Consider the following 69464-nt stretch of genomic DNA (forward strand, 5'->3'; position numbering starts at 1 on the left):
AGGCCTCGCCGGGGAGTTAATGATTGATTTACTGGCTCCGCGCGGCCGGCGCCCTCCCAGCTATTTGTCCAAGCTGAGGAGTTGCTGGCGAGCAGCAAAGGCTGGGAGCGCGGGGGTCGCCCGGAAAGGGAAGCCGCGCTACCGACGGGAATGAGCAATCACTTGATCAGCCCCCACTGAGTGGCTCTAGCCGTGTCCGGGGCGAACCTGCTGGAGGCCCAGGCCGGACTAAGGGAGCATTGGGAAGCTCCACACGTAAACGGGTTGGCAGCTGGTGATTAGGCCGCCCGGTTTTATGAGTCATAATGGGTCCCCCGCCTGGCCCTCAACCTGCTCGCTGTGGACTCGGGGCGCCGGAGTCCAGGCGGTGGACCTTTCCAGGCGCGCAGAGGGGGATGCTCTTGGGGGCCCGGGCCGCCGAAGGCGTTGCGCAGGATTTCCTCTCATTTCTCGCAGAAGGCAACACAAACACCCTAAATCAAACCGCTCCGACAACCGAGGGCTCCACACAGACACATCAATAAGGATTTCGCCTCCCGCGTTCGAACGCACTGAAACACTTGTCCTATTTTTATGCAAATGACACCACACAAATAGATCTCGCAGGCCCCGGAGTGGGGCGAGAGGAGGAGGGGCGCCGTCGCCCCAGCCTGGGGGCTGTGAAGCGGGGAGGGAATGCCAAGCCCGCACCCCGGGACCCGCGCCGGCTCGGGCGCAGCGGGGCTGGTACTGGCCGGGCAGCCCGCCCCTCGCGCAGTGGCTCCCTGCCAGCGCCGCCAAGTCGGCCGCGTCCCCAGGCTGCCTGCAGAGGCGGATTAGGGAAGGAGCGAAGCGAGCCTGTGACTAATCGCGAGGCCTCGGACCGGAGCACCAAGGCCATGTGCGACTGACAGGATCGACACTAGCAGAGGACACGGCGACGCCTCGCTTAATTGCAGGCTTAAAAAATTGCCGCCTGAGCAGCTCCGGTGCGGAGCCACGGCGTGCGCTCTGGGCTAGGGAGCGCGCCGGGGGGGACCTGCGCTCTAGCCCCCAGGAGGGAGGTTTGGCGTCTCCTGGATCGAGGGATCTGACCCTCCCGTCCTTCCCCCATTCTGCAGGGTCCCCCCACCCCCATCCTGCTTGCGGACCGACTGTAGCTGAGCCGACCAGTGAAGTAAGATCCAGCTCCCAGGCCTAGGTTTCTGGCCCTTTCCCCCATGGGCCCCACGTTCCCCCTTCTCACCGTAGTTGGAGATGAGAGATTCCAACAAACCCTTAATGTAAAAACTACACACGTGAAACACTTTCTTCTCTTCCCTCCTCTTCCTTCTCCACCGGCTGATACAAAGCCCCGAATGACCAAAGGGAGGGAAAGGCAAGTCAGGGCTTCAAAGAGCGAGGTCACTGAGTGCCCCAAACTCAGGGCCCACAGACATGCACCCTAGGATCTTCACGCCTGGTCATTACGCCAGACGTCCTTCCTGGAGCGCTGAGGCCTCTCGGGGGAGAAGGGGGTAAGCGTCGGCAGGCAGACCGGCCTGTGTGTGAGAGGGGAGAGTGGAAGGCGGGGTGGTGGGGAACCCAGCGAGAGAAGTTTCCACCACGCTCTGGTCGGCTGCTGCCAAAATCCCCGGGCCCCTCCCTGCCCGCACCGCCTTCCGTTGCCACCACAAGTTTGGTTTAACGAGAAGTCGGGACAAAAGCAAACGTTTTCTATAGACCCCGAAAACAAAGGGGAAAGAGACGCGCGGGGCGGCCGAGAAGCGGCTGCTAGCGTAATGGTGCCGGGCGGACAGCAGAGCATTAGAACTGCAAAAGCCGCGCGGGCGGGAGGAAGTGCGAGGCGGGAGGCGGGAGCGCGGGGAGGGAGGGCGGGGGAGGGGCGCTGCGCCATGTTTCCGTGTCACCCGCCGAGTCGCCGGCGCTGGGCTCGGCCGCCGGCTCCCGCCTGCCTCCGTAACAGCAGAAAGCGTGCGATTAGCAGCCAGACAGGCGGGGACTCCGGGCCCGCGGGGCCGCCGCACACGCCGCCCGCGGCCCGGGCCCGCGCCCCCCCGCCCGCCGGGTAATCATCCTCCTCGCCGCAGCGCTGTGTGCACTCTCATTAGAGCAGGGAGGCTTTTCTCTGCGCACTCGCTCGGCTCCCGCTGGCAAAACAACGCCTTCCTCGGCCGGGCCCTGGGCCAGGAGCGCCGGGGAGGGCGGGACGGGGGAGGAGGGGTGAGGCAGGGCAAGCGGCGCAGGTCATCTCGGCTGCCCGATCTCCTCCGGGCCCGGGCACGGAGGAGATGGGGAGGGTCCATCGGCCCTCTCCACGCGGAGTGCCAAAGTCCGAACCCCGTATCAGTGCCGCCATGACCTACTCTGGTCCCCCGCTGGAGGCTAGAGTGAGGGCCGAGGGGAGATGAGTGTGTCTGGTTTGGAGAGCGGGGGCGGACACCGGAATGGCTCCCAAAACAGGTTTTGCCCCATCTGTCTTGCGAACGACCTCTTAAGGCCAGAAGCCGGATCCCACGGTTGGCGGCCTTTCGACCCTCAGGAAGACCCCAGTCCCCGAGCTTCGGGCCTGATTGCACAGAAAGGATGGGAGATGGGGGCGGCCGGGGCGCCGTTGCGCCTGGCCCTGAGCTTCAGAGCCCCATTTTCTCCTCCGCGATCTCTGCACACAACAGTAGGCAGCCTCTCCCGGCACCACGCGCCCAGCTGCAGGGCCCGGGAGCAGGTGTTCCTGCCCGGCCGGAGTGGCGGCTCCGCGCCCCTCCCGTCCCAGCTGCGGGGGGAGCCGCGCTGATGGTGGTAATAGAGAAAGGTCTCGCTGGACCGCGAGCAGGGTTCTCCGGGTTTAAATGGGGATGCTCCAGGGCGAGGACGGCCACCTGAGACCAGGAGGGATCGAAGGTGACGCGCGACTAGCCCTCGTCTGGAACAGCCCTGGGGGCCAGCGGAGGCCGCTCGGGGCGGCGCAAGGGCTTCCGGTCCCGGTGACTGCGGCGGCGGCGGCGGGGCGGCTGGGAAGTTCCCGGGGCGGCCGCGAGGAGCACCCTCCTCTGGCTGCCGCCGCCGCGCAGCTTTCGGAACGGCGCCCTAGGAACCTCTCTGCGTCTGGCAGCGCCGATCTCGGCCGGCGCGGGGATGGGGGCTGCGGGGTGGTCCAGACCGGGACCCGGGCAGGGCGGGGTAGGCGGGGGCCGGAGACCCCGCGGGAGCTGCGGCGCGCCTCCCTGCCCCCGCTCCTCGCCGCCGCCGCCGCTGATATGGCGGGCACGTGAAGCGCAGTTCGGCGCCTCGGCGCCAGCCAGGGAGCGGCCTGCCCCCGCCGGCTCAGCTTACCCGCGGGCCCAGGAACGCGGAACCGAGCCCAGCCGGGCCCCGCAGAGCCCGCGCCCCCGCCCCGCTGCCAGCTCGCCGCGGCCCCCGCACCCCCCTCCCCGCCCGCGCCCGGCCTTGGGGCCGCGCCAGACGGCTCGCCCGAGGGGAACTCAGGCTGACTAATGGGACGCGTGTGGGCCTTACGTGAGGCCCGGCTGTCAGCGGATGCCCGCTCGCTCGGCGCCTACGTCGCGGCCAGGCTTTTCGGGGAAGGACGAGAGGAGGGGTTTCCCCGCCCGGCGGTTTCGACTCCCCGGGGACTATCCGGCCGCGGCTAGCCCCGGGCTTTAGGTTGCGCCCAGAGGGGGCCGACTCAATGTGCGCCCAGCGCCGAGGTGCGAACCCGGGATGAGGGGTGAAGAGGTGGGATCTCGGGAGCTCTAAGCCGGAGGTGGGCGCAGAGGCTCATCAACTCGGCCTGGGGCGCCTGCCTTGATGTTTGCGATCTGGCCAGCGGCTGGGCTGGGGGAAATTTACAGGCCGCTCTGCAGGCCTGGAGTTCAATACCGAAACCTCCCTCAACAAAGTCTTCCGGAAACCCTTTGGTGAGATTTTTGTGCAAGAAAAGGATTTTATAAGGCTCCTCGAGAGTCCGGTTCGGCTGAGGGTTCTCAGGTTCCGAGGCTCATGACACCTTTTTCTTCCTTTACAGGGGCCTGTAAAAATCAGCAGAGTTTCTTATTATTTCGCATTAACAACCGCTTCGTGTTGACATAGTTATATGACCTTCCCAAATATAACTACCTGTTTAGTTTCAACACACCAGCGAGACGATGAAACACAAACACCGATCAGGAACTCAGAGAAGGAAAACCCGGCTGTGAGCTTGGGGTTGGAGGCAGGATAATTCCTGATCACGCATCCCTGGTTTTATGCAGCCTAATTACACTAGTAATCTTCCCCCCTACGAGAAAGCCTGAAACCCTGTAGTCGAGGTGCGACTTTTCCTGGGGAGTCCGGCGGATGAGGAGGGGGTTGCTGGTGTAGAGGAGGTGGGTTTTAAATGTCACTTCCAAATGAAAATGCTTTCCTTCAGCCTTTTTCTTTTCTTGATGCAGTTTTCGAAAGGAGCATTTTTGCGAGATAAGAAGTGACCGATCAAAATCGCTGAGGGGAGGTTGTAAGCAGCCGCTTTGCCTCAGCTTAGCCTTATCTTATCTTTCACACTTGCATGGCGGAAAAAAAATTGGCTTATCTTTATCCCCACCCCCTTCTCGCCTTAATTGCTAAAAAACACTGGTGTGTTAAACGGGGAGGAAGGAGGTCTCAGGATTGTCAGTGGAAAGGGTAGATTAAAAAAATGTGGACACTTTGGGGGAAGCCAGGGTAGCAGGGTTTATTCTTTCCCCCAGGCCTTTCTAGTACAACGCAGAAAAGGTCCAGTCCGGGTGGAAGTCTCGATGGCCAGATTTAAAAAAAAAAAAATCTGGGTATGGCCTTGGGTCGTGTGGCTTCTCTAGGCCTCGCTTTCTCCGCCCTGCGTTTACCAACCTCACCTTCCCTTCATCTCTCAAAAGCTAGTGGTGGGTCTCGGGTTGAAGCCTCTCATTCTGCCTTCGTTCCCCCCCTGCCTTTTCCTCCCCTCCACCCCGCACACATCCCCGTTTGGGGGAGGGGGATGCAAGGCTGGGACGCATGGCCTGCTGGAAATCATTAAAATATATGCGAGTGCCTGCAAACACACACTTTTAAATCATGGCGTTTCCCCTCCACGCTGGTACATTTAAACTCCAGAGCGAGCTAGATCTCCTCCCTCTCAGTCGTTTGTCTGTGTCACCGACAGGCCGCTAATGGCCGGGCTTCCAGGCGCTGTGCATTATGCATTAGCCTCCTCCGAGCGCCGCACACAGAAGGTTCTGTCAGGCCTCGCAACACAAACCACCCAGCACCCCCACCCCACCCCCGCACTCGCGGCCGGGGGCTGTGCGGTGGCCAAAGTGCTGGAGACTCTGGGATGCAGGCGGGGGGGGGGGGCGGGCGCTCATCGAGGGCGAAGGCCGAGCCGAGTGGACCCGGAGGGGGAATCGGGGAGGGGTGGGGGAAGTGCCGCGGATTAGACCGTTTGGAATCCCCCTCCCTGCGCTAGCCCCAAGTTTTGTTCCTGGCTGACCTTCCCTAGGCAGCTGCCCCGCTCCACTCACCTCGGTGCCCGACTTTGTGGGGGCCCAGAGGTACTTAGGGACAGGCCAGCGCCGCGTTTCCATCTGCTGGGCCGTACTCCCTTCCGGCCCCGAGCGAGGGGCTGGCGGAGCCTTCCGGATCCCTCCAGTCCCCGGGGTGCTATCCGCGAAAGGGTTCGGGGTGGTGCGTGTCAGCGGAGTCCCGCGGCCGCCGTGGAGGGAAGCTGCCGAGAAAACGTCTCGGGCCGAAAGCCGCCTTGCAGGGTCTGCGAGCGAAGAGTTGGTGTTCTCTGCCCCCTCTCCCCGCGGTTCCCACTCACTGCCCCCGGCTGGGTAAAATATGAGCTGGAGGGACCGCTAAATAAGCAGCCAGGACCGGTCCTGGCGTCCGAGTTTATTTACAGGAGCATCTAGCCCAGCTCGGCGGCTTTCAGGTCTCTTAAGCCGGAACCAGGTGGGACGCAAGACGAGGCCTCCCCAAGGCGCCAACACCCATCTACTCAGAAAGCCCCTCAATGTCAATGGTAGTTCACCCACCCGTGCCTGGTCAGAGCCTGAAATCGAGCCCAGACCAGAAATTTTGAGAGGCAGTTGCTGCTACCATGTTGGGGCTGCCTTCTGGACCCTCCTCCTCCGGAGGCCCAAAAACCCTTCAAAGAATAGAGCAGCCATCTTCAACCTGGAGACTCCTAAGTCTAGCAGACTCCTACCAGGGAAGGCAGCTACCTTTAGATGTTCCCAGTTAACTGAAATCCCTGGGACAAAGATGCCTTTTGCTTGAGGGATGGACCAGTGGATCTTCTAAGTGGCACCCGTGGTAAGCCCAGGGTTCTTTTACAAAGTGACCAGGAAAGACTGTTCCTGGGGGTGTTTGTGTATTTTTAAAAATACTTAAAGTAGCTCACAGTATATAAAATAAAAATACAGTCTCTCTAATCACCCCAATCCCACCCATTTCAGTACCCAGCATCACAGAAGAGAACAGCTGCTGAAGAGCCCCATTGGGGCCTATAAAGCTTTATAATTTAGTCCTCACATGTATGTTACAAACAAATCCCACACATCATGCTGGGATCCCACGGTCCCCCAAACTCCAGGTAGGACCCTCACTATGGGATGCATGGCCTTTCCCCTAGGGCTTGGGCAATGAATGAAGGTGTGGAAGAGGACCTGGCCGGCCTTACACAATCAACCTGTCAGGAAAAGGGCGACCAGGCTCCAGGCCTGCTCCTCGAAGCGCCAACCTGCTTGTCCAGTTGCAGACGCTGGATAGAATGGGCAGCAGGAGAGTGCCCGAGAGCGATAGGTTCTAACTGGGAGGCCCTTCCCAGGGAACCAGCGGCAGGTGGGAGGGGGTGGCCCCTGCAGCTCAGTTGAAGCACCTCGCCTTTCTGTGCTTATTTCTTTATTTCTCCGCTCGCTGCCTTTGCGGCCTCCCCTCCCTTGAGCTCACTCGCTGGCTCTCTCCCGCCACCGCCTCCTCCTCTGCTTTCATTGAAATCCTCCCCTTGCTGAGTGCCGAGTGTAGCAGCCTGACCCCCAGGTCAGCTCCCAAGGGACTCCTGGGAGGGCAGGGGAGGGAGGGAGCATGAAGAGGCCCGCACACGCTGTAGGCTCCGAAGTGTCCCCAGCTCCCAGAGCCCCTTCCTGAGTAGGGGTACAAGATGGGACTGCTGCTTCTCCCTGGAACAATGCCAATGAATCGGGCCAATAGGTGTAAGCTCCCTACTCCTCCTCCACCTTAGAGCACTTCAGGAAAAATCTCACCTTTTAATTCCCAGTGAGTCATGAATCCCCTCTCCCTCACACATACATTCATACCTCTTAGGATTCCCTTAATAAGATATTTTAAAAATCCCACAGTTGGAAATGTATCCCTCAGAAATGGAAGAGAAACCCTTTAATCCCACCAACTTGCACAAAGATACCATGGAGGCAAGACTCCTTAAAAAGCGTGTGTGTGTGTGTGTGTGTGTGTGTGTGCTGCAAATTACGTCAAAGGCAAATTTACTGGTCTGTTTGTCTCCAGCATCAAATTTCTCCCACCGTCAGCCCTTCTCTGGCCCCTTTGCATTTACAGCACTGCCCCCCTCCCCAATTCATTTTTAACTCTAGGACTTTTAAAGGTAGACAAACAGGCCCCTTTGTCAGCAGCCCCAAGAGGCCACAGGACTCAGAGAGGCTGCAGGCTCCGGGTTTTCACTTGGTTCCTGGATTTTCCAAAAGTTCTGGATGGTTACATGCAACTTTTAACTCTGGGAAAGGCCCCTGCCTGGGGGGGAGAGTTGGGGAAGCATGGGAAGAGGAGAGAAGGTGGCCGGGCAAGGGGCCAAGGTCTCTGCGGCAGCCTAACTGAGCCGGAAGAGGCTGGCACGGCTCCGAACTCGCCCAGGCCAGCTCTCCCGCGAGGCCCACAGTGGCGCAGCGGCCTCCTTGCCTCCTTGTGGCCTCTGAACCGCATTCAGAGAGTTTCCCCACAAATACCCAACTTCAGCCTTCCTGGTTATTTTAGACTTGTTTTGAATAAAAGGAGTCGCTTCAAAAAGAAATGTTGCTACAACACACAACCAGAGGCCTTTTCTCCAGCTGTGTCTGTAACTTGCATGCGTTCAGTCTAATAACTTTTAATGTCTGGCCCTAAAATGTCTTTATAAAAAATAGCTTTACAGCATAATAGTCCAGGTGTCTTTCTGCTTGTTACCAGAGATTAAAAAAATGTGTGGGTTCGCTTTCAGAGACATCCACCTCCAGAAAGACGGGGAAGAAAAAGGCATACGTTCTATCATGCAGGCGCGAGTCCTGGAAGCGGTGGCGGCCCCGCAGGGCTGGGGACTGCTCACTGGGGCACTTGCCTGCCCGTCTTTTGCATCAGTTGTTTTAAGCAGCTCTGGAGCATGAAGATTTAATTCTGCCCGAAGTTTCAGGTTTCAAACGGTAGAGATGTTTCACTTCTGCTTTGAAAAGAGCTGTTTTTATAACTATACTGAGAACTAAAACAGAATAAATAAAATCGCACCTAACACCAATCCTACAGTCAGGATTAAGTCTAATTTTTTTTAAAGGGATCTACTAGCTAGAGCTGATTTTGGCCTTGACCTTGACTTAGTAATCAACTTGAGATGCTTTTGATTATTTTTGGTATGGAGACACTCCAGGATATTTTAAAACTTTACGTGTGGATTTACAAGCCACCTCCATTTCAGATTGATGTTCTCATCGAGCTTGCACCATCTTGTCCTTAGGCAGAAAGAGACTCCCCCCACCTTCAGCATAAAAAGACCCTATCCATTAACCGAATGGGGTCACCTATTGCGGTGACGTCCCGGCCCGCGGTCTGGGTGCGGTTAGGCCGGAACACCCCTCCCCCCACTCCCATCCCTTCCCGCCTGCTTCTCGAACTGGGGCTTCTTAGCTCGCCCTGGAGGCTCTGCGCTCCGGGGAGGCCGGAACCTCGCCTCTCCGCTTCCCCCTCTCGCCTGCCTGCCCCCACCCTACCCACCACCCCCGCCCGCGCGCCCAGCGCCGCGCCGGGTGCGCTGGAGAAGCTCAATACGTGTCAATTGAATTGAACTGCTTCGGGCGCAGGCTGTACGCTGCCGCCGAGCTCCGATCTGCACGACGTTACCGAGTGGAAATTTATGGAGCGAACGGTGTAAGCCAAAAGTTGCTCCTTGCCAAGGAAAATAAAACGCGGGAGATAATCTCCCGAGGCAGGGGTGAGGGGCCAGGACAGACCCTCCAATCATCTGAGATGCAGACTGTGAAATGCACGAGAACGGGGAGAAATTCTGGCGAATCTCCGCTCCCCTACCGCCCCCACCCCCGCCTCCTGGTGCCCCACGGGCTGCCTCCTCCGTCCCCCGCCTCTCCAGACAATTCCCACAATCGAAACGTCCGGGGAACTCGGGCACAGAGTTCGGGCGGAACGGCCACCGTTGCTCAAGGTGGCGTCTAAAGGTAATTCTTGACACCGAAATGGGAAGGGGCTCCTCCGGGAGGAAGGGGCGATCCAAGGTGGGGATGGGCACCGACGCGCACCCGCCAGGCTCCACTGGGTCTCGGAGGGGACGCGCGACCGGGAGAGCGCAGAGCTGGTGGCGAGAGGAGGCAGCGGCGGCTGCCGCTGGGGTTTGACAGCTTTGGCTGAGCGGAGTGCGAGGCGCTTTATGGTAATTGCGGTCCTCCACTGGCCTTCTGGGTAGCGAGGGGAGTCTCGGCGCGCGGCTGGCAGAGCCGCCCCCGCCGCCCCCATCCCCTCGGCTTAGGATCTGCCGGCCGCGCCGCCGCCGCCGCCGCCGCCCGAGTCGGTCTCTGGTTCGCCCAGGACGCGCGCCCGGGCGGGGTGTGCGCAGCCAACTCGGTCCGAGCGGCGGAGGGGAGGGCAAGGGGCGCGGGGGGCGCCACCCAAGTGGTCTAGGGTTCGGACCCAGAGAAGCGAAACGCTCCGAGGATCGATGACGGCTGGGGAAACTCGGGCAAACCTTTCCTGGGGAATCACCCCTTCGAAACCCCACCGCCGAGGCGCCGCAGCGGAGGGTGAGCGGAGGCTGGGGGAGCTCAAACTTGCGAGAGCTGGAGGCGGCGGCGGGCGGGCGGGCGGCTGTCGCCCGAGCGCTGCGCCTGCGGGGGGAGGGGAGGCGGCTGCTGGGAGGGAGGGAGGGAGGGAGGGAGGGCGAGCGAGAGGGCGGAGGGAGGGGGAGGAGGAAGAGGAGGGAACCAGGGAGGGGGGACGCGTTGGGATCGCGGCGTGCGGCGGCAGACGGAGCCCAGGCTCCCAGCGGCAAGGTGAGCAGAGCTACGCTCCTCGCTGAACGCGGACGGAGCTCGGCGGCTGCGGGGGAGACGCGCCGGAGCCGCGACCGAGAGCGGGAACGAGGCGGCGGCGGAGGGGGAGCCCGTGAGCCGCCGGGCGGAGAGCCCAAGCCGCGCTGTCGCCGCGCAGGGACGACTTGGCCAACACACTCACACACACACACACACCCAGCCCGAGCGGGCGCTCGCGGCGAACCGTCAACATGGCGCTGGGGCTCCTGCCCGAGTGCGGGCGGCAGCGGCGGCGGCGCGGGAGCTGCTGAGCCCGACCGAGCCCGGCCCAGCCGCCGGAGCCCCGAGGATCGCGCGGGGTTGTCGCCACCTGCCCGGAGGCTTTGAGCCCGCCCCGCCCCGCCCCGCCCCCACCCGGCCCAGAGCCCACCCCTCGGCGGGGCCGACCCCGAGGGCAGCCGGCTGGCAGCAGACGGCGAGGGAGGCGAGCGAGCGCGGCGCCGCGAGCGGGCTGCGGGCAGCCGGGGACGGCAAACTTTGCTGCTCGCCGCGCTTCCCCGGCCCGGCTCCTTCTTCCGTCGCCAACGTCGCCACCCCACTTTCCTCCAACCCCGCACACCAGTTCCCATCCACCCCATCGCCCCTTGCTCCTCCTCGCCGCCTCGACTCTGCTCCGGGGAAAAACTTCAAAGCGCCGGATCGCAGGCTCTCTGCTTACTCCCCGGCCGGGGATTTCAGGTCAGTGCCCGGAACACCTTTCCCCGGGGGAGGCGGCGGGCTGCAGTCGGCCCCCTCCCTCGGGGCCCCCACTCGCGGCGGGTGGCTTCTTTTGACTCTCGCGTACCCCCTCGAAGCTTGCGCCTCGCGCTTCACTTTGGCTGCTTTGCTCGCTTTCATTTTTATTTCCTAGCTATAAGTTATTAAAAATGCAGCCAACCTAAGCGGCTCCAAGTGGGCTCCGGGGAGGGAGGGGGCGCGGCGTGGGGGGGCTGCTGCCTCCCGGGGGGCTGGGAGGAGAGCGGGGAGTTCGCAGAGTGGAAGTTTGCAGCCAGTGTGTGCCTGTGTGCGCGGGAGCGCGGTCGTCGCTGAGCGCCGCGAGTCGGGCGCGGGGGGGCGGGGGGGGAGCTGGGCTGGAAGCTGGGAAGCTCGGCTCGGCGTTAGCTCGCTAGCAGGAAGGGGAGGGCGGCGGGTTCCCGTCTGCTTTCTTTTTCGACTCGGGAAAGAACTGTAAAAACCCCCAGCCGCCGCTGCCTCGTCTTGCCTCTCCGGGGGCCGCTCGTTCCTGCTCGTGGAACGACGGCGTGTGCGTGCGCAGGGTGTGTGGCGGGCGCCCCGGGCCGAGCCGAGCTCGACCTGCTGCCGCCGCCGCCGCGCAACTCGGGAGGGGAGTCCCGGGTGTTTTTTTTTTGGGGGGGGGGGCTTGCTCCAAAGCGCGAATCACGTGGATTAAAAATATATATACTAGGAAATCGAGCAGAGCGAGGGGTTCCGACTCGGCCCGTCCACCCGCCCGCCAGGTCAGACGCTTTGTTTTGTAAATGTTCTTTTAAAATTTTAATCTGCGACCCTGGTCCACCCCCACCCTCCTCGCGACGTCGTAGGGTTGGTTTCAAGTTGTGAGTCCCCAGGGGCGGGGGTAGATCGTGCGGGGGCGGCGGCGGGAAGGGAGGGCGAGGGGGTGGGGGCTAGACCTGGGCAGCTACGAGTCTGGTGGGAAGCCCTGTAGGGCGTGTGCAAGTCTGTGGCCGGAGGAAGTTGGTCCCGCTCGGAGGGCGTGCGGCGCGGAGGCTGAGGGCGAAGAGGAACTTGCGCACACGGCGCGATCCTCCGCCGAGGCGAGGAGGGAGAGGCGCCTCCGCGCCGCGGGGCCCGCGCTCGGAGCAGGCGGGCGGCTGCGCTGCAGAGCCTCCGCCAACTCGGGGGCTCGGGGTGGCGGCGACGTGCGCCGGCTGTTTACCAAGCAAGCCCTGGGGCGCCGTGTGCGGAGTAGGGCGGCTCGAGGCACCCGTGGTCCCGGTGGGCTTCCCGCCGCCTGTACTCTCGAGTGGGCACGTCCCCCAGTCCCTGAGACGGCTGAGCCTGGCTTCGTGTAGGCCGAGGCCGGACGAGGCTTAATTTGCTGTTAATGAATCTTTCCCAGAAAGTCCGCGATCTTCAGCTAGTGAGTGCCCGCGCGCGAGAACGCGCGCCGCCGGCGTCTGAAGGGTGGGGGTTGGGGAATGGAAGAGCGGAGGAAGGGGGAGGGTTATGTGTATTTAAAAACAAACCTTAAAAAGAAACCAGCGCGCTTCAAATAGGTATCCGTAGAGCCTCCTGTGTCTAGACTAGACTGCTCTGGGTTTTAGCTTTTTTTTTTTTTTTTCTTTTTTTGAGATTAGGCCAGAGATGGGGTAGTGCTGTTTGGTTCTAGGGGTAGCCTCCTGGAGAAAAATCTTTTAAATGACTTGGGAATAAAAAAGCGGAGGAAATGGCCCACCCCAGAAGGTGGTGGGTGGTGAACGCAGACAGACTTGAGTATTCCTAGCCATCAGACACTTCCTGTGGCACTGGAAACGGACACCGCGGGCCGAAATCAATCCTTACGAGGTGTTGGAACAGAATTGCTTGTGTGGAAGGCATTTTAAGTGTCGGCCTCCGAGACTCCTGTATGTGGACACTTGGAGAATACGTTTGCATAGCGACCCTTCCCACTCCACCCCCGATCTGTTGTCTGGGCTTTGCAGTTCTCGTGTTTATTTGGGCCATGATTTCACCGCGTGGAGGAAGGGTGGAGATGGTGGTGATTAATTTGCCGTCCAGGTTTAATCCGAGGCCGGCCTTAAGTATGCGGGTTGACGCCGCCACTCACCGGGATTGCCTGAAGTAGTGAGGGGAGTGCGCGGGGTTCGGGCGCCAGGCACTCGGCGGGCAGGCCGGGGCTGGGGCTTGGATGGCCCCAGCGCTGTCCTTTGAGGCGCTGTCACCAGTAGGTGAGTGAGAGTTAATTAGGAAGTGTTCTCCGGATCAATGGGCCGCACAGCTCATTAGCGATTCTCTCCAGCTCTTTGCAGGGCCGGCCGGGCCTCTGCCTCCCACACAGGCCGGGGCCCCGCGGCCGGGGCTGCGGGGAGCGCCACTGGGAAATGGGGAAGGACTGGCGGCGAGGGACGGCGGGGAGGCGAGTGTAACTTCGCCGGCGGCGTATTGCGTGCGGTGCCCCGAGGCCCCGCGCAGCCCGCTTTTTCTTCCTGCTCTCGGTCGCCTCGACTGTGTCTTTAACTCGCTCCCGCTCGCGTCGCTGCCTGGCTGCTCCTCCCCGCCTCCCTCGCCTATCTCTTGTTCTCTAAGCACGACGCCTGTGCTCCCCGCCCAGTTTGGGATTAGACAAGATAAAAATAGGGCTGCCCAGCGCGCAGAGCTGTGACTGTGTCCCGGCAGCCGGGCTGGCGGGAGCGCTGGGGGCCGGGGCGGCCGCGCGGTGCGCTCGGGGCAGCCCGCGCCCGGAGGCTCCCAACCCCACCCCGCCGCCGGTGCGGTCACGCTCCAGGGTTCGGTCCGCCGGGAAGCCGTGCGGGCAGGGGGTACCCGGGCAGGGTCTCGGCGCTCTCGCGGGTGTTGTTGGTGTGCCTGTGATAGATCGGTCTAGACAGGCATGCAGGCTCCCTCCCGGCTGAAGGACGGAAGGGGGGGGCGGGCCTTGGAGGCGGCGGCAGACTCCCGTGAGCCGCGAGTGAGCGAGCCACCCTGCGGGCCCAGCGACCAAGGGTGAAGGGAAGGCTGCGAGGATTTCTCTTAACCCTTTAAAGGCAAAGGGGAGAGTGGGGGTGGGGAGTCTAATAGAAATTCCTGGAGGCAAAGTAGCCTCTAGGTTGGAGGGGGCGGGAGTCTGGACCCAAGGTTTGTCTTTTTCTGTTCTGTGTTTGCACGCTGACATCCTGGTGCATCCGGCTCGATTCTTCGACGAACCAGACGCAGCTGCTAGGTGATCTAATTTGACCCGGTACTTCTTAATGGGGGAGGTGTGAACACACACAATGGGCTCCTCTCACTTAAGGAAGTGAGTTTGGGAGATGAATAGGTTAGATCTCAGTGTTCCCAGCGGCCCGGTGTGGAAAGGTCTGCTCAGAGCTCTAGTGGGGTGGGGCCTCTGACGGAAACTGCTGCCGACCCAAGCCTGAAATGCTCGGCCCTTGTGTGCAGGTATGCATGGGAGAGAGCAAAAGGGTCCTCGAGTTGTCTGTGTAGAGATACACTTTTAACCATGAACTTGTGGAGAGTTCAGATCAGATATGTTCAGGGAGACAGCGTCCAAACAGGAATTGGACAGTGATGTGTACAATGTATATATGGACACATACAAGGGACTCAACATTGGTCGAAAATTTTAATACAACTCTTGAAGGCATTGGTCTAGCTTTTGCAGAGGTAGACAATTGGTGGGTAGGTTACTCTATATAAAAATGAATCATTAGTCACACTCCTCTCCTTTCCCCTTCCTCTCCCTTTTAGGGATTGTAATCTTAGTGGAATCCTCTAGCTACGTTTAAACTACAAACCAACATTGGTCTGGTCTGGGAATGAACCACATTATAGGCAAAGCAAGAATGTAAGTCGTGGGGAGAGGTGTATGTGTTAGACAGGAATGCACAGATTAAGATGTGTGCCTGAATGACATGTGCTGAGACAAATCAAGACACTTGGGCTCCGATGCCCACACAGAACAAGAGATACAGAAGAGATAAAGAACTGGCCAAGAGGAATGTAAACATGGATATGCAAATACTGAGACGTAGAGCTAGATAGATTCTAGGAGAGAAAAATCCCAGACTTTGTTGAGCTGGAAACTGGGGCAGAATTTCTGTAAGTTCGTTCCAGAGACAAAAGCCCATTTAAAGGTGTGAAGAGGGTCACTTGGAAACACAAAAAGCATTCATATGCACACATCCACGCTTAGATACACAGGCTGAATGACAAAAACTCCTCAATGCCTGATGGAGACTTTCCTGCCCAGGGAGACCGACCAGGGCACGGAAATGTGCACCACACAACCACATTCACACGCTCATTTACGTGAGTGTGTCTTTGGCTAGAGGGAAACTGAGGGCAGAGGCTAAGGTTGGATGGTCATCAGTCACTAAGATTGCTTCTGGTTATAGTTTCTTCCTGGCTAGAGTGGGGAAGAAGGTATGTCTTGACCAGGTTGGAGGGTTTCTAAAAGATTTTTGAGTTCTTGACCTAGAGAGGATGGATGGTGGAGGAAGACGAGGAGTAAGCGTTCCACTCCTGGCTGGGGAGGAAGGGATGCTGTGCTGCTCTAGGTCCTGTTTGCTAAGGTTGGTGCACAGGGTCTAGTGAACCGAAAGAAGTGCGAAGTTCGGCCTCTGGGCGAAATCAAGGGGAGGTATGCTTTTTTTTTTTTCTCTTTTCCTGGAGGAGACCGTGCGGGGACGGCCTGCTTGGTAGGGAGGATTAGCAGGCGCCTCTGTGACCCCAGACGTGCACGTAAACTAGGCTTGGGTTTGGTTTGCCCGCGGCGTCGATTTGCCGCGGTCCCTCTTTGTCTGAGCCCAGCCGGGAATTCCAGCTTTTATGGGGAAGACCGCACTCGGGTGGAGCCCGCGCTGGGTCGGGCGGGGCAGGGCTGGGCCGCGGGGCTGGGAGGGAGGCTCGCCGGCCGCCGAGCCGCCCGAACCCCTTCATGGTCCTGGGGAGTGCCCAGCGGCCTCGATCAAGCCACCTCGGTGGTTTCCTCGAGGGTGCCGGGCTCGGCCGACTCGGCACGGCGGGGCAGGGGGCGCGCGGGTACACTTGGGCCGCCGCGCCGCCCCCCTCCCCACGGGTCCCACCCCTCCCCCGCCAGTCCGAGGCCGAAAGGAGCTCTGAAGGCCCTTTGTTAGGCTCCAGGGTCACACCCGTGGCCCGGGGGCCGCGCCGGGGCGGGAGGGCCTTGCTCTCCGCGAGTAGGTACGTTCTCCTGGCTCGGAGGTTTCCAGCCGTCTGCTCACACGGTTCGGGCCTGGCGGTGCCTCGCCCAGTTTGGGGAGGGGAGGTCGAGGCCCGCCCAGCCCGCCCGGGCTGCTTCGCCCGAAAGTCCGGCTGGCAAGATTCCGTCTGTTTGCAAGGCTGGCTGCGCTGCCGGGGCCTAGGTGGTGGCGCCCGCTTGAGTAACAGCCGGGGTAGGAGTGGAAGGTCTCCTCACGCATCCCGCGGGGCGGCCCAGCCTCCTGTGTCTCGAGCACTTGGTCGGGGACGTCTACCAAACCCCGGCCCAGGACCGACGGCTTAGGCTGGTTTCCCCCCATGTGTTTCTCCGCAAGGGGTAGCCGACTTTTTGTTGGATGAGAATTAAAGAATGAGCTTTTCCCGCAACGTTTTGGTAGAAGGCCCCCTTTCCCATTACAGGCTCATTTCCACCTGCCCCCAGTCGAGGATCTTGGAAATTGGGGGGGGGGGAGCCCCCGCACTTAGTTATTCCTTAGAGCCAAGTCTCCCCGCCAGCCATTGCCCCTCAGCACCCACGGGCTCCTGCGCCCCGTGATTAGCGGGGAAGTCCGCTAGGAGAAGATCCTGACAGCATAAAATATAATTTGTGATCTAAAAGACAGTTTCCAGTATAATCTCATTATGCACCACAGACTCCCGGTGTTATTTTGTGGAAGGCGGACAATGATCAATTTACATTGACCCGGGGCTGGGCGAGCTTTTAGATGGTAATTGCCATATTGATTTGCATGCAAAAAGGAGACCTGCTAAAATTAAAGACCGGAAGCTAAATTAAACTAAATTTATTGTCTAGGTGCAAACCGGAGAAACTACTGGGGGGATGGGGGTGAGTCAGGTCAGGGTGCCAGGAGCAGACCAGGTGAGAAGCTTTGGAACCTCAGAGGGTTGGGAGCTGTCTTTGCCCTGGTGATTTCAAAATGTGAGGAGGGGGCTTGTTTAGGGTATGGGGACCCAGCGGGGGAAAAAGTTATAAACCGGCACTACTGCATTGAAGGCACTAGGGTCTTTTAATGCTAATAGTAACTGCTGGGGGGGAGAGAGGTTTATAGGGCTATAGGGGTCTTCTTGAACCGTTTCCGGCACCCCTCATTTCTATTGTTCTACCTGAGCGCTCACAGCCATGCCCAAGGACACGCAAAATTCTTGGCATCTGAAGCGTTAAAAATTTTTGTAAAGGCAGGCCTTTAACCTACCCCCTGCCCCCCAGCCTTCAGGTCTTTAAGAGAGAACTAGAGTAGGGGGCGGCTCTGCGTCCGCGCGCCACGCCGCGAGCAGGCTCGGACCGTTGGAGGCTGCGGGACTTCCTCCCTGGACCAGCCCCAGACTCGGCCCGACGCCGATATCTTCCGGAAGCTTTTTCCAGGTGCCCCAAGTGGCGGGGGTCGGGGATGGTCTGCCGGGGCCGGGGGTCGTCTCCCTGGAGGCTGGAAGGGCCTACACGGAGAAGGTGGAGGAGGGAAGGTAGGGGCTGGAAATCCTACCCCAATTGGCAGTTATCGCCAAGGCCGGAAAGTTTAAAAAAGAGAGAAAGCCACTGGCCGGGAGCCAGGGCCGGCCGGGCCGCCGGGGCGTGTTCGGCTGGCTAGAGGGGTGAGGACCCGGCGCCGCCATCGCCTCGATCCCTCCCGTGGCCGAGGCTCTGGCCCGCCCCAGGGGCTCCTGGAGCCATTTCGCACATCCGGAGCCTCGGCCTCTGGAAGAGACACCCGCCCGTGGCCTCGATCCCGCCCGTGGCCGGGAAGCCACAGGGGCGGCTGATTGTCCGGCGTTCCTGCGTGTTCACCTTCCCACCGAGCCGAGCTGGAGACGGCCCTTGGTCCTGAAGCCGGCCGCATCTGTGGCAACGGGTGTAGAGAGTTCCCGGAGGTTCTGAAAGCCCGGGACAGACCCGGAAATTGAGGATGGGGTGGGAAGGGGATGCTTAACGCTGACACTGCACTTCTGGGATGAGAAGTTGGGCAATGAAAAGATAACCCCAGCTGCCAGCTGGGACTTGGGACTTGGCCACTTCCCCCTCAATTCCCTCCCCAGCCCACTTTGGTACTCGGGTCCCTAGGAAAGGTACGTGTAGGTACTCTTTCCAAAGGGCTTTTGCCCTACCTAGATAACTTGATTTATTGCTCCATGTGGCAAAACTAGGGTGGCAAGCCTAGTTCTAGTTCCAGGTGTCAGCACTTTAGCGCCCATTTTCTGCTGCCTGTTCTGGTCTGGAGGAGGAGAGTGTAGAGTCTTGTGGGGATCCCTGGCCTCACACTGGGGTGTTCCAGTGCCGGGTGATGTGTAGGATGTCAGTGGAAAGACTTCATATGGACCGAGTGATTTCTCGGTGTAGGAGAAACTAGGGTGCAGGCTCCTGGTAGACTGAGTTTCCTAGTTGCTGATCTGTGTTGGAGTAAAAGGGCCGAGAAAGCTTCCCGAACTTCTTGGTAATTCCAGATGGCACAGTTTGACCAATACTTGGCTCCTCTCCGCAACTCCAGGACTGAGTTTGACCGTGGCCCATTTTTACTAGCTGTGTGACCTTGGGGGCAAGTTATTTATGGCCTCTGAGCCTCAGTAAGTTTCTTCATTTGTAAGACTGGGAATAATTATCCACCTTTAGGATCAAAGAAGATTACTGGGCACATAGTAGGCCCTGAGGATTAGTAATTGCTTTGAATGACTGGTCAGGTTCCTATAGGTTGCTTCTCCATTTCCTCCTGCCCCTGAGGACACCGCACCCCCCCCCCCCCACCCGCCCACCTGCTTAGGCCTAGCTTGGAGAGGACCAACCTGCAGGTTAAGCTTTCCTCCAAGGGTGTTCCTGAGGCTTTTTCTCCAGGTCTGCCTTGGTGGGTTCCTCTTTCCCTTTGTTACAGTTCTTTACATTCTGGGCTTTAAAGGATTCCATATGAAAAGGCTGGGTTTTTTTTTCTTACCCCCCCCCTCGCCAGAGTGGGATCATTTTTATGGTTAGGAATTGATTCCAGAACCAGTATCTAGGTGCTCTTTGGCTAGTCCTCCCCTCATTCTTTTGGGGGAGGGAACAGCAGCAGCTGGACGAGAGACCTGGTGGGAAGAGGTGAGAGGGTCTGGCCGCTGTAGAGGCCAGAGGTGCTGTGGTTTGTTTGATAGGGATTAAGTCCGGATGTTATGAGGTCTCAGTGTGGTTTTCAATAAAGTCTGCCAGGGATTGCTTCTTTTATATCGATATGTATTTAAAAAAATTACTAGCATGAGAAGAAAACCAGACCTGTATGGATCCAGGCCGGTAGTAAGCTACTGTGATCAGGTTTCCTACTCGACTCCCAGAGGGGAAGTCAGCATTTGATTGAAGCTACACTTGGTTCTTGACTCTCTGGGGATGCCTGCTCTGAAACAGGAGCCCTCCCTTTCTCTCCCCTACCCCCACCCCCCTTTTCCCTTCTTCCCCTAAAAGCCTTTGTGCTGAAAGAGCTTCAGTAGGCATGAATCCCTGGTCCCTCTCTAAAGAATGCCTCCCAGCCTTTGCTGACATTGTTTTGCGAACAGTGGGTTTTACCAGGCCAGCAGTTTTCCCCCCATCTTAGCTCACTATTTTAGAGGTTAGAGTATGGCCAGGATGTGCCCAACTGCAGTGCTTTCCAGAGTGTGTAGCCAGGACCTTGCCTGTAATTCTGAAGACACCTTAACCTTTACCCTAGGTGCGCCGCCCCCCCCCCCTCGCCCCCGTGGAGGGGGTAGGTGGTGAAGGTGGGGAGAGCAAGGCCAGGGGATTGTTGTGGAGGGTCTGTTTGTTTTCTCCAGCCTCGGGCTGAGGGGTGGAGTGGGGCGAGTCAGTCCGTTCCAGCCTTGGGTCTGATTTAAAACTTGGTTTAATTGGAGAAACTCTTAGGCATTTAACAGTTCTGTACAAAGGCAAACTTGAAATAGCTCTAGGCCTACGTCATTTAAGAAAGAATAAATGAAGTACAGAAATGTCCAAACTATGTAAATCCTAGAGTTGTCTGCCCTCCCATAAACACATGACAAGTGCCAAGGCATTTCCAGTCAAAACACCCATGGAACCAGCAGCCTCCATCCTTTGTATTTATTATTTTATTAACAGCATTTTACACAGCATTTAACAAGCACAGCCTGCCTGCTTTCCACCGCGACTCTCAGCGGACTGAGGGGTGGAAAACAGATGAGGGTGGTGAGGAGTGGGCTCTAGACGGGCAGGGACAAAAGGAGCATTTGGGGTTCCTTTCGTCTGGCCCCAAAGAGAAGACAAAGTCATGCTTTGGAGGAGGAAAGTTGGGCAGATGTGGTGTGTCTATTCTGCACTTTGATTCCAGGTGTGAGGCCGGGTCTGCCCTCCCAGTACGCTGCCCATCAGTTATTGGTGCTTTTCAGAGACTAAGTATTTGTATGCTATCCTTATTCTATATCCTGGAAGAAAGTTTATAACGAAAAGTAATGCCTTTCTTAAGTCATAAAATGAGCCTTGTATGATTATTTAATTAAAATCTATTTAAGGACCGATTAGGCGTGTAATTTGCGCTAATAATGACGATTATGGAAATGTTCGACTTAACCAAAAATCATAAAGGAGACATTCTGATCAGTGGGGCGACCAGTCAGGATTCAGGGACTTGGACAGTTTTCCAGAAACACAAGGGGGCTGTGAGCTGCAGACGGGGCCAAGCTGCGTTTCCTCTGGGACACGGTAGAGAGGGCTGCAGGACCCCAGGCTGGCCCACGCTTTGCTGAGCAGAGTCTGGGAGTCTGAACAACCTTTATTCCCTGCGGAGGAGATGGGGGAGGGGGGGCTGCCCCGAGCCACTAGCTGGAGGAGGAAACTCAGGAGAGAGAGGCGATGAACCCCACCGAACTCTGCTCGAAATGGCTGTGTTCTCTTGCTTTAACAATCAGCAGCGACACACGCAGCACTGCCTTGGCCAGCCTGGGCTGGAGCCCGGAGGGGTTGGGGGGAGGGGGGGGTCCCTTGTTCCGGAGAAACCTGCCAGCTGCTGGGCTTGGTGCGAAGGCAGCGAAGGCAGACACAATACTGCTGTTGTTGGTTTGATCTCTAACTGTGGATTGTTAGTCTGGCTTTAACTATGTGGTAAGGGGGGAATGTGAAGGCTGTTTACAGCGAGTGCAAATAATGTGACAGCTGTTGGTGCACGGGCAGCGCTGTGCCTCCCCGGCGCTCACACAAAGCGCGCACTATGCAGGCCCACGGAGAGCCGCAGAGGTGGCCGCCACTTGCTGGCCGGGGCGTCCTCCGAAGCAAAGCGAGACAACCCTTGGCGGCGGCGCCCCTTTCCCACCCCGCGGACACATGGCCCTCTGGCTCCCGGAACCTGGGTGGACAGGCGCGCTGGTTGGTGTTTTGTGGTTTAGGGAACTTGTTAGGCAGAGGTGGCAGGAGAAGGCCCGAAGGGTCATGAGTGTCAGCTGTCTGGAGGGGTTGCCTGGGGCCTGGGGCCTCAGTGGCTTGTGACCAGGTTGTTAAGATTTGGGAAAATAACTTTCCGCCCTAAAGCAAGCCTGTTGGAAAGAATGTATTATTAACTGAAGGCTTTCTGGAAATTGCAGAGGCTCTGAAGGCCGTTGTTCTTCCTCTGAAATGGCCCTGTTATTCAGACAAGTTTGAGAGACAGGCGGTTGCTGTGTTTTATGCACTGGGCTCTGTTTCCTGGATTGGCAACATCAGTGTGTAGGTTCAGGACCCAAAGCTTTGGATTACCCACGTCCCTTTGCCTTCCCGTGTTTTTTTTAAGAGTGCACTTGCCTCTAAGCTGTAGGATGCCACTGTCTTCAGGTCAGCCCACAGCGCCACCCACTCTGTGACTTAATCAACTAGATAGATGCCCACAGCCACAGGCCTTCTCTGAGTTCCTGGTCCTCTGCCAGGCAGTGCAGGGAGGCGCCAGGGTGGGAGGCAGAACAGTTGGTGGGTGGCGGCCATCCCCCCGCCCCCCGCACTCCCCCCACCAGGGGCCAGTCCTGGAGCCCAAGCTGGCAAGGGGCATGGATGGTCAGGAGGCAGGGCCTGCCCCTGGGCTGTCCTGGGGCCAGCTGAGTGTAAAAACCGCTCCCCCCCCCCACCCCAGCCTCAAGTTTGAAGCCTTCGGGGCTCTCTGGAGGATCATTCAGAGCTGACTTAATTCTATATCCTGACCTTCTGTGTGACTTGGCCCCCTGGGTGTACAGCTTTCAGGATATCTGCAAATGATGATTTCATCCCCCCTCCCACCTCAAACCTTACCCCCCCCACCCACTCCCCGCCTGGAGTTATAATGTGGACTTCTACATCTAGTTGGGTTCCCTAGTGGGGAGCTGGGAGATACTTCTGGAATGATACATGAACTTCGGTGCCAGTTCTATAAATTGGTCTCTTTTTATGACGTGTGCCATTTTCTGTAGGAATGTTGCTTGCAAAACGAGTTTCGCCTTGGAGGAAAGGCGGAAAGATAAACAAGCCTGCAACGCCAAAACACTGGCAGTCTTTCCCTCCTTCCAGCTCTCTTAAAGCAGCCGGGCTGTATTTCCAGGATTAGACTCGAGCTTGTGAGGAGGGACTCTGGTTGGCTTTTTTTTTTTCCCCAAGCAAATGCAAATTAGAGAAAAATAATTTTCTTTCAACGATATGCAATGTATTAGTCACTTGTTATCGTGCTCCGAGGCAGGCCTCATTTGCGCGTCTGCCAGCTCGCTCACATCTGCTCGGCGCTGTTCGGGGCATTTTAACCTTGGCGGTGTCGTGTCTAGTCCCACGGATCAAGGAGGAGTAATTAAGCTCTGAACAGCTACAAAAATTCACGGGCCCCCACGTCTACTGCAGTTTTCCCACAGCTTTGTTTGGGGTGTTCTGGTTCCAAGATTGAGTAGCAGACATGGGGTTCCTATTGTTCCTTGTTAAGAAAGTGGGAGACCCTGTCCTCCCCTGACCCTCATCCCCAGTCTTCCCAGGACTCCCAGGCGGTACACAATCAGCAGGGAATCCGGGTGCAGACTGCAGGACCCTGTGTTTTCTGCATCTTTTATTTGTAAAAAGTTCCTTTGTGCTTCCTGTGTGTACTAATGATAGCTGCTGTTAATAGCCTTATGGATCCGTTCTTCTGCATTTGCCTCCAGGTTGGGGGAGACTCCAGCTGGGAACCCAGCCCTGTAGGGACCCCACCGGAGGGGGTGTGGGGCGGGGGAGGGGTGTGGGTTGGCAGAAGGAGAGGAATAAGGATGATTGATTGCGTTCAGCCTAGGTTTCCTGTCCTGGGCTGCTGCCTCCTGTGGGGGGACACCCGCTTCCAAGTGGGGCCCCCCCTTGCATACACACATGGTTGTTGTGTGTGGCACCACCGTGAAAGAAAGTGAAAGGGACAAAAAGCCAAGGCATGGCGTCAGGGGAGAAGGGGAAGTTCCGCAAGCCGATGGGGGGGGGGGGGCATGGCTCTGCTGTGTGGGAAAGGGAGTGTGTGGCGGGCAGCACTCCTGGTTTGGCAGCAGCTCTCCAGGTTGATCCTTGCTGGTGCCCTCCCCTCTCCTCAAGCCCCAAGCCCCCTTTTACAGTTGGCTACACTTGGCTTGCATCTTTCAATCAGGGGAGATGGGGGGGAAGCATCCATGGAGTGCAACACTCCAGACTGGCCAAAGGGAGCCCAGGACGATGGCCGCAGGGGTCTCCAGTGCCCGGTCCCCTGGTGAGCTCCACCGCACATTCTGGGTTCTCCGTGTGCCCACCCAAAGTTGCTTTTTGTCGAGATTCAGTGGCAGGCGCCTGGGAAAGGGAGAGCCCAGAGATGCGCACAGGCGAGGTGTGAAGCGGGGTCTCGGAGGGCTAGTGGAGAGAGGTGGAGTTCCTGGAAGGTCGGGCGGGGGCCGAGGGCGGGGATGTGTGCTGGCCACTGCCCCGCGCGGGGACCTGGCAGAGGAGCTGCGAGGAGCCCGCAGTCGTACGGGGTGTGTGTGTGCGGTGGGAGAGAAAATCCCTTTGTTGCCAACCGATCGGGGCAAGACGCGGGAGGGTGCGCCCCTCCCCCACCACCCGCCGCCGCCGCTGCTGGCTAAGTTCACTCCTTATTGCCCCGAGTAGCTCTATCCCCAGTGCCCTGGGGGAAGGTGGGGAAGGTGCTGGGTGCTGCAGGTCAGGGCCTGCCGCGAGTTTCTCGTTCTCCCTACCCCCTACTCCCCAGTGCTAGCCCTCAGCAGTGCTGTCTGTTACAAATGCAAAACCTGGGGCAGGAGTGGGGATGCCCCGGGAGGCTTTCAGGGAGGCTTGCAGGGTGCACCGAGAGATAACACCTTGGCAGGCAGATCACGCCTCCCATTCCCCCTCAGCCCAACTTCAGCACCCCTGTACAGGCTGGAGGACCCAGCCAGCGACCTCCTTCCACCATACCCTTGGAAACCTGCAACCTTCCCCTGACCTGGGAGGCATCCTTGGTGTTCCCCTTTCCCCACTGTTACACACACTGGGGAAAATAGCCCAGGAGGACTCACCCCAATGCCTCACACCCTGGACCACTTTTTCTCAGCTCCCACATCCAAGCAGCCCCCCATCCTAAAATAGAAAGTCGTTCACCCCTCCCTTCCTTGACACCCATAGAGAAGTGCCTGTGGGTGACTCAGTCTGGGCTTGGAGCAGCCTCAGGAGGGGCTCCTGTTCTGCAAGCTTCCATGAAAGCCACTTGCCCTGCTGAAGGTCACCCCTCCCTGGCCCCTCTGTGTCCCTTCCTCAGTCTCCCCACTGCCATAAAGGAACCACGCAGCCATTCTGGGGGTTTGTTATATAGTATGTTTAGTGGAGTTAGATGCTGCTTAATGGCGTTAGACGGGGCCTGCACCAGCTATTGCCAGGCAGAACTCAAGTCCTGAGTGCAGTTTAATCCTCTGGAAAACAGGGTGCCAAATATTTACAGATGAGGGCACCGAGGCTGAAGAGGTTCAGCCACCTGCCCAGAGACAGGCTGTGAACGAGAGAGCGGGAAGGCAGTGGTGATTGTGCTCTCAACGCATCCTCCTTGGAGGACCGGCCACGCACTGAGGGAGTCCCTGTCCTGCAAAGGTCCCCAGCCCACAGTCGACCCTGGCACACGGTGCTGCCTGGGGTCCCTGATGTCCACTCAGTCCTCTGGACCAGGTGCTCCCCCAAACCTGTCCAGGCCTCCTTGGCCACTGACTGATGGGTTAAGGGATGCTTAGTGAGCAAGGCCCTGGGAAGGGGCCCTGTAGGTGGTGGCATGGAGTGGGGCCAGTGTGGTGGTGCTGCTTCGCATTTTGTTGGTGCCACTTGACAAGCTTGATGTGCAGACTTGAACCAATCCATCCGTCACCTCGAGGGCGGAGGCAGTGGAAAGTGGCCCGGTGCCAGGAAGAGCGGGGTGGAGAGAAAGGAGAGGTGCCAAGAGTGGCCCAGCACTGCCCCCCTCCCTGCACTCAGGCTGGCCTCTCAACAACCACGGCTCCTTCCTTTACACCCTGTCTGTTGTCTGCCAGGGGAACTCGGCCTTAAAGGGAGAAAAAAAAGTTCTGTCCTTCTCCTTGGCGCATAATGGTATCTTCATGGCAGGACTTGGCAGACCACTGGAGTGCAGCTCAGGGCCCATGTTCCCCCACGTGTCTTTTCACAGGGTGCCAAGGTGGGGGTGACAGCTCCTAATCGTAGTCCCTCTGACCTCTTTCTGCCAATCAGGTGCTTCTCCCCAGTGTCCAGGCCAGGCTGGGGGTAATCATAACTTGACTCCTAAAGCAGATGAGGGCCCAAGTCTGTCGAGGGAGACTCAAGCTCTCCTGTGCTTGCACTCAGGCGCAAAGCCAGAGACCTCCATGCGGGGTGGCTGTTTTGTCTCTCCAAGAGCTGGGTGTTCAGCGGGCAGCCACCACAATTCCTGTCTCTTCTTCCAGAAACCAGACACTCTTGTCTCCTGGGCTGACCCCTTCTCTGGGCCACCTTCCCTCTTTATCCCTCTCCGGCATCCTTGCCCCCTTCTCTCCTCTGCTGGAAAAAAGGGTTAAAACCCAAAGCCAAGGTATAGCTTAGCAGCTTGCACTGGAAACAGGTTGGTGCTTGTAAAGTGCTTTTCATGACTGACTTCACACATCTTGGCACTGCCAGAAGCATAGCCTGCCTGTGGAAGACCAGGCCGGGGTGGGGTGGTCATTGAGAAATAAGGGGGAATACACATCTTATATATAGCAGCACAGCATCTGCTCTGTTTGTCATCCAAATCACATCGTTTACCCCCTTCACCATGACCCACAGCCAAGGGTCAGGAAAGTCACTTTTGAAGAACTTTTCCTTAGTTAAAAAGAAAGACCCCACCTCTCCAACAATTTCAGTAGCCCTTTCTAAAAGTGGAGTGGGGTGAGCATGACTGCCTGTCTGGCCCTGTCTGTGTGTCCCTTACCCCCAAGATCCCCTTCGTCGGTTCTCCATCCCAGAGAGATGAGGGGGGCTGTAAGCAGTCTGGCCTTTGCCCAGGATGTGGGCTGTCTCTCTGGAGAAGGGCCTCGTGCTGGGCAGGGCCCTGGCTCGTTGGCCCTTTCCACCCAGCTCCATCTTGGGCCAGGAACCTGAAGAGTTAAAAAGTCTTTAGCTCGTTGCAATGAAATTATGGCTGGCAGTGGCGCCGCTGTTTGTTCAACAGACCTCCACTTTTAAACAGTTCACAAAAAGTTCATGGGGCAGCTAAAGATTATAAGAGAGAGAGAGAGAGAGAGTGGGGTGTGTGTGTGTGTGTGTGTAGGTGTAGTCAGCAGGATCCAATACTGGGCCTCACCCTTCTCCCTCTCACCCCCACATCTGTGACCCTGGACCGTGCTCTGGGCCTCAGCCCTCCATCTGATCCTGTGCTGGTCAGAGCACTTCATTCTGACACGGGGTGTTATTTATCTGTGCAGTATTAATACTGAAAACCAGACGAGATCTGGAGCGGGGGAGAAGCTTTGAAAGCACTCTATGGTCCCAGGTTGTCCCTTCTAAACTCCGTCCACCTCACCTGCTAAATTCAGGCTGCCCTTTCCAAAGAAAAACCCTTTCAAGGGAAGGGGGCTGCAGGCCCTGGGGGTGGGGGAAGGGCTCAGTAGGGTGATTGTGGCAACAGCCTTCCTATTTCCTCAGTCAGGTGCTCAGAGGTCCTTGTCCCCAGGTGACAACTAACAGAAGCTCTTAGGAGGCAGCTGGTGTAACTCCCCTCATCCTTTTCTTAAGGGTTTGATAGAGGGAGCCTTTGGTGTAAGGTCCAAATTTCATCATGACACGCAGCCAGGGAATGGCATGGCATGGCCCTCCCGTGGCAGCCATATGCCCAGGACACTTGCACGGAGGAATGTTGCTCCACCTTCTAGATTGAGACCTGTCTTCCTTTCATTAGAAAGGGTGGCAGGGGTTAGAGAGGGGACACACTGTTGAGTGAGCCTTCTCTTGTGGTGGCCTACCCCCAGTTTGATGTGCATGTTCGGAACACAGAAGAACGGCCTGTGAACCCCCACAGAATCTTCCTCAATGCCTGCATCCGACTGATTCTGTCTTTGGGGTGCTGTAGCCAGCCCCCTGGAAATGTCCCAGCCTGCCTAAAGAAAGGAACACTTTCTAGACAAATAGCCTCTCCAGGATCCCACCAGGCTGGACACATGGGGAGATTGCTATCTCTCTCCCAGCTTTATTGTTGAGCTCTAACTATGCGTGGTGTGTGTCCGCGCGCGTGGCTCTCGATTAACAGACGGTGTTCTATGTATAGGGGCCGATGAGGGATGCTGGTGGACAAAAGCCCGAGTTAGGACAAAGAAATGCAGAGGGATAGCCTGGCTTTGGGATTGGGGTCTCCCAGGTGTTCCCCGGTCCTAGTGGCTCCCACCCAACCGACCTGGCAGTCAGCTCCCTGTGCTAAAGTGTAAAAGCAATCATTTGCATGTTTTTTCCTGCTAACAAAGGAAATGTGTCGACTTAGGGAACATTTGGGCTTTCGGAAACTGTGGGTGGGTGTGAGGGAGGAGAAAGAAAAGTTCCCCCATGAGCTGCACACCAGGGATTTCACACTCAGGTTTGGGTCCCGGTGTACAGAGGCTGTGGCTGGGGGGTGCCTGGACAAGGCAGCGTGCGAGCTGGGGGAATTGCCGAGGGCCATCGGTCCCAGGCATTAAAGGCTCCCCTACTTATTAACCCAGCATTTAACAGCAGGATATGGGCTGAAGCGCAGTCAAAAGAAACGGCTCAACCTCCAAAGAGCAATTAAAATCCTGCACGAGGATAAATCACGCGCCGTGATAATCCTGTTAATAAAATGCAGCTTGTCCTGACCCTTCACTCATGCAGCAAACTAGAATGTGATGTGGGTGGGGGTGGTGAGCAGAGAAGGTAAGGAGGGGGGAAGGTGCCGCCTCCCCCTCCCTCCTTCCCAGTGGATGGGAAATGGGTGGCTTTTGCCCGCTCCCCCAGTGCTAGCGGCTCGCAGCCGGAGCCCAACAGCCCGGGCTGCTAAGACTTCTGCGCTCGCTAATGATTTTTGTCCCCAGCGAGCAGGCGTCATTGAATTACTCAGCCGCCTCCCTTTGCAGTTCCCAGGCCAAACCACCCAGGCAAAACCACCCGGGTTTGGGGCTTAATCTAATCTAGGGCTTGGGTGGGGTGGCTTGCCAGCCCACTGACACTTTAACCCTCCACCTGTAAGTCGTGCACGCCACAGCCCTGGAAATGAGTCGTAGTTTGGGCTGCCGCACTGGACTGCTGTGCCTTTTATTCCGCTCCTACCACCTCCAACCCCCTCTCCCCCATCCTTTCAGCCCCAAGAAGAATCAGTGTGGGGCTCCGCGGGATCCCCCACCAGCCGCTTTCTATGCAAGTGTGTTCTCCAAAGGCTGGGAAAGGGGAAGGGAGAATGGCAGGTGTAGGGTGCCGTATGCAGTACCTTGACTGATGGGGCCCCAAGGTGGTGGGCCCTCCACATCCCCGGCGCCTCCTGCCAGGGAAGTTACATCCCCTTCCTCGAACCTCTGGGTCAGGCATACTTCACTCCCAGCTGTCTGTAGAACATCCAAGCAGGCTCTACCTTCCCGAGTGTGCATTCCACACTCCGTATGAATTTGCCTAGAAAGGGGGTTTCTCTCATTCCCTGTTTGGCTCTTTTTTATTCAGCCTCCTGGGATTTTTGTTGTTGTTGTTAAACAGACTAGACGCTTGAAGAAAAGCTGCCATCCAAGAAGACGACATGCTTTCAGCAACCCCCCTGTATGGGAACGTTCACAGCTGGATGAACAGCGAGAGGGTCCGCATGTGTGGGATCAGTGACGACAGGTGAATACGTGGGTCTGGCTGAGGCCTGGGGAGCATGTGGGTCCTTCCCTGGGGCTCCTGAGCAGAGCCTCCCTTAACCTCCTCACAGCCAGAGTGGGCCCAAAGGGGGGTGGTGGGGAGAGATCTCCTGCCTAGCTGGCAGCCCTTGATTTACAGTTTTAACAGGCAACCCGGCTCAGCGAAGCATTGCCGCCCTTTAAGAGATTAGCCCCTAAAGCGGCCTTTCAGTGCTCTTTCGTCCTTAATTTATTATTTCATATTTATGAAGGAGAATTAATCCCAGTCTATATGCTGCTTTAACTCTAAATGTCAGGAGTGTGGGCCCAGGTGGATCGGCATTCGATGTGCTTTTAAAACAAATAGTTTGCTCAGTAATAAATGGGGCAAAAGCCACCCTTCACTTTATGGAAGCCCAGGGTTTCTCCGGATCCTCTGCCGCCTATTTGGCGAGGCCACCGGCTCCTGGTTTCAGTCACCCAACAGCTCTGTTATGCTTTCTAATCAGTGATTTGGGAGTGTGGGGTAGAGGCAGCTAAGCAGTAGATAATTGAAGCTGCTCTTCGGGGTAATGATGAAACTTTGCTCTGCCATTTGTCAGCGATTTTATCCTGGGGATTTGGAAGTTGGCACCAAGCACTTTCTTTATCAATGCTCTCTGATAACAAGTCTCAGGGCAGCCGCAACAGCCTGGCACAGATGTGTGGCTTCTTCCTCTGAAGTGGCTAACATTTGTATATTTGTGTGTATCCCCCATCATTTTGATAAAGGCCGTCATATATGGCTTTATTATCACCATGGAAACCAGTTTCTTAGGACGTGGTGCCTAACTTTGTTTGGGGAAAAGTTTTGAGAACCTGTCCTCCTGGGTAACACAGAAATGGTTGACATGGCTGGTCCATAGACTTTAGTCTCCAGGTCTGCCCCTTTGGCTTTGGCCGTTGTACCCACACACCTGTCCTCAGGTAGAGCTTATAAGGGTCTGCTCGGACTGCAGGGCCCAGATAGCCCTGCCCAGCCTGTGTGGAGAAACAATCGTGAAGGAGACATAGTTGTGCAGAATTTCTACCTTACCCAACTCAGGGACATATTTGTGATTTCGCATCCCCGTTCCCTTGCCTTGCTTTGGTTTCTTTCCAAGTCCCATTGAATCACCATTTGGGGATAACTTTCAATATGGGCCATGGGGGAGGATTTTTTTTGTTTTTTTAAGGGCAGTTGGGAAAATAGAGTTTTTAGAAACTGGCCTGTTCCGGGGTAATCTATGAAAGATATATTAAATGAGGAATGCTTTCACGAAGTTGGTATGTCCTTTTAAATAGGAAAATTCCCGTAAATGATGGTGACGCTTCAAAGGCCAGACTGGAACTAAGGGAAGAAAATCCCTTGAACCACAACGTGGTAAGAGATTAATGGCTTCTGTTGATGTGCTATCTGAGTATCAGTGATCTGTAATCAATCGTGCATTCATTTGCATGCCATTAAAGGGCCTTTGGGGGGCTGCTGGAGAAAGCCTAGGCAGTGGGACAAGGCTTCACCCAGTTTCTTCCTGGCTTGCTTTCTTGGCTGCGCTTGCCATTTATGCCCTCGTACCTTGGTGACTGGTGGGGTCCATACCACCTTTTCCTTGATAAGCTATGTGCCCCACCGGCGCTCCCAGCTGGATAAATTTCTAGCCTCCAAGTAGACCCTGAGGATTTACCTTCCCAGTAAAATATGAAATAGAGCCATCTTCAGAAACCAGGGAGAAGAAGTCGAAAGACACAACTGCAGTTTGACCCATGGCCTCTTTATTGATTTCGAAATGAGACAGCTCAAGTCTTCTGTTCCTTGCTGTCCCCCTGAAAGATTGGGGGTTTTTTGTTATGTTAAATAATGCCTCCCCACATCTGGGAAAGCCCCAGTGAACATCACCCCACCCCATCCTGACCGGACCCAGGGAGGGTAAGTCTGAAATCTGTACCCCACAAGGTCGGTGCTGAGAGCAGTGGAGTTGGTACCACCTCAGTTGCAGCGAAGAATTTTTGCTGAGAAGGTGGATTTTCCAGAGTTAATAGATGACTGAATTAATGCAGGGGCCTCAAGTGTAAAGGGATCATTTTACGTGCTTCCAGGATACTAGTCGGACAAAGGTGAGAAGGCAGGCAGAGGAGGGTGCTGGATAGGGGGGAGGGGGGCACAGACCTTGTGAAGCCTTGCTTTTTTAACCCTTTCCGCTCAGATCTTGAGGCTGATATCCTACTGAGCTAGTCTGTGGTTTCTTTTTGGGATGGGCTGCTTTGGAGGCACATTCTCGGTAACACCCGTGTTCTTCTTGTGTGAAGGTGGACGCAACCACGGCCCATCGGATTGATGGCCTGGCAGCGCTGAGCATGGACCGCACTGGCCTGATCCGGGAAGGACTGCGTGTCCCCGGAAACATCGTCTATTCTAGCTTGTGTGGACTGGGCTCAGAGAAAGGGCGGGAGGCTGCCACAACCACTCTAGGCGGTCTGGGGTTTTCTTCCGAAAGAAACCCAGAGATGCAATTCAAACCGAATACACCTGAGACGGTGGAGGCCTCCGCTGTCTCTGGAAAGCCCCCGAATGGCTTCAGTGCTATATACAAGACACCACCAGGAATACAAAAAAGTGCTGTCCCCACAGCAGAAACTCTGGGCTTAGACAGGCCTGCCAGTGACAAACAGAGCCCGCTCAACATCAATGGTGCTAGTTACCTGCGGCTGCCCTGGGTCAATCCCTACATGGAGGGGGCCACGCCAGCCATCTACCCTTTCCTTGACTCGCCAAATAAGTATTCCCTGAACATGTACAAGGCCTTGCTACCTCAGCAGTCGTATGGCCTGGCCCAGCCGCTATATTCGCCAGTCTGCACCAATGGGGAGCGATTTCTCTACCTGCCGCCACCTCACTACGTCAGTCCCCACATCCCATCGTCCCTGGCTTCCCCCATGAGGCTCTCGACGCCTTCCGCCTCTCCAGCCATCCCGCCTCTGGTCCACTGCACAGACAAAAGCCTGCCCTGGAAGATGGGTGTCAGTCCTGGGAACCCGGTTGATTCTCACTCATACCCCCACATCCAGAACAGTAAACAGCCTAGGGTGCCCTCCGCCAAGGCGGTCACCAGCGGCCTGCCGGGGGACACAGCTCTCCTGTTGCCCCCCTCGCCTCGGCCTTCACCCCGAGTCCACCTTCCCTCCCAGCCTACTGCGGACACCTACTCTGAATTCCACAAGCACTATGCCCGGATCTCCACCTCACCCTCTGTCACCCTGTCAAAGCCATACATGACGGTCAGCAGCGAGTTTCCCGCAGCCAGACTCTGCAGCAGCAAGTATCCAAAGGCTCCAGAGGGAGCCGAAAGCGCCCAGCCAGTTCCTGGGCACACTCGGAAAACAGCGGGTCAGGAGAGAAAGGATGGCAGCTCACCTCCTCTGTTGGAGAAGCAGACGGTTACCAAAGACGTCACCGATAAGCCACTAGACTTATCTTCTAAAGTGGTGGATGTAGACACTTCCAAAGCTGACCACGTGAAGAAGATGGCACCCACGGTCCTGGTTCACAGCAGAGCTGGAAGTGGCCTAGTGCTCTCCGGAAGTGAGATTCCGAAAGAAACACTATCTCCTCCAGGAAACGGCTGTGGTATCTATAGATCTGAGATCATTAGCACGGCTCCCTCGTCCTGGGTGGTGCCTGGGCCAAGTCCTAACGAAGAGAACAATGGTAAAGGCCTGCCGCTGAAGAACAAGGCCTTGGACTGGGCCCTCCCGCAGCAGCGCAGTTCTTCGTGTCCTCGCATGGGCGCCACCGACACCGTGGTCACTAATGTGTCCAGCTCAGTGTCCAGCGCTGGCCGCCCGGCCTCTGCATCTCCAGCCCCAAACGCCACTGCCGATGGCAGCAAGACCAGCAGGGGCTCCGTGGACACCACACCGTCTGTCATCCAGCACGTGGGCCAGCCCCCAACCACGCCTGCCAAGCACAGCGGCAGCACCGGCAGCAAGGGCACCAAAGCCAGCAACCCAGAGCCAAGCTTCAAAGCAAATGAGAACGGCCTCCCACCAAGCTCGATATTTCTCTCTCCAAATGAGGCGTTCAGGTCCCCGCCAATTCCCTACCCCAGGAGTTACCTCCCTTACCCAGCACCCGAAGGCATTGCCATAAGTCCCCTCTCCTTGCATGGCAAAGGCCCTGTCTACCCTCACCCAGTGTTGCTGCCCAGCGGCAGTCTCTTTCCTGGGCACCTCGCCCCAAAGCCTGGACTGCCCTACGGGCTGCCCACAGGCCGGCCGGAGTTCGTGACCTACCAGGACGCGCTGGGGTTGGGCATGGTGCATCCCATGTTGATACCTCACACACCCATCGAGATCACTAAAGAGGAGAAACCGGAGAGGAGGTCCCGGTCCCATGAGAGGGCCCGCTACGAGGACCCGAGCCTCCGAAACCGGTTTTCCGAGATACTCGAAGCTAGTGGCGCCAAGTTACATCCAGAAGTCCCCACAGACAAGAACCTCAAGCCCAGCCCTAGCTGGAATCAAGGGAAGACCGTCGTCAAGAGTGACAAGCTTGTCTATGTAGACCTCCTCCGGGAAGAGCCTGACGCGAAAACTGAAGCCAACACGTCCAAACCCGGCTTCACAGCTGAGAGTGTTGGCCAGAGCGCTGAGCCCAGCAAACCCCCAGCTGAGCCGGCCCTGCAGCCTCACCGGGATTTCGTCACCCTCAGAGACGAGCTGGGACGCATCAATGACTTCCACGACACCTATGCTTTCAAACAGGCCCCGGGCCAGTCAGTTTTCAACTTAAGCAAGGAGAATGTTCCAGCGGGAACCAACAAGGAGAACCTGGCAATGCCGGTCTCCACTCCGTTCCTGGAGCCGACCCCGGGGAGCGATGGTCCCGCGGTCACTTTTGGGAAAACCCAAGAGGAACCCAAACCATTTTGCGTGGGCGGTGCCCCACCGAGTGTGGATGCCACCCCCACTTATACCAAAGATGGAGCCGATGAGGCAGAATCAACTGATGGCAAAGTTCTGAAACCAAAGCCATCTAAGCTGGCAAAGAGAATCGCCAACTCTGCTGGTTACGTGGGTGACCGGTTCAAGTGCGTCACAACCGAACTGTACGCCGATTCCAGTCAGCTCAGCCGGGAGCAGCGGGCATTGCAGGTGAGCCCCCCACCCAAATTGCAGGAGCCTGACCAGTTGTCAGTTTTTTTTTGTTTTGTTTATTTTTTTTAATGTTCGAAGAGGAAGGGGGCGGGGGTACTAGAGAGCAGGACACAGGGCAGATTTGATTAATGAAGTTTATGATAATATAATTTTTTGAAATGTATCCAGTAAGGGAACATAAGTGGATTCTTGTGGATTTTAACCAAACTCCACTTGAATGCTGATAACGGAAGTTTTAAAGGATGTCTAAAATACTGCATGACATTGACGTATCAATTGCTTTGATTTCTCTGCCGTTACTTTACTGTACGTTAACAAATAAACCTAACAGCACTGCTTAGAATGCCTTACGTGATACTTGGTGGAGGTGTGTAGCCGCCGCATGTCTGTGAGATTTGTGCAGTTTTTCTTTCACCAAAAAAAAACCAACAACAACAAAAACCTCGATTAAAGGGATAGAGTATGTATTTAACTTGCTAGTGAATGATAGATGTTGTCTAGGAATTTCCTTAAGATATTTTACTTTTAATTAAAAGCTAAATAAAGCCAAATTGTTTTGCAATGTTAAGAAAAAAATTGGTTTATGCTTATAAAAATGGATGAAGTTATCTAAATGATCCATTGAGTGCCCATTTTAATTACATAGATGGAAGGATTACAAGAGGACAGTATTTTATGTCTACCCGCTGCTTACTGTGAGGTCAGTTCTTCAAATTTTTATTACTAGAATCTTACATAAACTTTTTGAGTTAAATTTCATTTCCAAATATACAAAGGGAAGTTTGTGGGCCATGGTCGTCTTTATTCATTGTGCATTTGTTTTCTTTTCTGTTGTGTTTTTTGTTTTGCTTTCTTTGCGTTGTGTTTCTGTTTTGTTTTATTTACCTTCGAAAGAGAATGTCTGTCTCTATGCCACAGTGTATGTATGGCTATACATACACACCACATATATCTCTACACACATATGGCTTTATGAATAAAGAGTGTGTCACTGCTTAACATATAGACACTCTTATATTTGTATCATTAACTTTTAAAGTATCTCAGTTGTATCATAAAGTGTGGTTGGTTTTGGGCAAACTTTTCTTGGAAAATACTTTCCTTTAAGGTAAGACCAATGAAGTAGCTTTGATGGTAAGGTGTTTTTTTTTTTTTTTTTTTTTTCATCTCCATTCTCTTCCTAGCGTGCAATGATGCGCTTCTCAGAGTTGGAGATGAAAGAGCGAGAAGGTGGCCACCCCCCAACCAAGGACTCCGAGGTGTGCAAATTCAGCCCCACTGACTGGGAAAGGTTGAAAGGAAGTCAGGACAAAAAGCCAAAGTCGGTCGCCCTGGAGGAGGCCATTGCCGACCAGAACGACACTGAGAGATGTAAGTGAACCCCAGTGGCTTGTGTGTGGTACCATGTTGGTGAGAACAGGGCGATTTGGCTGTTTTATACATGAGGCTCGTATGAGACATTGTTTCCTGGGATGTGTCTCCTTTTCCAGAGAAGCATTGGTCCCATAGTTAATAACAGTGTAATACAATAGATTTATAGCAGGTAGGGGTACAGGTTTTTAGTAGCAGTGGAATGAATGACACTTGCAGCCAGAGCCAGACCTTCCATAGCAATGGTCTCCTCTAGTAGGAAATGGAGTGTCCTCGTCTTCTCCCTCCAAAAGCAGAAGTTTCGCTAAAATGGGATGAGGGCTGATGAAGGCACCAGCAAGAAGAGCATAGTTATTTTCTGTGGCAGGTTTGTTTGCAGCCATTAGGAGTTGACAGCACACTCCAAGGGCATGGGATAAACAAGGGGGGGTGTTTATCACACCCCACTAGACAGGGGGTGTTTTATGTTATGGAGGCAGAATTGGAGAGAAAGCTAGGGCTTGCCTTGAGTCACTCTGCTGTCCCAACCACTGCTCCTCCACTGGGGTTGACTTTGGGATGTGTTCTCAACTTCCTGAGCTCAGGAGGTATGTTGGCAGCCAGTGGAGGTCTTTGCCTGTTTTCTTCAGTGTGCGTGCTTGGGGTCTGCAGCCCACTCCCGACCCCAGAGACCTCACCAGTGATGGTGAATGAGGGCATGAGGTGAACATAGAGGTCAGGGTGGGTGCAGAATCCTCCTGAGACAGGACGGTTGGGGATGGTGGGCACATTTGGGAGGTCTGGGTCCTTGGACGTTGTAGGTGGGAACAGGGTGATTCAGCTCCCAGCGCTGAGGGAGTTGAGAGGAAGCAATACGATTCTGATGGCTCGACGTCTGGGTGGCAGCTGCTCAGAGAACGGGTCTGTCTAGCCATCCTTGCCAGCCATGGATCTCCGGGCCAGGATTCTGGGTGAGCCACCCCAGGACCAGCTGGTTCTGCATGGTCTCGAAGGGTGCTTCTCTAGGGAGGGGGACCAGGGTCTGCCTGTTCTGGGGGGATGGTGAGGGAAACTGGAGGAAGGGAGCAGGAAGTTAGCTGGCCTCGAGTCTTCTTGCCCTTTTTTCCAGCAACATGGCCAGACCCAGGGTGGCCACTACCCCTCACATCTCAGTAGCTTTACTTTAGCCTTCTTCCCAGAAAAGTTAATGTGTCCTTCCCCATCTTGCCTGCTGAGCCTCAAGACAAGGCTGGTGGGGAGCAGGGCTTGAGCCCCAGTTGATTTGGAAAGCCGCCTCACCAACCCCCCACCCCCCACTACCACTTCCAAGCTCAGGGCATGGGTCTCTTCCTGGAGCACCCAAGACATGATCCAGTGAGTCACTGAATCACTGCCACCATGGGAGGGCAGGAGGAGGGTTGGGGAAGGTGAGGAGCTCCGTTTGCCTTCTGGAGACTTGTGGTTTGTAGTCGGTTGAGAAGGTTCACCTAATTAAAGGAGCCATTGTCCTTACTGCCGCCTCCGAATCCACAGCACAGCAGGTGTTCAGTCCATTCAACTGGAAATTAATGGGCCTTCCTGTCCTTGAACCATCATATCTTAAGCCCATGCTGGCTCAGAGGGTCCTTCTAATGGGTGTCAGTGTGGTTGAGAGCCGCAGAGTGAGCATGTGGGAGCTGGGGTGGGCTGGGGTCATGAGAGGTCCAGACGTCTCTGTCTGCCTTCCCCCTCCTGAGGTAGCCTCCCCCACGAGTGACCAAGTGGTTCTAAGATGGTGGGGCTTGCAAGTGGCTTGTTCGGAAAAAAAGTGGATTTACTTGAAAATACAGTGGCCAGGATTTTCATTTATTATGATCACTGTTCTTTATGATCGCAGGGGTGGCTGAGTTCAATTTTATTTTGGAAGTTCACCAAATGAGTTTCGAGGTTCCTCAAACTGGGAAGTTCATTATTACTAGGAACCCTCAGTGACATTTGAAAATGGGGTGGGACAAGGAGGCCTTAGCCCCTTTGTTCTCGAACTTGAAATGACTGTCTCCTTTGCCAACTACTTGGCCGGGACAGACCTAAGACCTGCTCGGTTGCAGTGCTGGGCCAGAAACTGGAGGAAACCTCAGTCAAGGGGCTTCATGTAACTTCTTAGCCCAGGGAACTTCCTTCCATATGAGCATCTGCACATTTGTAAACTACTTTAATTTGAAACAGAGATTCCCTAGGCTCCCTCTGTAGAGGGTATAAGTTTTAACAAGGTTAGCCTTTACTGGTGGTGCTATACTTAAGCTGTAGAGAAGGGGATTTCAATTGTGGGGAGCCCTCCAACATCTCAGAACCCTCCCACCTTGTTTAGGCCTCACTGGGCATGGCTCAACAATGGTGAGGGTGCTTTGTTGCCACGGTGACTTGTAAATGTTGCTATGGTGATGCTTCTCTGAGGTGATGCTATGGCACAACCATGATAAATTATGGGATATATGTGTTGTGAGTCATATGACCACACTGCAGGGAGCAAGTGTTAAACCTCAAACAACACAGCCATGTTCACACCTGCTTAGACTAGGTGGCCAAGGGCCCATGGCTTCCCGCTTTTAGGAAGACCAAAAGTAGCAGTGATGGCAAAACCTGATGGTTGGGATCCCCATGTATCTATCTCTCCATCTCCTTTACCCTCAAGGGTAGTCCACTGGGTCCTGTGTAGTCCTGTGGTTAGAACAGTGATTGAGAAGCTCCAGGTGACAGAAGAGTCTCTCCCCCATAGGTGGTGGCCATGGGTATCTTGGCCAGTCAGGGTGGATGTCCTTCAGGGTTCTTCAGGGTTATTATTGGCCTGGGTAAGGTCACACTAGCATAAGGTCTTACGGGGCCTTAACTGAGAAGAATTGAGATCTTTGCCCTGAAAGACTCGGAAGTTTGGGGGAAGACTGGATGGACCTGTTTGGGAAAAGATCCTCTCACCTAATGGGGAAGAAAACAACTAAGCGATGTGCATGGGGGGATGATTTCAGTGAGCCCTGACTTGAGCAGTGGAAATTTCCTGAGTAATAGTCCAGGATAAGGAGCCATGGACATTATATCATGGGGTCCCTGGGGACAAAGGACCATTGGGAAGGTCAGGTGCAGGAGCGCCCTCCCTAGCCGAGTGTGTGTGACGCACTCCTGGTCCTGGGGGATGAAGGGGTACCCTCTGCACCCAGGCAGCTTTTACCAGATGGGAAGCCTAGAGGAGCCCCCAGGAGGGGTCTGACTCATTGGGGTGCACTTACTCTTCCAGGAACAGAGGGAAGAGCTTCCACAGTCACTGCCTGCCCACACCTGAGAAACTGTCATCATAGATCCCCCAAGTGGTTTTCTATGGGCAAGAAATACTGGCCTTTTGTAGCCAAAGATATAAAGTAATTTCACTGTTAACCAAGGTAGCTGGCCTTGAGGGTGAAAACTTAGATGGAAAACCTTCTCCCTGAGCAAGATGCCTCCCTAGATAGATTGAGACTGTTACACATACAGGGTTAAAATGTAATAGGTGAAAGTGGAATCAGAAACACTGAGGGTAGACAGCTTCTTCATGTGGTTGGGGACATCTCAGATGGGCAGGGCCCCACACTGACGGCATTCGCTGACATCACCCAGTTACCTCTCCTTCCAAACCACCGAGTTGGAACCATCTTTCCTAGCTAAAGTAGGTGGGGGGAAACTCACTTTGAATGAACTTTAAAATTGGACATGGGGGTTCGTAAAGTAGCCGTTACACTTCTCCATGGGTCCCCTTCCATGGGGCTTTTAGGAAAGGCTGTTTGAACCAGAGAGGTCCAGTGGTGTAACCAGGAGGGCTCACCTCTTAAGACAGCGTACATTTCAGGCCTGAAATTCAGGCTGCTCTGAAAATCTTGGCATCTTTTGGTTAAAGGAATTTTTCCAGCCTTTCCCTGTGTTTCTGAAGCCCACCCACAGGAGGAGGCTTGCAGTAACACTCCCACTGTACAACTGAAGGGGGCCGAGTTGTAAAGAGGCGCTGTTCCTGCCAGAGTGGTTCAGAGGGTCACGGAGCAGCCAGAGAGAAAGTTGCAGCGCACCCTCTTCCCAGGCCCTCAGTGATCTGGACTATATCCCCCTTGAGCACAGGCCAGGAGTCTGGGATTTTTCCTGCTGCCATGACAAGGAGACCCAAGCAGTTGAGGTGATTCCACCATTCCTTGGCAAAGGTAGACGGGGATCTGTCCCACCTTGGGATGCCCTTGGAGAAAAGATCAATGGGTTCCAGCATTGAGAACATAGGCCAGGCTAGCCAAGGCCAGGGTGAAATTTGTCCCCACAACTGACTGCCATTAAATGCTGGGAATGCCCCCACAAGAGAGGTTGATTAGGGGGCTAACCAGCTGGGCAGAAATGTGATATATGGGAACATGCAGAGTGTGTCTATGATTTCATTTAGAAAGATGTGCTCAAGGCACTTAGCTTGGGTGTTAACGGAAATACCAAAGTCATACATCCTCCCCGCCCCCCGCGCCGCCCCCCACCCCCCACCCCGTGATGGTCAGGGTCATCTTAGGCGAACACCTTAACATCACAGCAATCATTATGGAATTATTTGTGTGCTAGGAAAAAATACGATCAGCAATGCAATCAAACTGTTCTTTGGCTGGAGCAAAAGTGAGGAGTGATGTGAGGCTGGGGTGATTGGAAGAAAAGCCCCAAGTGGTGCTAGGTTGAGCGGAGGGAGCCGAAGCAAGCAGGGCTGGGGTGTGAGCGGTTTAGCCCCGAGTGAAGGGGGTGGAGTCTCGTCTTGGGAACGTGGAGGAGTGCCCCGCCCCCGCTGTGGGTGGCAGTGAAATGCTTTCCCTGCAATGGTTGTGGAAAGAGGACACAGGGACTTGTAGTGATCTGGTTGAGTTCTTTGAAACTGCCCTTCATCTTTGTACACACAACAGGAAGCCTTGCCTTTGGCTTTGCCAGGCTTCCTCCTCCCTTGGTCTCCCAGCCTCCCACCATTCTTGCCCTGCCCTCTTCACCCTTGCCCCTGCTGACCAAAGTGAACATTGGTTTTGTCCCTGTGCCTGTGGCATTTGGGGGACATTTGGCCTTTTTATTACATCATCCTTTTATTTCAAAATAATGACCTCAGCAGCTGTTTCTATAGAGACTGGTAGCTCCGCCCTGGCTTAAGCGTGCTGCGGGCTCACCCACCCACAGTTGGTAAAGGTCTAGGAGGGGACCTGAGTGCCATCAAAGTTGACCAACTGGGAGGTGGCAGGCAGGCAGTTCTCTCCTGTGCTCAGAAGAGTGAATTGATGCCTCATCTTGACTTTCTCCGACCTCAACTATGGACATGGAGAAGGGCAGTAGTGAGTGTCCCACACCCCTCATTTTCTGGGCAGAGTATCTTCAGCTGTCCTTCCTTTGGGACATGGTCTTTCCGAGGGTCTTGTGCTTCCAGCACAGGAGATCCCCAGTCTCCAAAGGAGAGTCTGTTGGTAGCAGATTACCTCGGGCGTAGGGAGCCGCAGCGTAGGGATGCGGCGCGTAGGAATCCCGTCTGCTCCCCTGCCCGCCCGGTGACCTTTGTTCCTTCCTCCCCTGTTCTCCCCACCCACCCACCCCCAGGCGATTATAGTGCCGGAAGCAAACACGACCCCTTCGAAGCCCCAGAGGACAAAGATGTTTCCGTGGAGAAATACTTCCTGGACCGGCAGCCGGTGAGCGATCCCTCTGCCGACCAGGCCACCCCAGACATGCCGCACAGCCCCACCCTCCGGGTGGACAGAAAGCACAAGGTCTCAGGGGATAGCAGCCACACTGAGACCACTGTGGAAGAGCTCCCTGAGGACCCACTGCTGAAAGCCAAGCGAAGACGGGTCTCCAAAGGTGAGCTTGGCCTGGCTTCCACAGGGCACTCGGGAAGTCCGGGGGTGGAGCAGTGGAAGGTTCCAATCCCACCTTGGAGCCCTGGGGCAAGCCACTCACACCTCCCCCGTCCCAAGCCAGGTACAGGAACCCAAAGATGACCAAAGGCAAATAGGCCCCCCCCTCCCGAGACTTGGTTCCACAGTGACCACACCCCTCCCCTCCCTTCCCCCACCCCGTCAGTGATGTATAAGACAGTTTGTTCCCCGCCCCAGGGGGCTTTTTGATTAATTTGTAGTTATTTCTCCATTAGATGACTGGCCTGAGAGGGAAATGACAAACAGTTCCTCTAACCACTTAGAAGAGCCACATTATAGTGAGCTGACCAACCTGAAGGTGTGCATTGAATTAACAGGGCTCCATCCCAAAAAGCAACGCCACTTGCTGCACCTTAGAGAACGGTGGGAGCAGCAGGTGTCGGCAGCAGAGAGCAAACCTGGCCGGCAGGGCAGGAAGGAAGTGACCCAGGCAGCTCAGCCTGAGGTTGCCGCCCAGGGCAATAACGTCTCCGAAGAGAGACCTGGCAGGAAAAGGGCAGAAGCCAAAGGCAACAGAACCTGGTCGGAAGAGTCCCTCAAATCCAGTGACAGTGAACAAGGTATGCACGGGGTTTTGGGGGGGGGGGTCCTGGAGGATGGGTCACCTGCCCTCTGTGGGAAAGGGCCCTGGAGGGCACCTGAGCTCCATCTAAGTTGACAGAGTAGCATGTGGCAGGTGGGGAGTTACTCCATGAGGTCCTTTCAGCCTCCACGCTTCCTTCTGGAATATACCGTGAGGAGGGAGCTCCATTTCCTGGGCTGCACCTCACCCGGCTCATGGCTGGGCAAGGAAGGGAAGCCCTGGGTGAACCCTCATTCCAGGCTCAGGCAGTCCCCAGTTTCCACGTTCCAAACACCCAAGGCCCCCTATGGGTGGGGGCTGGAGAGCCGGAAGGGCTGGATTCTGCCCCCCTCGTCCGGGCCCTATGAAACAACTTGCCATTTGGCATTTGAATGTGGGATAATTAAAATATTAATGCTTTGAAAACATAATTGGTATATCTTTAAAAACTGAAGCCGCTCCAGTGATCAGAGGTAACAATGGGCTTTTCTTTCCGCACCGTGTAACGCCTGCTTTTTCTCTCCCCACCCCCTGCCTCCCGCTCGCCCGCCCCCCCCCCCTCCGGATTTAGGTTTGCCTGTGTTCTCCGGCTCTCCGCCCATGAGGAGCTTTTCATCCACCAATTTAACCGGCAGAAAGCAGAGTCAGCCAAGCTGTACGGCAGGCTCGAGGCTGCCTGCCAAACAGCAGAAAATTAAAGAAAGCCAGAAGACAGATGTGCTGTGCACGGACGAAGAGGAGGATTGCCAGGCTGCCTCCCTGCTGCAGAGATACCCCGACAACAGCGAGAAACCATCCGGGAAGCGACTGTGCAAAACCAAGCATTTGATCCCGCAGGAGCCCAGGCGGAGCTTGCCGCTGCCAGGGGACTACTACGTGGAGAATGCCGATGGCAAGGTACCTCTTGCCCCCGGCACTGCCCCCTGGGTCGTACCAGCGCATCCTGCCTGCCCGCTTCTCCGCTTCTGGGGACAAAGGTTTTCTTTTCCTGAACACCTTCCCCCAAAATGTCACTGCCCTGTCCTAGGGGGCCTGTCTCCTGGGTGGTGCTAAAGTTCCCCGGTGGGGCTAAAGAAAACCCAACCCCTTCTTCCCCCACCCCCATCCCCACACAAAAGAAGTGGGGGAAAGCGCTATGGCGGAAGGACATCCCACAATGTGTGCGCTGCCCACTTTCTTGGTAGGTGACCGTCCGGAGGTTCCGAAAACGGCCTGAGCCCAGTTCTGACTATGATCTGTCACCGGCCAAGCAAGACCAGAAGCCCCTGGACCGTCTGCAGCAACTGCTACCAGTTGCGCAGACGTCACAGCTGCCCCCCTCAAGTTCTCCGCCAGAGGCCACCCAGTCCCGCCCAATGCCACCAGAAGCGCGGAGGCTTATTGTCAATAAGAATGCAGGCGAGACGCTCCTGCAGCGGGCTGCCCGGCTGGGCTACGAGGTGAGCATCCTCGTGGGTGCACTGGATACCGGCCGCTGCTCCGGGGGTGGGGGCCCCATTGGCAGGGGCGGGGGCTGGAACCTCAGAGCCCAACTCTCCTCCACGTGGGGGGGCTGGGCTGGGTGTTCCAACGGGATGTTTGCGTTCGCCCCGGCTCACGCTGCCGGCTCTTTGGTGGCTTGTTCAGTTGCGGTGTGAAAAGAAAAGCCTCTCTGATGTTTACTTCGTGTTCAGGCAAGTAGGCTGCTTCAGCATCTTCCAGTCTGGCTCACTTATCTCTGATACAAAATCTGACCTAACGCAGGGCTTGGCGACTAGGGGAATTTTAATGAGCCCTTTTGGATTCTGATTAGCAAGGGGGAGAGAAGTTATTAACTCTACTTTTGGCTGCTGCACTGTTTGGAGGCAGTGATGCCTCTGCCCCCGCCCCCGCCCCCCCCCACCGTGGGGTAACAGCAGGAAATGTTTGTTCAGAGTAGGGGTGGTGATGGGGCAGACCTGAGGGGTCTCTTTGACAGGGTACTGGAGCCCAGGGCTGATGGGAGAGGGGGTTTGATCCTTATCCAGAAGTCCTGGTCCACACCGCTGTATCCCAACCCAAACCCAGCACAGCTGACGACAACCATAACCTCTACTGCCAGGGCAATATAGATAGATAACTGATATCTTTCTAAGCCTGTGTGATCCGCTGTAACTCCCTTCACCCTTGTAAGGGAGGCATCTTGATGTGGCAGTAGCTACGACTAGCCCACTTCCAGATGAGGAGACTGAGCCTCAGGGGTTAACTGATACTGGCAATCTACAGTCTGGCTCCACAGCCCACCCTCCCCCACCACACTCCTCACCAAGACTGGCTCACATTGGAATTGCCCTTTTTACAGTTTAGAACCTCTGTGAGATAGATGACTCCTTCTGCCCTGTGCTCCTCCCCCACCACACTTGTCAGCTGCAATTGTGATGTAATAGCCCACAGGGCAGAGGCATTTTTTCAAGCTGGCATCAGCCCTCTGGGAGTTGAATGGTCATAGTAAAATGTGGCTCAGCAGGCTGAGCGCGTGGAGGTGTGGACTAGCACTGGGGTGGCAGGACCCATGCGGGCCAGGAACCCTGGCTCCCCCACCCCCAGCTCCCACACCCCCACCCAGCTCTGTGGAACCCCTGTCCCCTTGTCCACAATGCCCTAAGCCCTTTGAGATATGTCCACCTCAGCCCCCCAAGGCATGACTGTCAGTGGGACGTTGGAAGCACCTGTGCTTAGTTCAAGGCTTGAATGTGCTGCTGTTTATATCTACATGTCTTTTGGAGATCTCTCCATTCATTAGCTAGAGAGAACTTTCTGGTGGTTCACACAGTTACTTTAAGATGAAGTCCAAGGAGCACCCAAGTGGTTTTCCCAAGAGCAGAGAACAACAGCACCTAGGTGGACAGAGTGGCTATTGCACATGGTGCTAAGCTAGGCCCCATGTGCCAAGTATTTGCTGAGTACTAGTTGTGGTTGAGAACATATACTCCTGGTATGGGGGGTAGGGTAGGAAGCCTGCTTGGCATCATTTCCACCAGTCTCCCTTTGGGACCAGAGACTTCAAGAGACCCTTGTTGGTCTTTTAAGAAAGTTTCCATTTTTGTTTGGTGACTCTGAGGTCTGGACCAAGGGGCACTTGATCCATACTTTTCTTTACCTTACCTGGCCTTCGATTGTACAGGAGGCCATGGGAATGTTTGTGGTCAGACTTGGTTTTCTTCAAATGTACATTTCAACATGTAGGTTATACACTGATTATCACCAGTTTTGATACTGATCATTGTGACTTGTAGATGAATGCTTTCAACTTTTTTATCCAACTTTCTGGGATTTCTCTAGGCAGAATTTTAAATGTTGGGATGATGGCCCAGTTGGGAGATTTGACAATTTAAACCTTTTAACATTGAAGGATAGTTTACTCAACCAAATAAGGGTGTGCTTTGAACACACTTGGGGAGGGTTTTCCTGAAGTTTTGTCTTTACCATTCGTTGTTGGTGATTTTCTGCTTATACCATGTTGCAGTAAAGGCAATCTGAGCTTTATGTCATAATGATCTGGTTCTGGAGACACACTCTGGCTTCAGATCTGCTTTCAATAGATTACTTGCGTGGCCAAAGACCTCAAACCTTTCTTTCTCCAGAAAAAGGCTTCTGCTGCTTAGGCTAAAATCCCAACGTGCAACCCCATGCATGTGCGGTTAAATTTTCTATGAATTGAATAAATCATGTTTTTAAAAAAGTTAATGAGGCATTTAATTAATTAACAATGTCGGGTTTATGGCCTGTATGGTTACATTTTGCGGTTAATGGCGTTCAGCTTATAGCCACTTAACAGAGAGTTGTCCAACAAAAACAGTTCGATTTTGTTTGGAAATGGGTGGGCTGCCCTTCAAACACTCCCATTTCTAGCAGAGAAAATAAACCAAGAGATGTGTTGGGCAGACAGACTTGCTTGACCTCGTCACCTTTCTCTCTGTTGGTAACAGTGGTTGCCATCCGTTTAGAGACCAGCTCCCTCCCAGCTAGGAGAGTGTGGTTAGCCCACTGACCCCAATAGAGATGCCCTTTGGGATGTTCATCATGGATAGATTGCATCCCTTGGGCCTTTTGAATCTTGCCAGCCAACCAGCTACCAAAGACTTGAATTACAGGTCTAGTACTTCATGTTAATTGAACTTGGGGTTTAATTTCTCTGGGCCTCAATTTCTCTTAAGTGTTCAATGAGGATAGTACTACCCTCCTTTCCTGACATCTCCTGGGTTCCCGTGGGATGGTGGAAGACATCCTTATCTGGGGCAACGAGAAGCACTGTGTAAATAGCAGCATCAGCACGGTTGCGTTAGGTCAGACTGGGCTGTGGGGCTCCTGCTGCCTTTGCTGATGTCCTCCAGGAACAGAGATTTGACTTACCCGTCAACTTTGATGGTCTTTCATTTCTAGGTCCCCTTGAATTGGCCCTGGTAGCAATGAAGGTTTCCAGGTGAAGGTCATGATTGTCAGAGCAAATAAATCCCCGGTTGGTAGGACCCAGGCAGGCCACCAGGACTTGGGGTAAACTGATCTGTACACAACGGTTGGTGGCGTTCAGACCTGATCTGGAGCCACGTGACGGGGCCTCTCCCTGACTGGGGCACGCAGTTCCATTAGCTTGCAGCCGTCCACTTGAGTCTGGCTACTGAGGGCCTGCTAAGGGAGCAGCAGCTTCATGCAGTATCCTGGATACCAGGGCTCAGGATAGGTGGCCCGGGAGCTCGGGATTGTGGGCTTTCTGGCAGGTTGGGATGTGAACGAAGAAACACCTTCATGGGCCTTTTCCCTTCCTCCCCTTGTTTTGGAAGGGAGCTGCCACATTGACCTCACTGATGGCCAGGTTTACCAGCATGCCCCATTGGGTTCAAATGGAACTTGCAAGTTCACTCACAAGTGAGTGGTCTCACCTTTGATTGGCATGTCCTCCGAAGGTCCTAAAAGGTTTTATAGAACCCATCTCACATCTACGGGTGGCTAGAATGGACCCTGTTATAGGTTACACAGATGAGTTAGTTAAGAGTTGTCATAAGGAGATCTGCTCTGACCCTGTCCCATCCCCCTTTACCAAGTGGACTGTGCATTGGGCTGCCTGCACACTCTGCCTACCCCTGGCTCTCAGAACCTGGCTCTCTGCTGGGCATGACTTGGAAGAAAACAAGTATAACATGTTTTCTGGTGGCAAATGCTTTCGGTGTGTTTGAAAACTTTCTTAATCAAGGTAATAAAACATTGAATAAATTACTGCTCTGCTAACTGGGAGCGGTTCATATTAATATTTTAACACGCCAAAGAAGTAAGATTAATAACAGTGATTCTAACACACACTCTTAACACAGAACACCTTCGGGGAAGGGGGAAGGGTAGACTTGTTTTGTTTGCTTCTTGAAATGTGTAGGTTGTCGGGGGGGGATGAGGCATAATAGAGGGTGGGGATATTTGGAGCATTTTGTGTCATTCCTTGTGGATGGATAGAGAAAGCTTCTGTTTGATGCTATTGAACATACAAATAGCATTTGAGGCCCAGGTTCTGATTTGGGGTCTTCACTGGGGGCGTGAGGATGTGGCTGACCTAGGTGTCTGTCCCTCCTTCTCTAACCTGAGGGATGTTCTTCAGCGGATTTCAGCTCTCTAAGCATCAGTCATCAATGCTTAAACATGTGTTGTCAGCTGTTGCCACCGACAGAACAGACCAGTCAAGGGAGAATGGTCTATACTTGGCCTTGTGTCATCTAAGATGTTAGCAGCTGTCGCACCTCTGTATGGGCCATGCCAGCCCCTGGGCTGAGGGGTTTCATGGCTCTCTGAATACATCCTCTCAGCAGCCTTGTGGAAGCTTGGGAGAAGTTCAAGGGCAGCTTGCCCTAGGCCACGCCACTGGGGCAGCAGAGCTAGACAACGCTATCTGCATCTCCGAGCCCTTCCCACAAGCTTTTGCCCCCTCACCAGGATACCCACCGCACTTCAGTGAGCTGTTAGATCCAAGGATGTATGCCTTTGAAAGTGGGCACTGCCAAGCTATGGAAAGGCCACCCTTAGAAGGTTCACTGTGGTGGTCTGATGGCATCCCCTACCTTCTTCCCACAGGAAGTGGTCTTGTACTGCCTGGAGAATAAGATTTGTGATGTGAACCATCGAGACAATGCGGGTTACTGTGCCCTGCATGAAGCTTGTGCAAGGGGATGGCTCAATATTGTACGACACCTCCTTGAATATGGCGCTGATGTCAACTGCAGTGCCCAGGATGGGACCAGGTGAGTGGTGGGGAACCCCAGGAGGAAAGATGGAGTGTGAATACCATGTAAGCACACTGATGGAATCAGACATCTTTCTGGCAAATTTACATAGGTCTATGTAAACTTAGTGGTGCTCTCATGGACAGAAATCCCTGAAAATGTTGCACCTGCATGGATAATCAGGGGTGTTGCCTTTTAGGGCCCCAGACTCTTTACCAGCATCTGTTCAATCACCATATTTAAAGTACACGTGCATTGAAAGTCCCTGGAGTACAGACAGGGCCAGGGGCCAGTGGCTTCAGAGGATCTGCAGTGGTCACCCACACCCTGGCCCCCACTCTGTCCTTGACCTTGGTTTATTGGCCAGAGGCCCAGGTCTGAGTCAGCCCAAGCATCTTCTGGATTGTGCCTGGGATGCTACCAGGAGGCGGGGCACTAGGGCTTTCCTGACAGTCATAAAATGAGCAAAACTAAAATGTATTTGGTGGTTCATGGTTTCCAAAAAGCATTCTTTCCAGATGGGACTGTGGGCTGTGTTTCCAATCCCAGTAGACACAGGAAGGACTCTGGACCCTCCTGAGAACTCACCCTGCCTGCCGACTGCTTCTGAGCCAGAGGGTTGATCATTGATCTCCAAGTTGGTTTCAGGAGAGGTTCTACTTTGCCCCTAGTTTCTTTTAGAAATGGCAATCTTTTTTTTTTTTTTAATGGTATAAATAATTGCTTGTCATGTTGGCTTCCGTGATATTGGGATTTTTTTTTCCCTCATAACTTATCTTCTTACAGTCTGTCACTATTTAAGTTCATTGGGAAAGTTTTCATCATGGCCTGAGATCCTCCTCAGGCCAAGTGGATTAAGAGAGATTTGCATTCGAGAATTAGGCCTGAGATAGTTTCTTCATCTGTCCTATAAAAGGTTAAGTGTAGAAATAATAATAGAGTGATTCATCATTTGACAGTGGGCCAGTCACAGTGCCTCAGTTTCCCCATGTGGAATGGCAGTGACTGTACACTCCCCTCCTTGGTGAAACAGCGGCTTGACCACACAGTCCATTTTGCCTTTGTGTCGTTAGAGGCAAACATCATGTCCACAGGTATAATCAATCCCCCCACGCCTCTCTTAGGCCTCTCCACGATGCCGTCGAGAATGATCACTTGGAAATTGTCCGCTTGCTCCTTTCCTATGGTGCTGACCCCACCCTGGCTACGTACTCAGGTAGAACCATCATGAAAATGACCCACAGCGAACTTATGGAAAAGTTCTTAACAGGTATGACAGAGATCACAAAATTGTCTGGTTCAGGCATCTAGATGGGCCAGGTTCCCCCCACCCCCACCCCACCTCATTTTACACTTAACTGGGAAAGTTGGCGGAACATTAGTCTGTCAAACAGATACATACTTGAGTGTTGCATGGGACGGCTGGGAAATTCTGAGCTGGCCAGGCCTAGCTTTTGTTTGGCAGGCAGGGGCGGTGAGGCGGACTGTCACTTGGGAAGGCAGGTAGATGCATATGCAGCTTATAGTTCGATACCTGGAGGCATGTGCAGAGGGACTTGTCCGGAGATAAACCTGCCACCCCCAGCGTGAGATTCTCCCCACCTCCACCAGCATTTGCCTCCAGCCAGCAGGTGTTAACCTTGTTTCCCTCTCTCTCTCCAGATTATTTAAACGACCTGCAGGGTCGTGATGATGATGACAGCAGCAACAGCAACAGCAACTGCAACAGCAACAGCAATGCCTCTTGGGATTTCTATGGCAGCTCTGTGTGTGGTGAGCAGCCTTGTTCGTTTCAGTTGGGTGGGGAAGACGTGCAGGAGTTAAGAGAACTTTTCTCTCTAGTGTGGATGAAGGCTTGGGGAGGGTGCCATGAGCAGGGCTGGCTTGGGAAAGACTTTCTGTTTGGAGAACAGCTAGAATCTTGCTCTGGCTTAACTGATCCCCTCCTCTCTCTCATTTGCCCTCCCTTAGAACCAGATGATGAAAGTGGTTATGACGTTTTAGCAAACCCCCCAGGACCAGAGGACGAGGACGATGATAACGACACCTGCAGCGACGTGTTCGAATTCGAATTCTCAGAAAGCCCCCTCTTGCCGTGTTATAATGTCCAAGTGTCCGTCGCTCAAGGGTGAGCATGCCCAGCGTGATGTTGAGAAGCAGCAGATGAGGGTCGGGGTGGGGGGTGAGTGAACTCCTCACCAAGTGTCCACCAACTTCACATACTGCAGTAGAACTTTGCCAGGAAAGGGGTGGGGTGGGGTGGGGGATCCCAGCAAACTGCCCTCATCGGAATACACCCCAGAGCCCAAAGGACACAAGAGCCACTGGCTAGAATTGCTCACAATTTCAGTCACCACAGTCTTGGGGAAAGGATCCTCCTTGGGAGTCCCCCACAAAGGACCACTGTAGGGGCTGTCCAAGGCACCCAATGTCCACTGGACGACACTAATGTAGCCTCTCCTTGTGTGAGATTAGGTAAAGCCGTATGTGGCACCTGGGATCTTCTGTATCCTCGGACTGGGTCAGATCGAGTTTTGCCCCCATTAGTCAGGCCACTGTGCCCCTGCACCCAATCCTCCAGGGTGAACACGTCAGGAGACATTGCTCTGCTGTGTGTTGACCCCTTGCTTAAGGAGTAGCATCCTCCTTGGACTGTGAGCCTGGGAATGTGTCTGTCCGTCTGTCCTCGTGCTGACGGTCTCTTAGGAATAGAGCTCATAAAGCGTGGCAAGGGACAGCAGGGAAAGGTTGTACCCCCTTCCTTTGAGAAAGCCTCACTCCCAGCAACATTGAGGGGCAGGTTGGAGGTATGGGAAAGGAAAGGAAAGACAGGCGACCTTGCCTGTTTCTCATGCTCTCTCCATGAGGGTCGGAAGAGAGGAGAGATCACAGAGGTGTTTGCCATCTGCCTTGGGTTCGCAAACAGACTAGTTTTCCCTTGTGACTAGAACCGGGGGGGGGTGGGTGGGTGGAGACTCATTTGGACAGGGTGACCTGAGTTGTGGCTGGAGCTGAGGGACCAAGCCTTTGCCTGGGATGTGTCCATCAGTTCTAGAGGTGCCAGGGCGGTCTGTGACGAGGCTCATTCATGGGTGCTGCTCCCACTTACGTCTAAATTGGCTGATCCGTCCTAGATAGTTTCTTAATACATGCACATGGGTCCAGAGTTCCCTGCTAGAAGTTAGATCTTAGTGAGAAGTGGAGTGAGCGAAGTAATCAAAGCAGAAGTAACTGGCCCTTGTTACCACTGGGAGACCGGCAGTTCATAGTTGGGAGAGCTTTTAATTTTACCAGAAACTCAAACCACTGTCCTTCCTCTGGTGCAGGCCTCGGAACTGGCTATTGCTTTCAGACGTGCTCAAGAAATTGAAGATGTCCTCCCGCATATTTCGCTGCAATTTCCCAAATGTGGAAATTGTCACCATTGCGGAGGCTGAGTTCTATCGGCAAGTGTCAGCAAGCCTCTTGTTCTCTTGCTCCAAAGACCTAGAAGCCTTCAACCCTGAAAGCAAGGAGCTCTTAGATCTGGTGGAGTTCACAAACGAGCTTCAGACTCTGCTGGGCTCATCCGTGGAGTGGCTCCACCCCAGCGACATGGGTTCAGACAACTGCTGGTGAGCTCGCCAGGGCCCGCCATGTACAGTGTGTCATAGTGTTTATCCTTGTGCATATGTGTCATAATACGACTATTTCTGTAAAGAAGGGACACTATTACATATGAAAATATCTCTTCTTTATATAAGAGACATGACTCCAGTCGGAAGGACTCAGAAATAAGTTTTTTTCTTTTTAAACTTTTAAGTCAGTTTTTATGAAGTTGTTAAAAATGTTTCTTTACTTTTCAGTGCACACATGCTTTGGGATATGTTTGTTTTTACTCAGAACATTTGTTTCTTTTCTTTTTTAAGGAGAAAAAAAAAAACAAGGAAAAGGAGCTCCACACTTTGACTTAATTTCATGTAAAGCTCCCACGACAAAGGCCGTAACTGTTGAGAGTGTGGTCAGAACCGTGTGGTTGGTTTGGGGGGTTGTATTCGGGGAAGGCACTTGGCGATATCGTAACTTTATGTTTTGTTTACAGTGTACCTGCTCGGGCCAGGTCAGTGCTATTGGATGTGATCCAGTAGTATGTAATATACATTCAAACCATATCCACACACAACAACTAATTGTATGAAACTTTTATATCCTAATTTAAAAGCTGTGAAATTAGTTTTCACGCATCAAAACCGGATTGTTTATATGTTTAAACATTTTATGCTCTTATTTAAAGAAGACTTTGAGCTATTTTTTTCTGTACCCTGTAAAATATTGAAAACTAACATAATATGTTGAGGTTGCTTGAAATTGTACATAAAACTAAAATTTTCTGAAGTGTGTGTTTATGTATGAAACCTGTGTTTTAACTTTGTAAGTAAATTCTCTGCCTTTGTATTTATATTTTACAAGAATTTTCTTAAAAGGCAATAAACCTGTTGAGGAAAGGAGAAAATTGAAGTACCTTGTGTCCTATGTATTTTCCTAAAACATTACTGTTGGCAATTTTTTTTTAAGTGTTGTTGATGGTCAGTTCCCTATAGATAACTTTAGGCCAGTTTATACTCTCTATGCACTGAAACAGACTAGATTTCAGGGAAGTGAGACTCAGAAGACAATTTGAAGTTCTATCCTGATTGCTCAGTTCATAGACCTGTATTTTGATGGTTCTCAGATCCTTCTCTACCTGATCTCTGATGGCCTAGAAAACTTTTACGTTGCCTTTGACCTTGATGGACTATAGAAGCTTCGTCATGGCTAACCCTTTATCTTTAGGAGTATTTTTTCAGAAATAGGACTTTTATGATGTCACTTCTCCAGACCTCACATTTTTCTGTTACATTTTAGCATCAAATCCAAACCTGCCTGGCCCCAATAGTCAAGGCTTGTAGTTATGACCACTTTGCTATTTTCCTGCTCGTTCTTCTTACAGCAGTATTCCTGTTGGGTATCAGTTGGCACTCAGTTTCCATCCTGCATCTTTTAATTCCTTTCTTCACTGCAGAGGCTTGAAACCTAAATATTACTAGACTCCCTTGCAGCTAGAATTCTGAATCGTGGTCAGGTTTGGAAGGCATAGTGAGGGAGAGGTGTCTTCCTGCTCTACAAGCTGCTGTTACGGTTAAGGAGACATGTTGAACAGTTAGAGTGACTCAATCAGCCTTTCAACAGTCGGTCTTTAGCTTTGTGAGTAATGGGATGCAGTAGTGATTGTGGTAATGCCTGGATGACAACCTCGGTAGACTGTTCTTAAATCCAGTGGTTCTGGTGTTATCCTTGACACATTCCTCCAGCCCTCCCAAAGATGCCTTGTATCAAATCCGTTTGTGATCAGAATGCTGTTAGTGGTTTTCAGTCTTATAGTGAACTCTGAGAACACCTAGGCAGAGAAGATGGAAGGGGCCATGGAGATGATGTACTTGAGTGGGGCCTTAATGTATGGAGAGGAAGGGGTCCTGTAAGCTGTGTGACCTGGCAGGTGGGGAAAGAGCCATTTGTGGGAACAGGGAAATCCAGTACTGTCACATGTGAGATGAGAGCCCATTGTTCAGTCGCTCCGTCGTGTCCGACTCTTTGCGACCCCATGGACTGCAGCACACCAGGCTTCCCTGTCCATCACCAACTCCTGGAGCTTACTCAAAGTCATGTCCATGGTGTCAGTGATGCCATCCAACCTTCTCATCCTCTGTTGCCCCCTTCTCCTCCTCCTCCCACCTTCAATCTTTCCCAGCATCAGGGTCTTTTTCAATGAGTTGGTTCTTCACATCAGGAGCCCATTGTTGGTGAGTACCAAATGAAGTTTGGGATGTATCCTGAAGACAAGGAAATCAGAGAACAGTGTTCTCAATTTATCCACTTTATTTATTAGTTTTAAAAATTATATTTTTAAATTTACTTTTGGCAGTGCTGGGTCTTGCTGCGTGGGCTTTCTCTAGGTGCAACGAGCGGGGGCTACTCTATTGCAATGTGTGGGCTTCTTCCTTCGGCGCCTCTCGTTGCAGAGCATGGGCTTTACAGCATGTGGGCTCCAGCAGTTGTGGTGTGTGGGCTCAGTGTTCTCAGCTCCTGAGCTCTAGAGCATGGGCTCAATAGTGGCGGTGCACAGGCTTATAGTTGCATGTGGGATCTACCCGACCCAGGGATCAAACCCATGTCTTCTGCACTGGCCAGTGGATTCTTTTCCACTGAGCCACCAAGGAAGCCCTATTATTTTATTTTTTGGATCATAAAAAAAGTACACTTTGATTGTTTTTCAAAAAAGAATCTCAACATTTCAGAATTAGAGGTTCTTGTCATCCCAAACCAACCTTTCTCCCATTCCCCACCCGAAAAGTTAAAACCAGTATTAACAGTTTTGCTGAACTTTTGTTTTTTAGGAAGTCATCTCAGATAGCAAGTGGAAGTGGTCACACACAAAGCAAAAGAGACCTGCAGAAATGATTGAAATGAAAGAGCACTGGTGAGCCTGAATTAACAGGCAACGAGGGGCCCCCAAGTGCCCAAATTAAAGCAAAGAATAACAACTCCAAGGTATTTGGCTCTTTGTATTTGCATTTGGGCTGGAGTTAAAGGGTGGGCTGGCGACCAACTGAGGTTCTTTCCTGGATGAAGGTCATTCTATTAATTAAGAAAATAAGTGGGAAAAAAAAAGAAGTGAGAGCCATAGGTTTAAGGGGTGCAGGGGAGGTTATGGGCTTGGTTTAGGAGACATTTAAGGTTATGGTTCATGCAGTTGGAGGAGCGATTGGTAAGTTAGAACACTTACTGTAAGAAACATCAGGTGTTTGAAAACGTGGATGAAAAACAGCTAAAGAACTGATTCTAGGTAGAAATGAGCTGTTCATGGCCTAGGAAAGTTGGATGTCAAGGAGCTCCCCAGCGGTTAAGAGGAGGTGCCATAGGTGTGGGTGCATCCTGCCCCCCTCCATGGGAGCAGAGGGAACACCAGTAGAGACGACATCCCACTGGGTGTAGAGTAGCTTTCCATAGTGAAGATAACAGTGCAAGTGAGATCGTACTAGCTGTAGCAGGCTCCCAGGCAATGAATCCCTCATAGCACAGGTGGAGAATAGAAGTATTCTATTCTCTGAATAGAATAGAATTCTGAAGGTGTAAAGATTGAGGGCATGCTCTTCGTCCTGTCCTATCTCCTGGCTACAATGTGGTTGTGACAGCTACTGCCACAGCAGCCACCCTGGACCATGAAGCATGGAAGTCGAGCATTCAGTGTGCTTAAGGAACCTGGGGCCCCTTACGACCTAGTGTCCCTGAACCATCACATCAGCCCTGCCCTGTGCTGCCCTGCTCTGCCTACCTTTTATGTTCGAGAAAAATAAACAATTCTGTTGAAACCACTGTTCTTATGAGTTTTTCTCCTACTCCCACCAAATCTCATCTTAATATGCTAACCATAGGTGTGCCCTTGGACATCTTCCTTGTCAAGTTGGCCCGATAATGTAACAGCAAAAGGCTGAAAACACCCAAATGCCCATCAGCCAGTCCCTGTTTGAAGTTATAGTGATACATCCGCACTGTGATACTAAGCCAACTGTACAAGGAATTGAGAGCCAGCCTTCTAATTCACTTTAGAAATGGTTACCTCTGGGTAAAGAACATGCTGCCAGGGAAAGGGGTGGAAGCTTCACTCCTCTGAATGTTCTTGCAATATCAATTCAACTTGAAAGTTTACATATTTATAAACCAAAAGCAATGTCAAAAAACAAACTCTAACCATCCAGTTGGAAGTGTAACCACACCGAAAGGAACTATTTCAAGTGGCTTTAAAAAAGAATAAAGTGACTATATAATCCCTTGCCCTAAGGACAGAAGACTGGAGAAACTCTTAAATAATTAATAAATTAGTTTATTTTCACTAATCCTATCTTTGTTGATAGTGTCTGCATTGTGATGCTGAGACTATCCTGTTTGTGTTGTGAGATGAACCAAAAAAGTTATTTGGCATGGTTGAGAAATGTGGTTTTCTGCATGGAAGAAAGGAGATGCGAATATAGGATTGGTAAGGTTAAAGAAAAAGTTAAGAAAAATTCCCTTGGGAATTCCCTGGCAATCCAGTGGTTAGTGCTTTTGCTGCTGAAGGCATGCATTCAATCCCTGGTCGAGGAACTGAGATCTTGCAAGCCGTGTGGCACAGCCAAAAACTAAAGGAAAGAAATCAGGTAGTCCTGATCTTGAATTGGGCTTCCCATTGGCTCAGTGGTAAAGAATCCGCCTGCTAATGCAGGAGTCACAGATTTGATCCCTGGGTCAGGAAGATCCCCTAGAGGAGGAAACGGCAACACACTCCAGTATTCTTACCTGGAAAATCCCATGAACTGAGGGGCCCAGTCCGTGGGGTCGCAAAAGAATCAGACACAATTTAGTGACTAAACAACTCCCAGCTGCTGCTGTTAAGCTGCTGCTAAATCGCTTCAGTTGTGTCCGACTCTGTGCGACCCCATAGACAGCAGCCCACCAGGCTCCCCCGTCCCTGGGATTCTCCAGGCAAGAATACTGGAGTGGGTTGCCGTTTCCTTCTCCAATGCATGAAAGTGAAAAGTGAAAGTGAAGTCGCTCAGTTGTGTCCGACTTTGCGACCTCATGGACTGCAGCCTACCAGGCTTCTCTGTCTATGGGATTTTCCAGGCAAGAGTACTGGAGTGGGGTGCCATTGCCTTCTCCGAACAACTCCCAGACTGGATACTGAATACCTTTTCCCACTAAAGAGAATTGAGGTTCCTTTGAGAAATGGTTGATTACAGTGAGAGTTGGCAGGGAGTATGGACATACACACAATATAAGCTGGTGGGGCTGTGTCAGAGCTTCAGTAGCCAACTTGGAGAAGCCCCTATAAATACAGGCGACTTTTAGCATCAATGAGGGTAACTACAACAAATACAGAGTAGTTCCCTCCATCCTACCCCCAATCTGCAGTTTTCGCTTTCTGAGATTTCAGTCAGCCATGGTCAACCTTGGTCCAAAAACATTCAATGGAAAATCCCAGAAACAATTCATATTGTACACTGTCCTGAGTAGCATAATAAAAGTTTGCTCAGTCCTTCCCAGGACATATCCCTTTGTCCAACTTTTCCACGCTGTGTATGCTACCTGCCCTTTTGTCATTTAGTAGCCAACTGGGTCATTAAATCTCTAATTTCAGGCCATCCACTGAGGGGTCCTAGAATGTATCCCTCATTGATTAGGGGAGAGTACTGTACACATTAAATATGTTCAAATCCATGAGTTCATAATGGTATATAAAACAACAAACTCATTGATCTCTTTGGAGGAATGTTAGGGAAAACATCATTTCAAAACTGGCAAATAAAAGGGAAAAAATGAAGCATTTCTCTGCCTTTCCTCCATGAAATGTTTTGCTTTATAATAGTATTACAGCCAATATAAGGTGTTAACCATTTTACAACCCTTAATGAACAACCCTTAATGAAATAGATCTAGGCAATGACCAGCCATAAATGCCAACATTACCAAAAATAGAAAGAAAACGCAAAAAGGAACAACCAGGCATTCTGAGCCTCCTGATAAGCAAACACTTCACCTCCTATGAAGTAGTGGTACCAAAAAATTGAACCTGAAATGGATGAGCCTCCAGAGCTGCAATGCCCAATAGGAATACAATGTGAGTCAAATGTGTAATTTAAAATATTCTAGTAGCTACATTTTTTAGAGGTGTTTTGGGTTATTTCCTTTTTTTCAGTTCAGTCAGTCGTGTCCAACTCTTTGCAACCCCATGAACTGCAGCACGCAGGCCTCCCTGTCCATCACCAACTCCTGGAGTTCACCCAAACTCATGTCCATTGTGTCGATGGTGCCATCTAACCATCTCATCCTCTGTTGTCCCCTTCTCCCACCTTCAATCTTTCCAAGCATCAGGGCCTTTTCAAATGAGTCAGCTCTTCGCATCAGGTGGCCAAAGTATTGGAGTTTCAGCTTCAGCATCAGTCCTTCCAATGAACACCCAGGACTGATCTCCTTTAGGATGGACTGGTTGGATCTCCTTGCAGTCCAAAGGACTCTCAAGAGTCTTCTCCAACACCATAGTTCAAATGCATCAATTCTTCGGTGCTCAGCTTTTTTTATAGTCCAACTCTCACATCCATACATGACTACTGGAAAAACCATAGCCTTGACTAGATGGACCTTTGTTGGCAAAGTAATGTCTGCTTTTTAATCTGCTCTCTAGGTTGGTCATAACTTTCCTTCCAAGGAGCAAGCGTCTTTTAATTTCATGGCTGCAATCATCATCTGCAGTGATTTTGGAGCCCCCCCAAAATAAAGTCAGCTACTGTTTCCACTGTTTCCCCGTCTATTTGCCATGAAGTGATGGGACCAGATGCCATGATCTTAGTTTTCTGAATGTTGAGCTTTAAGCCAACTTTTTCACTCTTCTCTTTCACTTTCATCAAGAGGCTCAGTTCTTCACTAGAGGGTTGGTTTTTTTTTTTTGGCCATGCTGTACCACTTACAGGTTCTCAGTTCCCCAACCAGGGATTGAATCCAGGACCTTGGCAGTGAAAACATGATTCCTAACCACTGGACAGCCAGGGAATTCCCTAGCAGGTACATTTTTAAAAGGGGGGGGAGAAAATAAATGAAAATTTTTATATTTTAACTCAGTGTATCCAAAGTATTACCATTTCAATGTGTTCAGTTTCAGTTCAGTTCAGTTGCTCAGTCGTGTCCGACTCTTTGCCACCCCATGAATCGCAGCACGCCAGGCCTCCCTGTCCATCACCAACTCCCGGAGTTCACTCAGACTCACGTCCATCGAGTCCATGATGCCATCCAGCCATCTCATCCTCTGTCGTCCCCTTCTCCTCCTGCCCCTAATCCCTCCCAGCATCAGAGTCTTTTCCAATGAGTCAACTCTTCGCATGAGGTGGCCAAGTACTGGAGTTTCAGCTTTAGCATCAGTCCTTCCAAAGAAATCCTAGGGCTGATCTCCTTCAGAATGGACTGGTTGGATCTCCTTGCAGTCCAAGGGACTCTCAAGAGTCTTCTCCAACACCACAGTTCAAAAGCATCAATTCTTCGGTGCTCAGCCTTGTTCACAGTCCAACTCTCACATCCATACATGACCACTGGAAAAACCATAGCCTTAACTAGACAGACCTTAGTCGGCAAAGTAGTAAAAATCTTTTTTTTTACTGGTATAACATCTCAACTGGCATTTTTTTATTTATTACTTTTGGCTGTGCTGGGTCTTCATTGCCACGTGGACTTTTCTCTAGTTGCAGCAAGTTGGGGGCTACTCTCTAATTGTGGTGCAGGAGCTTCTCATTGCAGTGGCTTCTTTTGTTGCCAAGCACAGGCTCTAGGGCATGCAGGCTTCATTAGTTGCAGCACGTGGGCCCAGTAGTTGCAGTTCCCAGGCTCTAGAGCACAGGCTCAGTAGTTGTGGCGCATATGCTTAGTTTTTTCACGACATGTGGGATATTCCCGGATCATGAATCGAAACCGTGTCTCCTGCATTAGCAGGTGGATTCTTTACCACTGAGCCACCAGGGAAGCCCATAAAAATCATTATTAATGAGATACTTTAATTTTTTTCTACTAAAACTTTTTTAAAAATCCAATGTATATTTTATTGGATTATCCAATGTATATCAATTTGGACTGGCCACATTTCAAGTGCTCAGTAGCTACTTGTATGGACAGTGTTTAGATTTATTTTGCAATTTACCAAAAATAAAAGGGACAAAAGAACATGTTAGGACAGTATGTGTATGCATTCAGCAAAAGCCAGATTGAAGCTCTATAAGGTACATGTATTTAGTTTCTTCAAGTTGTCAGTGGAAAAGAAAAAAACAGGTGAGGGGAACCACAGACTAACAAGAGACTTAAGAGAAATACCAGAATTGTATAATAAGGATCTTAGACTCTGATTTGAACAAACTAAAACTAGGAAATATTTGTGAAAATTAGGGAAATAGGAACACCAAGTTTTTTTTTTTTTTTTTGGTAGAGACCTTATCTTTTAACAATACATGCTGAAATATTTATGGATGAAATGACAGGATATTTTGCATCAAAATCATCCAGGAGATGGGGGAAGGAGGAGGTAAGTATAGACAAAACAAGCCTGATTATCAGTTGGTAATTGAAGTGGATGATGGGTACATGGAGGTTTATTTGCACTACTCTCTCTACTTTGGGGTATAGTTGAAATTTTCCACAATAAAAGTTTTTTTGTTGTTGTTTTTAATGAACATCAATACTTGTCTTTCTGAGTTGTGAGGATTAAATGAGAACACCAATCACAGTGCCCAACAGGTAGTAGGCACTAGATAAATGCTTAGATTCCCCTTTCTAAAAAGTTGTATACTTAAAAAAAGACCCTGAAATGACCCTGTCTCATCGCGTACAGTTTGTAAATTCTTGCAGATAGATTTGTTTTCCTTCTTTATCTCTACCATCTGGTGATGACCTCTTCACTGGAAAACTGTCTGAAAGAGAAATTATGGCAAACGCTAGTCCTCAATGACAAAAGCTCAGGAATGGGGCAAGACACTCTGTGTACGCCTATTATATAGTTTTTAATGTTTTAAATATTCAAAAAACAAAAATAGATGAATAAGGATAAATGCTGAATTTGAATATAAACAGGAACAAATGAAACTTTGTATCCTATTGACAGTATTACCACACAGAGAAAAGAATGAGCTCAAGACAGTTTCAAACAGTACAGAGAGTGTACATCCATAGTAGAATATATTCTAAGGACAAAAATAACTGCAAAGATATCATGAAATTTACTTAGCAGATCTCTTGTAGTGATACTTGTATTGATATTGTATTTTATTGAAAGTATTTTATAATTTTATACACATTATAAGATAGAGCAAATGATAAATATGTTGGTAATGTCATGCCCTCTGTGTGAGAAGGGAGATATGAATTTGAAATGTACAGAAGGGAGAAAGAACCTTGTGGTGTTGCATTTGAATTGTCAACTCTATATTTAAACAAATACAACTTGGATTTCCAAGCTCTGTGTGTCCACTGAAAGGGCCTCCAAAACATTGATACCCCAGTAGCAATGAACACATCCAGGACCAAGTTCTTGGTTTCTAAATACCATTCCCCACTACCAAGAACCAGGGGTTGCTTAAAGAAATGGCTGACCCTGAGTCTTTAGCTGACAATGTGAGCTTCACCTGGAGAGGAAGAGACTGGTACCATATGCCTCCCAACATGATGAATAAGAATAAAAAGGGCACAGCATCACCTCTACAGTGTTCTTGTCAAAAATGCAGAACCCGATCCCATCATGAGGAAACGGATAAACCCAGAATGTGGGACATTCTGCAAAACAAGTGCTCTGGCTTTATTTCTATTTCTTAATCACTGCCATAAAAAAAAAAAAAAAGCAGGAGGGAATATTCTAGATTAGAGAAGTTTGAAGAGACAAAACAATGAAATGCAATGCATGAACCTTGATAGTTCTCTAGATCAGGGAAAAAATAGTTAATAAACACTTTTGTGACTACTGGGAAAATTTTTTAAATTCAATCTCATTGAGGTATAATTTAGATAAAATAAAAGACACCCATTTAAAATGTACAGTTCTATGAGTTTTGACAATTCTACACCCATGTAACCACCACTCCCAATCAAGAATCTAATATTTCCATCACCCCCCAAAGTTCCCTTGTGCCTTTTTGCTTTCAACATTCTCCTCACCCCAGGCAACCAATGATGTGGTTTCTATCACTATAGAGTCAATGGGGAAATTGAAATAAAGACTATAAATTAGAAGGTATTATTGAATAAATGTAAATTTCCTTAGGAGTGATAACAGCATTGTGGTTTTGTAAGAAAATGTTCTTATTCTTGGAAGATGTAGGCTAGGGTGTTTAAGGGAGAATTATCATGATGTCTGTAATTTAGTTTCAAACGGTTCAGCGAAAAAGGCTATACACACACACAGATAACAAAAGCAAAATAATAATTGGTGAATCTAGACAAAGGATGTATTAAACTGTTCTTCCAACTTTTCATAGGTTTGAAAAATTTCAAAATAATAAGTTGGGGAGGGGAAAGAAAGGAAAATGTAAGACTTTTTTCAGTGTCTCTCATAACTGCTGTCGCAGAGAAAGATGAAACAAAGACAGGTTAAAACATTTATTACCTTGTCACTCTTCTTCCTTTTCTAAAAGGTCTTAGGATTCTGTCAAAAACAAGGCCCCAAAAGTTGTGCAGTCCCTCCCCACTAAGACCCTTCCCAAAGCCCAGGTTCAGAGGTTGGGGTTTGGATTCCTCCGGTCTGGTTCAGGGAAGGAGGTGTCTCTCTTGTTTGACGCTGAAGTAACTCCCTGTCTTAGTCTATTCAATACCATAGACTGGAGACGTTATAAACAGGAGAAACTTCTTTCTCACAGCCCTGGAGGCTAGAAGTTCGAGATCAGGGTGACTGCATGGTTGGGTTCTGGGGAAGGCCCTCTTTGGGGGTGCAGATTGCCAACCTCTCCTTGCATCCTCACATGGCAGAAAGGAGTTAATTAGCGCTCTGGCCTCTTCTTAAAGGGTGCTAATTCCGTTCATGAGGGTTCTCCACTTTTAGGACCTAATTACCTCCTAAAGGCCCCATCACCAAATACCAGCACATTGAGGGTTAAGCTTTCAACACATGAAATTTGAGGGGGATACCACATTCAGTCCACAACACCCTCCTTCCCAGAGCCTTCTGGTTTGGACAAATGGGGGGACTGATCAGCCAGGCAGGCAGGCAGAACCAAGCTGCTGGGGAGGGGTATGGCAGGCACGAGAGCCCACTGTTCAGACCTGCCACGTGAGGAGTATGTTTCATGGAAGGCCCAGCTGTCTTTCTTCTCAGGAACCACTACTGCATTCAGGCCGCTGAGGTCACACTTCCCTGGGGGGCTGTTCCCAGCCAGTGACTGAGCACAGCAGCAATACTGAGGCCCCTCATTCTGGCGAGATGCAGGGCTCCTCCAATGGTTGACTTTAGCTCAAGACTCTCCACAGCCTGGCTGGAGCTTGCTGGGAACTACGCTGCAGCCTGAGAATATTCCTTCACCTCTCCTTCCACGTGTCTGACCTGATCGAGGTCTGAACAATCTCCTTACCTTTTCCTCCTTCCTCCCCAGTGACTGATTTTCCTGTCTGATCCCATCTTGGCATCTACTTTTTTTTCTTCGGCTGTACTTGGTCTTCTTTGCTGCCCACAGGCTTTCTCTAGTTGTGGCAAGCAGGGGCCACTCTCTAGTTGTGGTGTGCAGGGTACTCACCATAGTGGCTTCTCTTGTTGCAGATCACAGGCTCTAGAGCACAGGCTCAGTAGTTAGGGTGCACGGGCTTAGTTGCCCTGTGGCATGTGGGATCTTCCCAGACCAGGGATCGAACCTGTGTCCCTTGCATTGGCAGGTAGATTCTTAATCACTGGACCACCAGGGAAGTCCTAGCATCTACTGCTTGGTGGACCCAAAAGTAGACAACTTTTCTTCAGCCACAAGTGCTATAAGAGAGGACTAGGATCAGAATTAGCAGGGGACCAACTTGATTTTTGGAAACTGCTTTTTTTTCCCTCAATTTGTTTATATTACAGGAGGCAGAGGAGGAAGAAGAAAGAAAAACTCAGCTTTAGATGAATAATCAGGACAGAGGGCCTCTCTGGGAAGGGGGTGTTTTGAGCAGGCAAATGAATAAATAAATTGGTTTATAGTCAACCAAAGAGATATTAGACACCAACCAAGACAGATTCATGTCACAAACATAATATTGACCAAAATAGAAGGCAAGTTACAGAAGAATGGGTAAAGCATGACATATTTATCTAACATTTCCAAATAGGCCAAGTACCATGTTATGCTCTTATGAGTTTCTGACCAGTTGGTAAAGATACAAAAACAAGAAGAGTGATACATACTTAATTCAGGGTAGTTCCTGCCTTTGGGTTGTAGAGGGGCAGTGGAGGAGGAGAAATGGTTACTAGAAGGAGGAAGGAATGGGAGGAGGAGGAAGAAGAAGGAAGGAAATGCTAAGGATGTGAACTTTGGAAGCAGAAATTCCTTTTCACTTAAGCCTGTGTGATGTTTAAAATAACAAATAGTTTCTGGTCTTCAGGCACATCCTATGTTCACAGTTCTAGAAGGAAAATTGTAAGAGTTTGCAGTTGTTGCTTATCTGCCTGGCCTTCCCCTACAGATTAATCTTGCTAGCTGGTGGGTGCATGACCTTGAACACGTTTTGGAGGTTAACTCTGAGTCTGGCCAATTGGGCCAAGGCTGAACTTTTGCCTCTGTCACTCCCATCCCCAAATCTGCTAGATTTGCAAGGTCTACACAAGTCCTAACAATGCCCTCAACCAATGACGTCAAGCTAAAAGGGTGGGACTGAGAAGGCCAAGCCTGAACCTTTCTAAATTGGCCTACTTGTTTGTTACGCCACGAGATTTCAGTTCCCCAGAAATGAGCAGTCCTCATGACCCAGTGCCTGGGTTGGAAGAAACCACTTGTGCATGTGCAAGGGTGGCTTTTTTTTTTTTAAGACTGGCATTTTTAGGGTCTGCAAATTTAAGCAGAGGATAGGCTTAAGGAGTCTCAAAAAGGAGCAAGGAAGATTCCTGTCTCTTCCTTCAGCTACCTTCTCCTTCTCTATCTTACACTTGATCTCTTCTAGCCATTCCCCTCCCTGCTGCCTCCTTCTTCCAGTTACCATGGTTGCATAAAAGTCACTCCCAAGCTTGATGGTTTACACTGGCTTAAGGACAGACATATAGACCAATGGGATAAACTAGAAAAGAGTCCAGAAAGAAACTATCACAGAGATGGGCAACTGACTTTCAACAAGGGTACCAGGACTATTCAATGACAGAAAGGACAGCTTTTTTTTTTTTTTTAATATTTATTTATTTGACTGCACTAGGTCTTTAGTTGCAGCATGTGGAATCTAGTTCCTTGACCACGGATGGAACATGGGCCCTTTACATTGGGAATGTGGAGTCTCAGTTGCTGGACCACCAGAGAAGCTCCCCAAACAGCCTTTTTAACATGGGAAAGTGGGATCCACCTGCAAAGAATGAAGTTGGACCCTGACTGCATACCATACTGACAAATAAACTAAAAATGGAGCAATGGCCTACATAAAGGCTCTAAGATTATCAAACTCTTAGGAGAAAACATAGGAGCAAATCTTGGTTGCTACTGCTGCTGCTAAGTCGCTTCAGTCGTGTCCCACTCTGTGCGACCCCATAGACGGCAGCCCACCAGGCTCCCCCATCCCTGGGATTCTCCAGGCAAGAACACTGGAGTGGGTTGCTATTTCCTTCTCCAATGCATGAAAGTGAAAAGTGAAAGGGAAGTCACTCAGTCGTGTCCGACTCTTCAGAACCCCATGGACTGCAGCCTACCAGGCTCCTCTGTCCATGGAATTTTCCAGGCAAGAGTACTGGAGGTTAGGCAATTTTTTTCAGACATGACACCAAAAGCATGAACAACCAAAGCAAAAAAATAAGTTTATATATATATACACATGAATCACTTTGCTGTACATCTGAAACAAGGTAAATCAATTCTACCTCAATTGAAAAATAATTAAATGATGGTTTAAAAAAAATTGGGCCTTTTGAGGATTAAAAACTTGTGCTGCAAATAATATGATCAAGAAAGTAAAAAGATCAGGGCTTCCCTGGTGACTCAGCGGTGAAGAATCTGCCCGCCAATGCAGGAGACACGGGTTTGATCCCTGGCCCGGGAAGATCCCACATGCCAAGGAGTAACTAAGCCCATGTGCCACAACTATTGAGCTTGTGCTCTAGAGCCCGGGAGCCGCAGCTACTGAAGCCCGTGCACTCTAGAGCCCGTGCTCCACAACAAGAAAAGCGACTGCAGTGAGAACTACAGAGTAGCAGCAACTAGAGAAAAAACCCATGCAGCCGTGAAGACCCAGCACAGCCGACTGTCCATGGGATTTTTCAGGCAAGAATACTGGAGTGGGTAGCCGTTCCTTTCTCCAGGGGATCTTCCTGACTGAGGGATCAAACCCAGGTCTCCCACACTGGAGGCAGATTCTTTACCATCTGAGCCACCAGGGAAGCCCCAAGTGAATAAATACATAATAAATAAAAATTATTTTTTTCAAAAAGTGAAAAGATAACCCACGGACTGGGAGAAAATATTTGCAAATCTTATATCTGATAAGGGACTCATATTCAAACTATAGAAAGAACTCTTACAACTCAATAACAAATATAAATTAAATTACTCAATTAACAAAATAAGTAAAGGATTTGAGTAGATTTTCCTCCAAAGCAGATATATAAATGGGCAAAAAGTACTTAAAAATATATGTTCAAGATCCTTAGCCTTCAGAGAAATGCAAATCAAAACCACAATGAGATACCACTTTACGCCTATAGGACAGATAATAAAAAATGTTAGTAAGAATGTGGAGAAATTGGAACCTGTGTACATTGCTGGTAGGGATGTAAAATGATGCAGCCACTTTAGAACACAGTTTGGCATACTGTAAAATGTTAACTAGAGAATTTTCCATATGCCCCAGCAATTCCACTCCTAGACATGTACCCAAGAGATAGGAAAACACTGCAACAGAGAATCTTGTACATGAATATTCATAGCAGTGTTATTCATGAGTGAAAAAGAAACTGAGTATAAATCTAATGTCCATCAATGGATGAATGAATAAATGTGAAAATGTTGTCTATCTATACAGTGGAATATTACTTAGCCATAGAAAGGAATGAAATACTGTCATCTGCTACAACGTGGATGAACCTTGAAAACATTATGCTGAATGAAGAAAGCCAGACACACAAGGCCAGCAACATTCATTTTGTTCATGAATTCATAACTTGAGCAGGCATCCTTCGAGACAGCTCACCTACACTCCCTTGGGATCCCCTGGGGTGGCCCATAGGCTGGGGCTGGAATCTTCTGGAGGTTCCTTCTGTCACACAGCTGGTGGTTGAAGCTGGCTGTTAGCTGGTGCTCCAGTGAAGGAAGTGGGCTGACAGCTGGCACACCTACACTCTGCCTGTGGCCTGGGACATTTCCCTCCCACAGGGGCCAGGCTCCCAGAGCAAGCAGCCCTTAAAAGCAGGGATGGTTCTGAAGCTTTCTTTTTATGACCCGCTTCTGAAAGTCACCCACTGTCACTCTCCCCACATCTATTTGAGAAGTGAATAACCAAGTCCAGCCTGTATTCAAAAACAGATGGATTAGAGTCCATCTTTTTTTTTCTTTTTATTGTACTTTTTTTTGGCCACGCTGTACAGTTTATGGGATCTTAGTTCCCCTACCAGGGATTGAACCTGGAGCCCTGGCAGTGAGAGCAAGGAGTTCTAACCACTGGACAGCCAGGGAATTCCCTAAACTCCATCTTTCGAGGGAAGAGGATCAGAGAATTCGGAAGCATGGTTTTAAGCCATCACACTCCCTTTGCTCCAAATCTTTATGGAATGGAAACCATTCAGTGAGTGTAAACCAAGGAACCCTGCTGAAATACCCACAGAGGAATTTACGTTTCACAAAAACGACATAAAGGAGAAAAGTTTGGGCTGAATGCTCACATGCGCCTGACACTGGGTTACTTAGAGCAGATGGTGACAGGGGCTGTGAGAACCATCCATACCCTGTCGGAAGGGGCAGTGTGCTTCTGGGACTAGCTGTGGCTGCGATTGGACCCTGGATTGCCAGGTCTTCTGACCTTTCAGAAGAGAAGCTAGTAATCTGGACTTTTACTGTGAACACTCACAAGCATTCATGACATTGATAAAACAATGGATAGGCCAAGCAGAATTATCTCAGGGAGGCCCAGGCCTACCAGTTTGCAAACTCTGATGTAAATCCCTGGAGGGTTTCTTTTTCTTTCACACAAAAATATGAAATACAAATTTTATCATATTGCGCATGGTCTGGATGAGTCACCCCCTGGTGGGGGGGTTGGACCATCAAAGAGACAATTTCAAGAGCTTCTGCCTTAAACGCCCCCCAGAAAAACAGTGCAGTGAGGCCGTTGAGCCTGGGGTCTCGGTTAATTTCCTGGTGAATAAGTAAGTGAATCCAGTATAAAGCATGAACTTAAAAAATTCTTTTAATTTAAAAATTTTTAATTTTTTATTACTGCAAGCACATGGGTAGGGGGAGACAAGGTTTTGGTGAATAACCTTTCAACTTTCTTTTTTTATTCATATATCTGTTTCGTTTTGTTTTCATATTATACAGTGTTTAAAATTTTTTTTTAATTCTTCCTGGCTGTACCACACACAGACACACACACACATGTGTGCACACATCTTAGTTCCCCAACCTCCTGGTGCCCTTGCAATGAAAGCATGGAGTCCCAACCACTGGACCACCAGGGAAGTCCCATATGGGTGTTTTATAAGTAGCTTTCTTCTTGAACTCCCTTTCTCACCTTTTTTTAAATTAGAATATTAGTCCCTTGAGTCCTGGATTCTGTTCCCCTGATCACCCACTACCACCACCCTGACACTTCCCATAGCTTAAGAGCAACATTTCCTAGACCTGGCAGGTGGGATTAAGACCAGACACAGCCACAGACTAGAATGGAGGCAAAGGACACATTGTGAGGCCTCGCAAGTGCCCCAGAGTCCCCTCTTAAAAAGTAGCTTCTGGGACCTCCCTGGTGGACCAGTGACTAAGACTCCGTGCTTCCAGCACAGGGGGCCCAAGTTCCATCCCTGGTCAGGGAACTAGGCCCCACATGCTGCAAC

General features: G+C 52.0%; 2 protein-coding genes across 5 annotated transcripts; one reads left to right on the plus strand and one right to left on the minus strand.

The window, feature by feature from the left end:
• Nucleotides 1-2891: 2891 nt before the first annotated feature.
• LOC128069591 (uncharacterized) lies at nt 2892-9723 on the minus strand. Its single transcript, XM_052662726.1, has 5 exons — nt 9510-9723; nt 5493-5695; nt 3859-3952; nt 3540-3731; nt 2892-3289 (listed from the first exon to the last, which is right to left on the minus strand). Exons 1-5 carry the CDS (start codon nt 9721-9723, stop codon nt 2892-2894), a joined length of 1101 nt encoding a protein of 366 aa, XP_052518686.1.
• A 1090-nt stretch (nt 9724-10813) lies between these two features.
• Nucleotides 10814-53156, plus strand: BCOR (BCL6 corepressor). Of its 4 annotated transcripts, none has more exons than XM_052663197.1 (15): nt 10814-10973; nt 29329-29454; nt 30774-30852; nt 31776-34619; nt 35269-35322; nt 35807-35993; nt 41568-41828; nt 42121-42465; nt 43039-43364; nt 43652-43906; nt 48543-48709; nt 49816-49961; nt 50354-50464; nt 50663-50819; nt 52018-53156. In XM_052663197.1, exons 2-15 carry the CDS (start codon nt 29369-29371, stop codon nt 52307-52309), a joined length of 5310 nt encoding a protein of 1769 aa, XP_052519157.1. In that variant the 5' UTR covers nt 10814-10973; nt 29329-29368; the 3' UTR covers nt 52310-53156. The 4 variants fall into 4 exon arrangements, with proteins under 4 accessions (XP_052519157.1, XP_052519160.1, XP_052519158.1 ...); XM_052663200.1 differs by having other exon boundaries at nt 42223-42465; XM_052663198.1 differs by lacking the exon at nt 35269-35322.
• Nucleotides 53157-69464: the final 16308 nt, after the last annotated feature.

Source organism: Budorcas taxicolor, chromosome X (assembly GCF_023091745.1).
Source record: "Budorcas taxicolor isolate Tak-1 chromosome X, Takin1.1, whole genome shotgun sequence".
Taxonomy (NCBI): Eukaryota; Metazoa; Chordata; class Mammalia; order Artiodactyla; family Bovidae; genus Budorcas; species Budorcas taxicolor.

What these genes read in the sequence shown, in the direction of transcription:
- BCOR (XM_052663197.1), top strand. Translation starts at nt 29,369, where the DNA reads ATGCTTTCAGCAACCCCCCTGTATGGGAACGTTCACAGCTGGATGAAC. An exon ending in ATCCCTTGAACCACAACGTG is followed by an intron (nt 30,853 to 31,775) that starts GTAAGAGATTAA and finishes TCTTGTGTGAAG; the next exon opens with GTGGACGCAACCACGGCCCA. An exon ending in GGGAGCAGCGGGCATTGCAG is followed by an intron (nt 34,620 to 35,268) that starts GTGAGCCCCCCA and finishes TTAATTACATAG; the next exon opens with ATGGAAGGATTACAAGAGGA.
- LOC128069591 (XM_052662726.1), bottom strand. Translation starts at nt 9,723, where the DNA reads ATGGGGGCGGCGGGGGCGGCTCTGCCAGCCGCGCGCCGAGACTCCCCT. An exon ending in GACCCAGTGGAGCCTGGCGG is followed by an intron (nt 5,696 to 9,509) that starts GTGCGCGTCGGT and finishes TTTTCTCGGCAG; the next exon opens with CTTCCCTCCACGGCGGCCGC. An exon ending in CCACAAAGTCGGGCACCGAG is followed by an intron (nt 3,953 to 5,492) that starts GTGAGTGGAGCG and finishes GAGAACCCTCAG; the next exon opens with CCGAACCGGACTCTCGAGGA.